The following is a 72,089-nucleotide window of genomic DNA, read 5'->3' as shown; positions in this document are numbered from 1 at the left end:
ATAGAACAATATATTGAAAATGGGATATTACTGCTTGCATCAATAGGGCGAACACACACTCGTGCAGAGCAAACACACTCGTGCAGGAAGACTTGAAATAAAGCTGAGGGTGTATCCTTGATGCTGCAAAGCTCCGTCCCTGTTTCCCCCTTTTCTCTCCCCTTTAGTCTCTCTGTGTTTATCAAAAAGAAACCACAAAACTTACGACAACTTAGCATCAGTGTTACTGCCTCTGACACACACACACACAAACACACACACGCACACAGCTTTTTTTCTCAGTCCGTCTTACTGCTGCGTCTTCATCACAGCCTGTGTTTGCCTCTCTATATATTTTATGACTAATAGAAGGAGCAGGCCTTTGTGGTGATGACAAATCCCCACACTCAGACAGTTTTACAGCCCCTAAAGAGCCCTTTGACAAACGACTGGGCTGTAAACCTAATATTCTTATTGTAATGGCGTATGTGTGCATGAGTGAATATTTAGGAGATGTTAAGTATTCCTTATCTCCGACTATTATAAAAGTACTTTAGCATCCAAAAACAAATCACAGTGCAGACACACACATACAAGCACACACACACAAAGAGTGGTTTATATACTGAGGACATGTCTGTGCTATTATCCATGTGTTATATAACACAGAATGTGAAATAAACACATTCTGTATGCATGTGCACCAGAGCCCGACCGATTTTTAAGGCCGATACCGATATGAATATTTGGTTATTTAAAAATCCGATATTCCGATATATTGGCCAAAATAAATATCCAGAAATGTGTACCAAGACAAACAGATTTCCCTAACATTAGTTATTTGTAGTTATTTATGCGTTCTAACTAAAATAATCTGATAATAATAAAAGAATTTGTTTTATTTTCACAACAGAACAGAGGAACATCCAAATATATTAAAGTTTTGATAAATAAAATGTATAAAAATACAAACTTAAGATATGACTTAAAGTCCTTAGAACAAAAACACAATAACAAACAAAAAAAATAATCAGTGTTGCCAACAGGGATGTTGTAGCGCGCCTTCTGGTGGACAAACTGTGCAACACCAACACTCATAACATGGTTTACCATCCGTTTTTATTTTTATTTTTTTTAAATATTCTTTTATCAGAATCATTTATTTGTCATTATGAATTATTCTGATGAATGAATATTTTATCGGCCATTATTAAAGCCAATAGATTGGGAAATGCTTAATATTGGCCAATAATGCACACACAAGGACTCACACATGTACACTCGTATGAATGAAAATGTTAGCTAGCTTCCTCCTGTATGAGGAAGAGAAGTCTAAATGTGGAAACTTTGTACAAATGTACAAAATATATTCATCCAATGGTAAAATCCCGGAAAAAGATACTGAGGGCTCTGATTTCATGAAATGTGTTGCAAGTGCAAATGGGGACTCGTGTTTGTCCCCAGACTAAAGCTTCAGCAAATCGATCAGTATTATGTCTTGTGCACATAGTTTTGTGTACTGAAGTGGTTTAATTTGCATTCATTTGTGGGCTAAATTTAAATACCAATATTGTCACAATATTATCACAATGTTAAATGAAGAAATAATCGGTTTTAGCTGTTAAATAATCTTAGAGCGCTGTATAAATATCCATTTCTTTGTGACAGAACAGAATATTTCAATTAAAGACCAGAGGTTTGTGCACCTTTTGTTAAGAGTCATGACACCACCTTTAGAAGATTTAATTAAAGCACTATTAATTGACTTTCTCTACAGAGGATGAGAAAGCGTGTTGCTGTAGCAAACAGTTGCCTAATTACTCATCAAGCAGACGCACAGCAACATTACCATTCATTTGGAGTCTGGTTTTAGGAACCTAATGAAGTCAAGGAAGTCCAATATTCACTAGTCCAATTTAGCTGTGTTTAGACCCCCACCAACTCCTACAGGAAATATCATTTGCAGCTGCCAAATGCTCCGCTATGTCAACCAGCTAAATGCTTACTTTGTCCGTTTGGCATTTGGTGCAGGTAGCATACAGTTGGTTTATCAGAGATTATTCTATTGCCAGTTGCGCTGGGAAATGCACATTGAGAGTGGCGAGAGTGAACCAAAACAGGAAAGTTGTGGGCTGTAAAACCCCAACAATGAGCTGAAATGGGCTAAAAAGCTATGTAGAGTCTCTGTGGGTTTGACCCTTTACGATCGCACATTTGATTCATTGTCAATAAGAAAATATGGATTGGTGCAGCTTTAGGGTACCTACAATGCCTATGTTTACAGAATGCAGTGCTTCCGTCGAATTAGAGACATCTCTCCCTGTCCTGTATGACACTACGGATATTTCATCAGCTAAAAGGAAGGAGCAGCAGTTGTGGATGACAGTGCCGGTAAGGATCACCCAGTTATTTTAACTCTTCATTGCAATTTGTAAATGCATGGTAATACAACATATGTATCCAAGCAAAACTGGCAAATCTACAGATATCTCATAAGAGGTATATATGATTTTGGAGCGTTGTGTATGTGTCCCTTCCACATAGTAAACAGCTTTGCCCAGGGAAGATTGCCCGATGAAAATGCCATAAAATGCAGTCAAAATTATGCGTGTGCACTCCATTTAATCCATCCTAATCACTGAGGAGGAGGTGGATTTGAGAAAAGCAGACAAGTGAGAACATTCTAGGCAATAATAGAGTATAAACAGGGATTGACATGAAAGAGGTTGATTCAGGAAGACATGCAGTGTCTTCCCTAACCACTGTAATCCCTGTCAATCACAGGTTGTAGAGTGGTTGTCCACCAATCGGATGGTCGGGGGTTTGATCCCTGGTCCTGCAGTCCTGTGTCAAAGTGTCCTTAGGCACTGAACCCACAATTGCTCTATTAGTGTGTGAATGTTTAACTGATGAGCAGGTGGCACTTTGCATGGCAGCCTTGGCCACCGTTTATGAATGTGTGTGAATGGTGAGTGGTTTTATATTAATGAACGTCCGTTACATTCAAGCCGTTGCCAAATGATCTGCTATGAAGCTAATTAGGAATGTCAGCTCCACAAAACTCCTTCTGTATTTTTCAGATTGCTCGCAGAACCTGGGGTGAAGATAATTACCTCTTCTGAAGATGTTCACCATGTTTTTTTTAAATTCTCTGTGTTGTCCTTGGAAAGCTCAGATGGGCCAATCTGGAATCTTGCTCCTCACGAGGTTACCTCCCCTTTTTCTGTATTGCCCGCCCAGAGAATTTGGCCCGCACATGAGAGAGACTGCATGGCTTTCAAACGAGCAAAGTGGCAGTTGGTCCAGGTCACACCCCTAGCCTCCACCTTGCCCCCCCCCCTTTCCTCTTCAAGAGCTACAGACTCAGAAATGGCACATACTAAGGAAAGCTCATTGTGGGACTGGCTCTAGTGGCTGTAATTCTGCACAAAGGCTGAATTTTGGGAAAGAAACTTATGTTATGTTATGATTTGGTATTAGGGGACCACTAAGGTCTATATAAAAGCATCCAAAGAGCACCATGCCATGGGACCTTTAAGTCTAGAAAAGTGCTATGTAAAACAGTCCATTTACTAACATACAGGAGAATGATTTGATCTGATCCCAACATACAATTAATTGAAATACATGTATAAGTGCTCTCTTGTCCATCACAGAGCATTACGTCATGTCTAACTTCACTCCGACATAAATTGCACAGTTACGTATGATACAAGTATGATTGAACCTACGTGAAAATGGTGTCCACATGACTTACCCTTCAGTAATGACAAAACATTTTTATTTGGGCTGAAATGTGAATTGGCTCAGTCACGTTAAGACTTGATAAATCATGAAAACCGCCAGTATGTCGATAAAGCCTCAGAGCCCACCCCCTCAATCCCCTACTCATGTAGAGTCACATTGCATATGTCTCAACACTTTTCCTTCCTTTTCTCGTCCACAATTCCCCAATGGCTACTCTCTGTTATTTCCCCAGAGGGCCGGTGAGCCGAGCATCGCTGTGGGAACACATTAAATTCAAGAGTTGTTGACGCACGCTTAAAGGAAAGCAATAACCTGTGTTGGGTCATTCACCCCCCCCCCCCCCTCCCCTTTTCCTTTCATTTTCTGAGGTCAGACAGAATTGCGTTTCAGTGCTAGTGTGATTATGTTCCGTTTAACATGGGAATTATGAGAATTACACGTATAGGTGTAGTGCAGCATACCTCGACAAGATTGGAAACAGCTGCACTGGGAGGGAGAAAGACACCAAGATGAGACGAGAGGGAAGGAAGGAAACACCCAACAAGATAGACATGCAGCTTTACAGTTTTAATAATATCTAGCCTTAAACTTTTTAAAGGATGTTATATATATTTCAGGATTGTAATCATTGATCCTGTGTGGGTTACATTTCCTGACTGCAGCCATGAATTCAAGACAGTGACCACCAGCTATTTCAAATAGCGAACAAAGCCCTTAAAGCTAAAAGCCCACCATTAAACATGTTCAGATTTATTCTCAGAATAATTTGCCTCAAGTCTGTTGTTGGGAACCTATATTTTATATTAACAAGATAATAACCTGCTTTTCCTGGCCACCTGCTGCCAGCACCTGCTAAACACTCCTGGCATGGCAGACATTGTATTAAGGGAAATAAGCTGGATTGTTTGTGTGTGACACGCTTAAAGGCCCACCCAGGAATTTGGCAATTTGAAGACCCAATTTGTGACTTGCCCTTTCTACCGAATCATCATTAAACATGGGAATGACCCGCTTGTTACCATATTGTGAGACCCTGCCTGGAGGAAATCACTCAGTGAAAGACTGGAAGGCCAAACAGGCATCAGTGAGGGGGGGGGGGGGGGATCCCTGGCGACATTACCCAGAAAGGCATAAGCCGTGTCCCTTCTGGGCCTCAACAGGGAGCAGCTAAATTAAATGGTGGGTGAAAATGAGTGTAACAAACCTCACTCACCTCAATCTGATTTGGACTAACTTAATTATCAGAATCAGAACAGGAGCCGCTGGCACAAGACAGTTCATTAAAGACAAGCTACTGCTTCGTTACCCCAGCAACTCCCAGGGATCGATGCGTAATGCGCTTTTTGTTTATGGAGATGGAAGGAAAAGGAAAGGGGGGAAGGGGGGACTAATTGAGCTCTTCCAATTATTATCCAATAGCCTGGTGGCCTGTTTGATGGGGAGCCGGCACAGCAGCGAGATCCTAGATACTGTAAGTATTTCTAAGTGTATTTCCGACTCAAAACTGTCACTGTTGTGATTGTATGTATATACACACTCGCAGGCAACTCCACCTCTTGTCTGTGTCAAAATAAAATCTCTTTTCTTTATCTCCTCTCCTCAATAGACAGCCAATAGTCTCTGATTGCAGGTATAATTGAATTTCACCATCTTCATACTCACACACACACACACATATGCTCACAAATAGCCTTCTCGGCTGTTAGCGTCCAAGTCAAAATAAACAGCACTAATATGGTGTCTCACACACAGTAATTACAAGCCAATCTGTTGTGCTACTCCTGTTTTCCCTTTAAATTGCTCATCCCTCTTTCTATCAATCCCTTCCTCTTTTTCCTCCTCCTCCTCCTCCTCCTCCTGCTCCGCTGCCCTCCCTCCCTCCCTGTCTGTTGCCCCTCACCATAATGCATTTGAAAGAATTAGCTGCGCTAAGGCAGGCCCTAATTGGCTGTCAATGTGTGCCCGAAAATGTGAATCCTTTCCCTCGATATAATCATGTTTACACACGAGCGCCGGGTGCCAGGCTGCTGGCCTTGTCTCTATCGAGCTTGTTTAGGGAGTAATTTACTGTAAAATTGGCTATGATAGTCAGTCACAGAGAGAAAGAGAGAAAGAGAGAGAGAGGGAGAGAGAGACAGAGAGAGAGAGAGAGAGGGAGAGAAAGAGAGAGATAGGAACTAGCTCAGCGTAAAATGGGTGCTGTTTAGACAGACTGACTTCCTCAGTGTGCAGGTTACTAGATTTTTTTCTTGCTGTTGATTTGGAGGAGGCGGGTCATCATCTAGCATCAACCCAGGTGAGCCTCATTATCGCCACATTATCTGAATCAGTTGAATAAAGTAAAACAGACTCAACGGCGTTACGACAACTAAGTAATCCCATTAAGATGGATAACAGGCCGAGCAGTTCTCGAAACAGGCGACACAATCATTTTTACTGCACATTTGTTTACACACGTTTTCTTTCTGCCGCTTCAATATATCACACTAATTGGAGGAGATAAAGCACAGTAATTTAAAAAAAATAACACATCAAGATACAACTTGAAAAAAAAGAAGAAGAAAAAAACAAGCCCATAATTCATCTGTCGCTGCACTTCCATTCGTTATAAAAGACCATGATGGCAAAACGATCAAATGGGTAACTTCAAACAGAACAGCCACACCTTATACTTCACTTCCAACAAGTGTCAAAAAGGGTATTTCACATTAAAAGCATCTTCATTTAGAAGCGTGGTGACTGGAGGGCAACTCTCCCAGGAACACATTCCTTATTTACCGGCCCTGTTAATTCCCATTCCCAGCACAGCGAGGGGGAGGGGGGGGGCACTTGAGAAGTCTGCACACTGTGAAGTAAACCTGACATTTTTCTCCTCTAATTGTGTTTTCTTCTCCCTTAGCTGGATTGCAGTGTGTGTGTGTGTGTGTGTGTGTGTGTGTGTGTGTGTGGTGTGTGTGGCGTGCGTGTGCATGTGTGCAGGCATACTTATTCATCTCTCTGTGTGTGTACAGCAACAATGTGTATGTTTTTTTTTGCCAATTAGGCACTCAATGACAGGACATGTGGTGAAGCAGCTAGCTGGGCTATTCATGGATCAGCAGTTATGGGAGGAAATTTCAAAGTACCAACTGGAAACACACACGCACACACACACACACACACACACACACACTCACACTCACACACACAGAGCCACAGAGCTCCAGTAATTTGGAATGTTCCGTGTATGAAGCTGATCTTAATGGCTCAGACAGCAGGATGCTGTCTGTCAATGCATCATGTGTTGACACAGTTGTCCTCCTTCTGTGTCAAGTTCACTTGTTCCTCGGGATTCGCACAATTCTAAAGTTTTGACAAGTGGTGTTAAACAGAGTTCTTATTAATTATCATTTTTATCTCGGTGCGTCTGCAATGTCTTTAGCTTGGTTTGGCACCTAGCTCGGTCAAAAGGGCAAAGTTCCCAAAAACTCTAAAAACATTAAAGTGATAATACATTTAATACCAAACAAGAATTTATACTGCCATGCTGAAGTATTTGTTTAATGTCTCGTTGCCCTCTATTTCAAATGCTCACTGTCAGTGTCTGGGCTGGATCCAGGCACCATGAATCATTGGCATTTTGTAACAGGGCCTATCTTCTCTCATGGCGGGACATACTGACAGGATTAGTCTGACATACTGGTCGGATGGTCATCAAACCTTTACCACACACAACATCATGTTGAAGATATTCATTCCTGCGAGTAACTTAGGGCACTTTTACACCTGCCTCTTTTAGTTAGGTTGAATCGCACTAAAAGTTTACTTTACCCCTTGGTGCGGTTCGTTTGCGCACGTGTGGATGCAGCAATCACACCCGGGTGTGCAACAAAAGCAACGCACACAACAATCAAGCTTGAACCACCCTAACTACTGGATGTGTACTCTGCAAGTCTGAGCTAATGTCTCCCGTATTCAGGTGTGCTTTGCAGTCTGCGAGGCGGCAGAGCACCAAACTGTAGCAGCTTGCAACGTTTCCCTTACAGAAATAGACTGCGGTCAAGCTCGCCGTCGCTCACATCTCTGGGCAGACGTCACTCGCTAAACAATTCCTGAAAAATTATTTAAATGAAATGAGCTGGTTTGACCATGGAGATGCAAGGAATATGCACTAGTCCACAACACAGGATCTCCCAAAAATGTCAGACACAGCACACAAACAGAATATACAAGAAATAATAATTGGATAGAATGTAAGAACAATTAATATAACACATATACAGGTCGGGGAAAGTAAAATAGAAATGTACAACTGTTATTGATAAAGCTGTAGATACACCTATTGTGCAAGGTGCAGCTGTGATGTCTGTGAGTCTTATCTACCACTCAGAGATGAGTTCTTTTAAAGTTCCTTTTTTCAACCAGACAGCAGCCAAATAAGTGTGTGTGTGTGTGTGTGTGTGTGTGTGTGTGTGTGTGTATATGTGTGTGTTGAAGTTACAATTGAACAAAAAGAAACAGAACTACATATGAAAAATGGGATATTACTGTTTGCATCAAAAGGGCAAACGCCCACTGTGTGTTTGATACTCACTTCTACAAGTCTTGTTTTAAAAGGTAAGGACAGGTTGAGCTTTGCTGATAAAAAATCTCCACACAATTATCAGTTATCATTTTGTAGTAAGAAGGCTGTCTTCCTTCTCTGTGTGTGTCTGAACACAAAGTGAGGAAAGCTCTTCTCTTCCAGAAAAGGTAAACTGATCTAAGAGCTTTGGCCGTGGGATCGGTGCATCCCTTTTAAATGTGGAAGAGAGAAAATGTTGGGCCAGGACATGAGAGAGGAGATGAGCAATTTATAAAAATCTGATGTGAGGGAAACAGAGCGGACGGATAAGGCATGACTCACATGAGAGGTATGAAACGAGAAAACGATGGAGTGGGTTGAACTGAATTACGATCACTACTCTTCACAGTTAGAATCTGTGGATTTAACAGAAGTACAATGTGTTTGGTACTCAGTATTTATTTTGAATATAGAACAATCCATCCCGTCCTGAGTGGACACTGTGTTGTAATGATCACCCTGTTAGCCCAGTGTGCACAAAGGCACCCCTTCCTCCATCAATCATCTCGGTCCTCGTCTCCTGAAGCGATGCCATATGGCGTCTCTACCTCTCTTCCCTCACTCATTTATTCCGTCCTGTGAAATTTCTCACCTTGTTGTCTTCTCTCTCCCTTTCCACTCTCTTCCTCTCATCTTGCCTCTTCGTCCCTTCTTCATCTAGTTACTCCACCTCAATCCCTTCATCTCAACTCTGTTCATGTCTCTTTCCCCTGAATTGCTGGAACACACACATGAACACACACACACTTCCCAGCCTGCCCTCCTGCCACCGATCTTTCAGGGCCAGATCAGTGCATGAGTGAGTGCATTGCCAGTGGGCACGACATCTCTCCTTCTTTCTCCTCCCTCCCTCCCTCCCTCCTATTCCCACTCCCATGTCTGCCTCTACTTCTTATTTCTCTTTCTCACCTGTCTCAGCTCTGTTCTATCTGCCTTATTGGGTCTTTGATCACTACAACAGCAGACTAAAAAAAAAGAAAACCACCAGTAATAATTATTTGTTTGTGCATTGTGTGTCTGTGCGGTATGCACTCAGGGTATAAAATGATCACCATCCACCAGTAAAATGCTAAATATGCATGTGGCGGGCGCCCGGATGGCTCAGTTGGTGGAACAGGCGCCCATGTGTGGAGGTTTGCTCCTTGGCATGGCGGGCCCGGTTTTGGCTCCGACCTGTCCGTTGTTGCGCATTGTTCCCCCCCTCTCTCTCCCGTTTCTCCCCTAGCTGTCCTATCAAAAGGCCCAAAATGCCCAGAAATTATCTTAAAAAATAAATTTAGAAAAATGCATGTGGTTGGTAGATTTGATTCACTTAGCAGGCAAAAATACCATGGTAATCTAAAGAGTGGCTGGTAAAATATGAGCATTCACTAGCTATTGGATAAAAAAGTGCACCTTAAGTCTGCATGTGCTCGGTAAAGGATATAGGTTAAAAACTTGGCATCCTAGTGCGGCTGGTGTGGCTACATGCAGAGTTAAAACAATATGAGAAGTGGAAGAAGCCACTGTATTGTGTAAATGTTTTGAAAATCAAACAACTATTGCTACTATCAAGAAACATAACTTTTTGAGAGTATTTAAGGGGAAATACAGAATATGTTGTGTCACGCAATGAAGAACGTCATCAGAGTACATGCTAATTCAAATTTCTTTTTATTATTGATCTCATTTGTCATACAGACAGTAGTCCCGCATTGCCACACCTACCGTGTCTCCACAGTTGTGGCTATACCACACATACATTCTGGTTGTATTTGTTTAAACCAACGATTGTCTTGTTATGCTCTTGTCGCAGCGACGGTGGCTCTGCAAAATATTCTTGGAAAGGAACTTGTTCTGGTGGAACATTTGCAACCAGCAAAAGAGAACGCAACTTACCCTGAGCTATTCAAATTAGCTGGATACATGGTTAAACGTCATTTGATTTTACCAGTGTATCGCTGAATTATTTCATCCATTGCAAATCCACGCCAACCGGTCCCAAAAGGTCCCAGTTAGAGAGTAAATGCGATGTTCTCTTTTGTATCTAGAAAATAACTCCACTGTTATATATTCCATATGAACGGAGACGATCCCCCTGAGGTCAGGTACGTGGATACTTCTTTAAGACACCGGCCACGCCCTATGCTATTTCCCATAAAGCTCCTGTGCTGGCGTGGAATCACTGATTAGGCTCGTTCGAGATGAACTGCGCCTCGCCTGTAAAGTGGACGAGAGCAGGCGGCAGCAGCGGGGGGCGGTGATAAAAAGCTGCGGTAAAGTCGGACAGATTCCAGCCGATTCCAGCTCCTTCAGGCTGGACAGGAAGTGATGAAAACACTGTGGTGCAATTCCGATTTAATAAAATATAATCAGACCCACATACCAGCTGGTACACAGTCTCCAGTTGTTTTGATTATGACAGAGTAGCTGTAGCTTGCTCTACATGCGACCTGTTGCTGATTTTAATGAACAACAGACTGGAGATGATCCGTGATCTGAACGGATTTATCTCTTTGACTTCTAAACTTAACTATCAGTCACACAACATGTGTTCTGGACAGAATAAGTCTTTAAATCAGACAAATAGCTATTAAAATCGCTCCGATTCAAAAACAATAAAAAGTTTATATAAAACGTCATCATGTTGTAAACCAATCAGGTGTTAAATCAGCTGAGAAGCCGGCGTTTCCCAGCATGCTCTGGGTCCGCCTGGGTCCGCCTGGCTCTTGCAGTCGGTGAAAAGCAACTGCGCCGCCTGCGTCTCAGAACTGCGGCCGCCTTGCTCTCGTGAGATTTCCGTTGCCCACGTGTGCATGACGTCAGAGCATGTCGGGATCAAGTCGGACACAAATCTAACCGGCATGCAACGGGCGCCGATCGCCGGTGATCGATTCTGCGCAGACCTGGCTCATCTCGAACGAGCCTAATGTTTGATCTCCACTTGAGGCAGTAGCATTTTTTTTGCATGGGGGTCACTTTGACTCAAGCAGAGAGGAGCTTTTTAAAACTTAAGTTGATCAAGTCAAACCTGAGGTCACTGGCTTTTTCATCAGTATCAATCACTCAATAGGGGAGGATATTTCATACTATAACATAATTGATGATTTTGCAAAAAAGGAAGGCCAGAAAGGTCAGGCTTTAGTTTGTATTTCTGTTCACATTTGTATGATGAAGGATTTGTGCTATTTAGAATATTTATTCTATATTTTATTTTCATGTTGGCACATTTATAAATATATATTATTAATTAACATAAATGAAAGAGAAAATATTTCTCAGTTGCACAAATCCTTCATTAGAACATTTGAAAAACACACTTAAGGGAATCCAGTTATTTAACAATTGCAATAACGACAGAAAACACAGTTTTTAAGGTGAACAATCTGAACTGAACTTATCCTGAAAAATGACAGTATAACTTATCAGAAGTTAAAATAAATACACTTTATAAAGTTATTCTGCCAAAAGTGGGCACTCGAAGTGGGTCTCGCCCTGGGTGTAATTGTAATGTAGAACCGCCACTGACCTGAGGAGTATGGTTACGTGCGTGCAGACAATCTAAGGGATAAAAACAGAAAGTTTGGTTTCTGTGGTTTGAATCTGCTTGCCTGTTAAGTTAGGAGCCTGTCTGTGGGCAGCCTCTGGGGATTGTTTGCCCCGTGTTGAAAACAAAGTACATGACAAAGGTTTTGACTCTCTCTGGGAGTCCGTTACAGCGGCTGCTCGTCCTCCTGTGTGTCTCCCTTTATTGGGGCATTGCTTGCGTCTTCGTGACCTGACGCGTCGTAGGGGTCTAGTCAGCGTAGGCTTTAAGTCGGCTATGAGACAAAACAGACACTTTCCTGCTTTCCTTTCTGTTATGTATTGCTTGCTGGGCTAGTCAGTTCATGCGCTCAGGGAAATACGCAGACACTTCGATACCTAACTGGCATCTCTCTGCCTTGGGGTAAAGCCCAGGTTGGTTGGATGCCAGGTCCTTTGGTCGGGCGTATTGCTGGCTTGGTTCACGCACCCAGGGAAAATATGTGTCTACATTCAAAGAAAATGACAATGTGACTGTCTCCAGGAGTCTGGTTGCCACGGCTGTTTGTCCTCCCGGCTGGCTGGTCAGATGCTGGAGTCCTTCAAATGGCTTCTCGGTTTGCACGCCCAGAACAAAATAAGTCCGATGATACCATCCTTTACATTTCCACGATATGAAAGTGAAGTGAAACAAAGTGAAGTTGAGAAAGCCGTTGCATAACTTTCATCACTGTTCAAGATAACAGGCCTGAGGTTCCACTAGTTGCGTGAGCGCAAAGCTATCCGTCACTCTGCTAACATTCAAGCTGTGAGTGACCGGTAACAACTACAACAATGTCCGTGTTGGTTGATGCCGTACACTGTTTCCTTCTTCTATTGAGAGCTTTGGGGAGAGTGACGTTGACAGAAAGGGAGAAGTGGCTGTTAGTTCTTACTACAAACATGAGCACAACTCCTCTCCCAGTTAAAACAAAGAAATGACGAGGGTGCAAAGGTGCGCTCCACACTGGTAGAATCCTGGTTCCGCAAACCTTGTGTGTCTCACCATCGGCCACTCACTAGGGAGCAGGTTGCCTGTGGGCCTCTCCCTCCGATGTATACAGCCCTCCCTTCTCTATTTCTCCCTCAGCTCAGTGAGACCTATTGTGAAAAGGGGGTGAGAAGGGACTTCGGGCTGAGCCTTTGTCCTGCCAGCGGCTACTGCTTATGAGGGCCCATGTGACCGACACTCAAGGTTGTTGTATGAGACCTGAAGGCCTCAGGCCCAAACATAAAGCTGTGTGAGGGCGCAATAAGACCCAGCACCGTAAATCTGTGCAATACGCTGCGTGATGACTTATTAACAATAATATTTTGCTGCACAACAAGCCACATAATAAGCTGCATAATGAATGATCTCCTGTGATGAGGTCTCCCACCTTTTCAAAAAAAGGTTCTATTCTGGATCTTAAGGGGCTCAAGTAATGTCACCCTCTGGGACGCAGTCTCAGGTCTGCCTTTGGCATTTCACTGGCTCCCCAGACTTCACTGCTGTATGGAGGCAGTTATTGCACTCATATCAATGGTTGGCGTTGATTAAGGGCCTCGGAGAGATGATGCGGCTTTGCCAGTTCAGGTTGACTGGTCGCTCTGCCTGCACATTACGGGATTAAGAATGTCCAGATAGTTCCCCTCACCCTCCTCTACTTGAGACCTGTGCACCGGACTATGATTGGTCTCAAAGAGGCACAGAGCCTTTTGCTGGTGGCTGACTTTGAAGCATAGCAATTAAGTGCGCTGTGACCAGTGGTTTACCACCGGCAGGTCTCCAACGATGTGCCCCAGGCAGGATGGGGTGATGTCCACAAAGGCTGCGTGGGTCAGCAGCCTTTGGTACAGCCTCTGGGTGACTCAGAATATCTCTGCCCTGGAACTAAATCTGTTCACCTAGCACTCCACCAGATCTTGCCCTCAACTGAGAGGTCATCATCTTTGTCAGGATTAACAGCACAGTGGTGGCAGTCAATGTGCAAACAGGCAACAAGGCTGTAGAATATCACCTCTTCTGCTCGCTCATAGTGATGCATATGTCAGGTTCCTAACTCAGCCGCAGACATTGTGTTGAGAGGGGGACCGCACCCTTGGGAGTGGAGGCCAAGAGGACAGACAGTGTCAACTTTTCTTCTTCCTAGGAATATCAGTCCGCTCCTGGATTGGGACGCTCTAGCATGAAAGTAAAGGAAGGTACCCTAGTGGCTCACCTGGATGAGTGTTTAACCTGTGTAAAGCTCAGTCCCTGCCGCAGTGGCCCAGAATCAATTCCTGTGGCCCTAAGCTGCCAACTATGGGTCTGCTTTTTCTCTTCTCTGAGAATCCAGGCTGACGGAGTGTGACTACATCTGGCGGCTCCTTTTTGGTTCCCCATCATGTGGTTTTAGGCTATTCCTCCCATCTTGAACAGGGCATCTTGGGGCCCCTGCCCCAGAGGGTCTTGCTGTGTGGAAACAGGTTCCGTCACCCCTTCCTGGCAAGGTGAAGGCTTGTGCCTGGCCCTTGAGTGTGGCTTTTGGCTTGCATTTGGGAGGGTGCGTGCCACATGTGTAAGTTTCTCAGAGGCTTCCTAAGGCTGGCAGACATAATTTTGGTTATCTGGGCATACCTTTGTCAGAGCCGTGGCTGTCCGACTGGGTTGTGGACGCTATTGAACAGGCGTCTACATTTTTAGGATGTGATGAGAAGAGACTTTTAGGATGAGAAGAGACTATCTCTCAGCTGTAGGCTGCTCAGAGACGTTTCCGATCAAACTATCCAGTATCCGTGATTCCACGCCAGTACAGATGCTTTATAGGAAATAGCATAGGGCGTGGCCGGGCAAGCTGGTGTGTCATAAAGAAGTATCTAAGTACCTGACCTCTGGGGGATCACCCTGTACATATGGCATATGTAACAGTGGAGAGATCTCTCTTCTCTCTTTACTCAAAGAACAAAGGTTACAACGTAACCAAGCGATATTCTTTACAAATCTTGTCAATCATTCACTGAAAGAAGCAAGCATGCCTTCCTTGTTGCACGATCCAAATTCTCTTCAAAACTTGGCATTTTCAGGGTGTAGCTTGCTAGGTGGAAGTTTGTTGTTGTTTCCCCAAGCAAATAGAATTGTGAGAACTGCAACACAGACAACGGAAAGCGAGGGACGTCATTATCCAGGAAATGTACTGTACTTCTGTTGATCCAGACTATACTGACATTAGTGTGCTTTTGCATTGACATTTTTGGATGCAAACAGTCATTGTCCATCAGTGTTCCTATATGTGTGGGGTTAGTGATTCTCTCTCTCTCTCTCTCTCCCAGAGTTAGCCGACCAGCCCTGGCGTCCGTCCAAGTAACACACCTGCTGGATGCTACAAAACACATTAGTCCAATATGAGAGCCTCTTACTGCAGCCCTCTTTTTCTCTCCTCTACACTACACTCTCCTCTCTCATTTCCTCTTTACTTCCTCTTTTTTTCTAATTTTTTTCGTCCAGTCTCAGTCTCAGGGAATTTTGTCTATTATCGCTGACTTTTCTTGTGGATGTTCTCTAAAGACTATCTCTCCATCCAGCTACATAGTCCACATGTATGTGGAATGTCTCCCCCTGACATAGAAAAGTATCTAAGACACACAGTTATATGAGCGACAGGTGTGGGTGATCGCTCTGATTTCTGATTTTTGTTTTTGTTTGTACAAAAAACGTAAAAGACAATTTGCGAGAATAATGCAGAGAAAAGAAAAGGATCCACTCATGACACGGACAGAAATGTATCCACTACCCAGGTGGAAATGTGAGGTGGCATTCCGCTCCTCTTTGGATTGCTGTCATCATCCTGAGAAAAAAAGAGAGAAAAAAGAAAAGTAGACTTTGGTAGCTCACCAAAGGCGTATTGCATGACGAGGTGCGCTGGCGCGCTAAGGTATAGCCCCGTTGTGGAATCTGACATTGTGGGTGTGAAGCAGCGGGGTGTGCTGAGTCTGCCTGCAGTGATTGAAGTGCAATATATCGGAGTATCGCATGGATGTGCCCACATCAGAGTACCTCCGTGGTTAAATCTGGTAGAACCTAATTTACACACAGTGTTACTATATGAATTGAGAAAGATAGATAGAGGAACGGCTGCGGTGATTGGCTGTGAGAGAACATTTTTCTAGATTCTAAATTTTGTATAGATTTGGGTACAAAAATGCAACACGGTTGGGGTTAAATATTTAGTATCATGGCTAACTTTAGTGTGTCATAACAAATTAAGGAACATATAGTAAAGTTCTTTGTGTATATTTGGTTATAAGTTTTGCATTATAAGTAATTTACTTAATTTGTTTATTTATGTACCGGGGGTCAATGACAGCATGCCAGTGATCCTATATTGACCCTTGAGGCTATGGGGAGGGGGGGCATGCTAGCTGTGTGTGTCTGCTTGCGCTAACCATATGCATAACTGTTTTTGAGGTGGTAGCGGATGTAGCATGGTTTGGAGCCACTGGGCACAGCATCCTGGACTTCGCGCTCTCTCTCTCTCTCTCTCTTTCTCTCTCTCTCTCTCTCTCTCTCCCCTGCCAGTAAAGGAACTATCGTCCACCCAGACTACCACGACGACATGTGTTCCTGTGGGATCCACCTGCTGCAGCAACACAGACGAGACGTTTTTCTTTGTACACTGATGGCCCTGCTCTCTGATGCGGCCATTGGCAGACACAAACCCAGGGCCGAGAGCTGTTAAACACAGGTGGGAGTCCTCACACACATGCCCACTGTCACACACGTACACATTCACCCTGCCCGCTCCCTCTGTCCAGTCTCCTCCATCTGTATATTGCTCACGTCTGCTCGGCTCTTCACACAAGGTTTCTGCCAGCTCTTCAGTTAGAGGAGCTGGCAGCTTGTTATTGATGATGCTGCCTACAGACTACAAAACCTAAAAATCCAGCACACTGTTAAGGCAGAAAGCCGGTTCAAATATATATTTCTAGACTTAGTTTGAAGAAGATGAAGAACAGCTAGAGACAGGGATCACACAGATTGTGTGTAATTGCCTAAGAGCGAGCTGTAACGTTCCAATCTCGGTTTTCAATTGTTTTCGCAGCATGGCTATCATGGTTCCAGCAAGAGGAAAGTTCAGGACGCTTTATTCTTCAATTAACAAACATCCCAAACCTGACGTGGTTACCGGTGACAGCAAATTAATTAATTAACTTAGGCCCCGCCTCAAACACACCTCCAATCACTGACCAGCCTTTAAATTCCAAGCCAACCTACTCAGTGCTGTTTGTCTCCGCATCCTCGACCCACCCTCCCTTCCCCTTTACCTCAACTTCTCACCTACTTCATCCCTTTATCCCCTCTTCCCTCCTACCATCATCCTTTCATCCATTCACTTCCCCCCCGATCTCTCCCTCGATTCATCCTTACCCACTCACCATCTCCTGCCCTCATCCCTTCACCCCTCACCCCTCCTACCCTCGTCCCTCCTTCCCTCATCCTTCATCCCCTCATCCCTCTCACCCTCATCCCTTCACCCCCTTGTCACTCCCACCCTTATCCCTTCATCCCCTCGTCCCTCCCACCCTTATCCCTTCATCCCCTCATCCCTCCTACCCTCATCCCTTCATCCCCTCATCCCTCCTACCCTCATCCCTTCATCCCCTCATCCCTCCTACCCACATACCTTCATCCCCTCATCCCTCCTACCATCATCCCTTCATCCCCTCGTCCCTCCCACTCTTATCCCTTCATCCCCTCATCCCTCCTACCATCATCCCTTCATCCCCTCATCCCTCCTACCCTCATCCCTTCATCCCCTCATCCCTCCTACCCACATCCCTTCATCCCCTCATTCCTCCTACCATCATCCCTTCATCCCCTCATCCCTCCCACCCTCATCCCTTCACCCCCTCATCCCTCCCACCCTCATCCCTTCATTCCCTCGTCCCTCCTACCCACATCCCTTCATCCCCTCATCCCTCCTACCCTTCATCCATTTCTACTCAGTCCAGTGCATTCAGCTAAGGTAAAAGCACCTTACGCCACACTGACTCTCACTCCACCCGAACGCCAGTCCATCCTCCCGTACCAGCCAACCAGACGACATCTCTTTTCAATCTCACACCGCATCCAAATCTATTCTTATGCTTGTAACATTCAATATTATCAAGACTTCATTAAATCTTTAAATTACATATTGTTATGGCGTGGTCCTTGCAAAATTGGTGTTTTTATTTGGGTTGACATTATTTGGCCAAAACTCCGCTTGTAACCAGTCATTCATTCACTGACTGCGAGCTTCAGCTCTTCTTAGTTTTAGTGCGACATTTGTGTCTGCAAATGAAAACTTAAATACTGTACTATATTCAAAATGGTGCCTTAATGCAAATGGCCTCCAGGAACCTTATGAGACATGAGTATACCATTTTTATATGTATGTTGTAAATTATAATATTTAACATTTGTACCACTTCAAAATTCACTCATGGCTTTGGTGTAGTCGGTTGAATCGTTGGTTTTAATGGAAAAAAGACTAAATAACGCCTGTGCTACCCCTGAAGTGTAATTTTGCCATAAAATTGGCTTTTCTATGAAAGAACAAATTACAGTTGAAGTGAGTAACATGTTGATGCATTAGAGAGACAGTGCGTGTCTCACAAATTTGGGCTGATTGCACCGTTCAGACACACATACTCAGACGCATGCAAGCACACACACACACACCACACACACACACACACATTCACACAAAATCTAATTTGCTGCAATAGGTTTAGTGTGGTCTTACAGTTACATCTGCCTGGATCTGATAGGTATGTGACAGATTGTGTAGGGGAGTCATTTGACACGTGGCTTGGTCAGAATCAAGTATGACAACTTTTGTCTCATTAAAAACAAACCGGGAGCCCTTAGAGTTTTTGGAAGTTGTTGATACAGCATGTGTTCCTCTCTGAACATCACTGCTCAGATGCTGTCAGTGTTCATTCCAGCCTTTACTTTGCTCTGTGTTATGTGTCTATCTCTAACTCTGTGTTCTGCTCTCTCACCTGAACTCTCCCATCGCCTCGGCTCATAACACAAAACCAACACAGCCGGGTTCCACCAGCGACACTACAGCCACACTGTACTCTGTGAAGACTCCAGCATGTCACATTTGTCCATTTTCTCTCTCTGAATTATATAGCACCTGCCAGTGTATTGAATTTGAACTCAGTGTAGTCATTTTTTCATGACTGTGATTATAAAATGTCACGAAATAGCCATAAAAATAATCCACTCGTGACGATGGCACTGAGAGAGGGTGCACTGTGTCGCAGAATTGATTTCAGAATACTAATGTTGATTTATAAAGCACTAGTTTTTGCGTTGCCAGACCTTCCTCCACAGTCTGCGGAGGAAAGTCCACACTGCATTCCGGGATGGGAGAAAAACATGCTCTGGTTTAATGGCTTTTCTTAAAACCAATCACAATTGTCAATTGTCTTCCGCTGCAAAATAGCCTCGGGAAGGAACTTGTTTTGGTGGAACTAGTTGTTGTAGTAGTGGAACAGAAAACTCAGATTGGACAGATAGTCTAGCTAGCTGTCTGGATTTACCCTGCAGAGATCTGAGGAGCAGTTAACCCTGGTCCTCAGAAATCGACTGAATTTAAAATGTCAAAACAAACAAAACAGAAGGTAACGGACATCCGGCTGATAAGAGTGAATCCCAGTAAAAACAGTAACAGAGCAATCCGGAAGTGGAACATTGCGGATATAGACTAAAAAGCACTGATGTTCCACATATCTGGAACAAACTCCCAGAAAACTGTAGGTCCCCTACAACTCAGTTCTTTTAAATCACGGCTGGAGACTTTTCTTTTCTGATGCTGCCTTTTTTTAGGTAAATGTTAATTTCTTGCACTGCTCTGTAACTTTTACTCTTGTATTTAATTTCTGTCTATCCTTTTTTAGCGGTTTGTATATATATATATATATATACTTATATAAAGATTATATTTTGGGCACTTTCTACCTTTATTTTGACACACCACATGAAAAGGGGAATAACATGCAGAAAAGGGCCGCAGGTCGGACTCAAACCCAGGCCTGCTGCATTAAGGAGTGAATCTCTATATATGGCAGCCTGCTCTACCAACTGAGCTATCTGGGCACCCTGGTGTGTATAGTTTTGACAGTTTTTAACTTCTCTTTAATGTTTTACGTAAATCACTTTGCATTGCCTTATTGCTGAAATGTGCTGTACAAATAACGCTGCCTTCCAACATGACATCATAACTTTGTGTCAAACATACACGCCGACTTTCTTAAGCCAAGTGACGTGCTATCTGTACGCATTTTGAGCTATCCGTGTGTATGTCTACGCTGTGTAAAGCGGACGTGAATATAACAACACGTGGTTGGGTTTAGGAAAAGAAGAACGGGGTTGGCTTTAGTAAGAAAACAAACCGACGGTTGAGTTTAGGAAACGTGAAATGCGGGAAAAAAAAACCCTGTCTCTTTTACCCATTCACCCTCCCGACCAAATTCCCTACGCAGATTTTCGCCCTTTCATACTACTCGCTACGGCGTAAATTCACACGCTATTGCAAGGTGATGTAAGTCAAGGGAGGCCAAACGGCGTAGAATAACACGCTAAAAAGCGAGGATGCTTCTTGATAACACGCCATCAATTGCATAAGAAGAGGCATCTCATTTACACGCCATTTCATGAGATCGGTCGGATCCTTCAGTGTTAGTTGAGTATTTGTTAGAACTGTAATGCAGTCACATTGACTCATACAACTCTTTTGTATAAGCAGAAAAAATATAGCTGCAAATGTTGTATTTTATATATACAGCAAAACAATAAATGCATTGCTCTCAATGTTTTTCTATGATCAGCTGTGGTTCTCTCGCCACACAGTTATGCGCTATGACTCCATGCATCAAGAGCAAGTAAATCGTTATTTTAGGGCATCAACAGGAATAGTTTTGAGTCAGTCTATTTTGTGTTTCGGGAATGAGTTCAAAAACTATTCTACAACTTTGAAATGGAGAAGTCAAGTTCTGAGCATTACCGTAACAACTTGTTTTGAATCTTTCTGATTTATGACTGACAGGGGAGACCGAGGTGTGTGGATATTGCACTACAATCCAACATACAGTCACTTTTTTAATCCTAAATATGTAACTATTTGTGTATTAAGACGTAAAATACTCTGAAAAATATGTGCCTGGGATGATTTTTTCAAACACAAAAGAACACCCCAGGTCATAAGGGAAAACATAACTAATAGATTTCACCATGAAACTTCCCCAGTTACCTACTGACATTAAGACATACTGTATATCTTTTGTATTACAAGTTTTATTTGAAATTGTATGTTTATATTTGCAAATTACGCATCTTGTTTTATATACGCTAATTTGAATAAATAGAAATCTGAACAAGTTCAAAGGTCTTGTTTCATTTTGGTGACATATTATAGTCAAAGGTTTTCACAGAAGGAAATATTGGAAATCTCTTTTTAGTTTGTTTCACTCCAAATATCCGAATATAGAAAAGCCACAAAAAAATCAATTTTCGCTACGTTTTTGGGTACAAAATGTAACATTATTCAGGCTATGAGTGATATCTGATCAAACCCCTTTTGGAAAAACTTTCAGAATATAGATCGGAAAGTGGAAAGTTTGGTGTGTGTAAGTGCTACTGAAGTGGAGGTTTCTGGCTCAGAGTATGAGAAAAACACATTTTTAAAAAACAGCCTTTAAAGACATGGATCATTCCATTCCATACATCACAGTTTAAAAGGACACACAAATATTTACATGGAACTTCCCCAGTGGTTTACTTACATTAAGATATATATTTTTGTATTGCAAGTTCTAAGAAATGTTATGTTTAAATATGCAAATGCAGCATTATCTAATGCTCCCTCTTGGTGAATTTAGTCGAGTCAGCTTTATTGTCAATGACTTCACATATGCTAGACATGCAGAGGAATCGTTTCTCACCATCCCACGGTGAAAAAGGAAAACGCACAACAGATTAGACAAGACTTTACTGCCACAAGAGGAAAAAAACGTGCTCAACAGATCATTTTTCCTAACACTAAAACAATAAACAGCAACAATATCACAAGACAAGATCACAAGACAAAAACACAAGAATGGCAGTTTGTATGTGCTGTGGTAGAGCAGACAGATGTGCAAAATGCAACAGCAGCAACTTCAGAGTCCAAAGTTTTTGTGCAAAAAGATGCTATACACAAAAAGAATCAGTAACTTCCATATAGAGGGTTTTTCTTGGAGGATGGCAGAGAGAGGGCGTAGACAAAGTGTAGGAAGATAAACATCTAAATGTGTCTTGTGGATGTTTTTTTTTTCTGAAAGAAGACTACGCCGCAAAACCTCAAAATTGAAAAATGATGGTTTTGCCTGTAGTTTCTCCCGTTAATTGAATAAAACATTTTTAAAATGACAGTTCATCCTCAACATGTCCACCGGAGACTTGATGTTTCCACATCACGATTGGCTCTGAAACTAATTGTGATGTAACAAACCCTGCTGGGAGCCTCCTTACATGAGTTAACTGAGATTTACAGTGAACACAGAAAACTTTCAGCAGATTCTGTTAATGTGAAAACAGCCTCCACCCAAGAAAAGTAACACTGTGGTACAGTAGCATCTGAAGCTGCTTGTGTAAATTTGGATCGGGATTGTATTATATTTGGGATATTTGACCATAAATACTGTATGAGACTAAACAAACCCAGGTTGCTGGGTTCACCTTGACTCAGGGGCCAGTGTAAAAGGTTTTTCCATAAAATGTGTGTGTGGGATCCAATGTCCGATCATTTCATGGTGTAACTGTCCGCTCCGCTGGCCGCTGGCTGTGCTACATATTTGCCATGTCTATTTGCTGACACGCGTAATCTAGATTTCTGTCCCTCCCACCCACACTTGTAATAGAAGTCAAAAATGTACCAACATTTACACACACCCACACACACACACACAATAGACATGGAGACACACAAGTAACACTGCATGATAATATATCCTTTTTTTGTTGATTTGTTACAACTAATAGCCTACTAATGTTATAATTGATACAGTTTTCAGCCAGCGTGGGATTTTTACAATTTCTAGTTCTTTAAAGAGTCACTTGTCAGAATTGTGAAATGACATTTTTAAAAGATAGAATTCTGACTATTTTTTCTACGAATTCTGACTTTATTTTCACAACTCAAATTGATTTTTCACGCTGGCCCTAATCTTCTTCCCTACTATATGTGTTTTCGCTTTTCTGATATGAAACACAACATTTATTGAAACATTTACCCTAAAGAATTTGTTTGGTGTTTTTTTCTCTTTGAGTGACAAGGGGTGAGACAAAGGGCAGGGCCTTAGGGACTCGGTGTCAGATGATGTAAAAACAGTAGAGATCCAGCTACCATGGATGTGTCTGCGTTTGAGTGAGTGTGTGTGTGTGTGTGTGTGTGTATGTGTGTGTGTGTGTGTGTGTGTGTGTCCTGAGGAATGGGTGAGTTGGGTACAGGTCAAAGGTTATCTGTCACCGGGACAAGAACAATTGCCGCTCTGTTCGGTTTTTATTTGATCTCAGTTTGACTTGCTTTCTATTGGTCTGTCTTGTTGACTGTCTATCTGCCCTCATGTCCAACTGGCTGGAGTGAGATGGCAGGGGTCGGGAAGGGGGGGGGGGGGGGAGTGTGTATGGCAGCGGGAAGTATGTGTGGGCGTGCTCTTGGCAACTGTAAAAAAATAAGTGCGAGCACATTTCCATAGAGCTGAAAATATAATGCTGCATCAGACCCAACTGTCAGCTTTCTCTTGACATTGAGAGGAGAGACAGGAGAGGGAAGAGTAACACACACACACACACACACACACACACACACACACACACACACACACTTTGTCTGCTATGCGGTGACCTACTGCAGACAATTATGTCTCCCTCGCTCTGCCACAATCAGATTACCGCTAGAGGACAAGGCCTCTGGACCTGCTGCTGTGAGGGAACTCAACACACACAAACACAAATTTGCTCACACACACACACACACACATTCCATCATACACACATACACAAACACGTCGTGCCAATGAGTTATGGTAACAGATTTCCTTTTTTCAAAGAAACAAATGAAATATTTTGAAGAAAACACAACTAATAAACAATTAAATAATGCATGAATATGAAAAGAGCAGAAATTTTAAAACACATGTATCCTCGTTCTTTATGCAGCACTTCTTTTTAGATAAGACTTTTATTTTGCACCTTAATACCACCTTATATAAAAAGGCATAACAAATCATCCTGGTGTCACAGAAATCCGTGAAATGATCAAAAACACAGCATTACGTGGAGGTGGCACGGAGTGTGTGGTCACCACGGAAAACAATGCCAATGTAAAGTCAGTGAGAAGATGACGTAGCATTAGGAGCGACTACGGTAGCGAGTAGTATGAAAAACTGAAAATCCGCATAGGGAGTTTGGCGGGGGGGTGGATGGGTCAAACACGGGACTTTCACCGGGGACACTGAAGATTGTGTCGCTTTCTTCTTTTCAGATACCCACCCGTCTCGTTCTTTCCACGTGTCACAGAACGTAAGCCCACCCACGGCCTTTTCCTTAATTTAAGGGGCCGTGTTTATGTCTTCCCTGGGCCCGTCGCAGATTTTTTGGCGATTCCGTGAAACTGCCACAGATTTTAAGTTGAGGGGCCGTGTTTATTTCACGAAATTCTGAAAGATCAGGTGGATAAAATATATGCAAGTTCGATAGTATAAAGATTACGTGGCATGTTTTAATGTTTGTATTTTTGAAATGGTCACTGTGTCAGATTAGCGATCATAGAATCACGTTTTGGCTGTGACAGTTTCACAGTCAGTTCCCAGGGACCTACTCCACCCGACAAAGAATGTTTAGGCTTGTAACCATGGTTTACCAAATGAAACTATTCAGTCCCTCCGAGATTTTGCAATGTTGCCGCGACTTTCGACAATTTGACCAATACCCAAAGATTCCCGTGACCAATCCCATCAGCTCCAAGTGCGACACTTTGCATCAGTATGTGACTCTGAGAGCCAATGACCGAGCGGGAATGAGAACGGGTTGACACCACACGTAAGTCGGCAAATTTATTTCAATCACGAGACACTTTGTTGCAGATTTGCAAAGATTTATTGTTCGAATGCATGATATGACATCTACAGTCTGGAGATTAGACTCCATCATTATGAATGGTATATATATATATATATGTATATACATATACATATATATTTAGGGGGTTAGAAAGCCAGAAGTTGATCCCCCCGGGGGAGTCTAGACACTGATGGTGAACCCAAAGACCGAACCGAGGAGCCGACGGCAGCCCAGCGGGGGGGGGGAACCGGGAGCCAAGCATGACGAAGACCGGAGGAGCAAGGGGAGGAGAAGGCATCTTAGCCTGAAATGGCAGCTGGGCAGCAGAGAGAGACAGGTTTAAACAGGGATCTCATGCTGTGATTGGCTTGTGAATTTCAAGGCCGCTTCTAAATGATTAAAATAAAAGTCAACGCCTATACCAGCTGTTTTAGAAGAGAGAGAAATGTGATTAGTTAGGAAGTCTCCTGCAAGAATTGATGCTGAGCTCCATGTCCTTGTTTCTGCCAGAGCCTCTGGTTTCTGCTATGAAGATGAAACGTGTGTGATTTGAACATCTTACGTTTACCAACACAACGTACAGCGAAAGACCGTGAAAACATTTTAGACGTCCTACCTGAGTACATTTTAACATCTATGCTGTAACGCTGAAGTTTCAATCCTACCGGCTCTCTGCGCTGCTGCTTGACTGACACACACACACACACACAAACACACATGTTGGATGCTAAAAAACCGGAGATGAGACGTACAGGATGCTACGCTCGTTATTGTCAGTGCAATGATAAGTTAAAGGTCAATAAGTACTTTATCAAACCGTATGAATGTGTCCCAGGCCAGGATAGGAAACTAACTAACAATGTAAAGATCAACAAGCCACTGACACATACAGTATGTTCAAATTTGATTAATTCAATAAATGTTAAGCCATTTTCGTATTATACCTACATTTGCAGCATCCTGAGAAGTTTTGGTAACGTTACTAGAAAAACTCAGCGTAGGTTTTACTCTCCTCAAATCAAGTTTCCTTTTCATTTTTAAAGCTCCATTGTGTTCATGTTGAATTGATTCTTAGGCAAAACCCCTTTGTTTTTTCACAAATATGTGATCATGTATGGGTAATTACTTCCACAAACTACAAGTGTTCTTGTATGCGTAGAATCTGCCATTCAGAATCATTCAGAATACATACGAGCCACTCACTCGTATGTATTCTAGCATGTGGCACCTCCATTTTTAAAATGTGTTAGCCAAAGAGGGACATACCTCCATGTTTCACACTTTTACAAAAATCCAGCTACATTGTTGCAGCTGAAGCATCACGCCTATTCTCTGGGACATGTTATGGAGTCGCCAAGGAAGTTAAACAGATAATTAAAATGACAACGCGACAGGAAAAGCAACAAGACCAAAGTTAATATTGGGGTGGCTTTTCCCAGATGGAAAGAGCAAGGATTTTAAAAGGGGCCTGCTTTCTTCTCTAAAGGTAATTCTTCCTATTTGTGTAAATGTGTCTTATAGATGCTTGGCTAACGTGGCACGGTTGTACATAACGCTAGAATGACTTCTAGGATACTTCTCCTCGCGTCAATGAGGAAAAAGGATTGTCTACCTTACCTTACCTCTACAGAAACGTAATCATGTGTCGTGAATTTCCTGGCAGACAACTCACGTCACGTGCAGATGTAACACCAGCTACAGCTAACAGCTGAGTGTAAAGGATGGAGATACTAAGAGCTAAATTTGGTTCCATTGACATTGTTCATACTGCTCAGAGAAATATTTTAAAAACACAAAAACTCTGTTGCTTCTCTCCCATGCTGTAAACATTGCCTTACACTAGTAATCTTGTACTACACAGAACAACAATAGCACTGATACTTTCTAACATTAGCTTGCATATGTTTGATAACCTGATAGCTGATGTTAGCAAGGAAATAGTACCAAAATAATGTGAAACTAATATTCCACTGGAAGGAATTCTCACAGACGCTAATTTTTGGCCACAATAGGAGTTAAAACGCACTCGGAATGGGAGGGGGTGGAAAGTAAAAGTCAGTTGGTTGTCATATACAATTTCACTGCTAGATGGGAGAAATTCTTCCACAATGCAGAAGAAGAACTATTCGAAAAAAAACATTGCAACTTTTATTTCATTTTTTTTACACGGTTTCCAAACAATATGGCAGCGACTTCCTGGAGGGACTGATTATTCATCGTTATTTGGCGGTGACAGTTGTCTTTTTCCTTCCCAGACAGTTTAGTGTGCATAGCATTGGTTTGGTACAATGCTCCTGACATGTGAGTTACAGTCATATTGTCACAGGTTTACTGAAATAAAAAATAAACACGATTTCTCTTTTGCTTTCCCATATTCCTATTTGTGCATGGTGTGATGGTGTGGGCCACCATCTCGGAACTAAAGAGTCAAAACTAGTCAGGAAGTTGCGACTCTCCCAGATGCTTGGTATGATTTTCTTCCACTGTGACTCTATAAGCAGGATAAAACAAGCAACAGTCATGCCCCAACACTCATTTTCATTCCTGTGTGGCCGTGCCATGATTGTTTCATTGTGCTGTCTGATTTGTGCCTAAGTGACGTAAACAGGCCTACAATAAAAAGGCCTTACAATCACCACATGTGAGTAGCCAAATATAAAAGGGATACTTTGCTGATTTAAATCCAGCTCAATGCCGCGGAAGGAAAACCAAATCATCTTAACACACTGCCCACACTGCCATGACACAGAGCAGGATTTAAATCAACAAAATATCTCTTTAATGACAATCAATCATCGACAAAAGTAGCTACCGAAAGTGGACAAACCACCGCTTTTCAACATCCAAAGTCCAGAGTAGGTAAATGAGGGATAATATTGTTCTGAGAATGATGTCTTTATTATATTGTGAATATTTTCACATCTTACTTTGTGAATTAAGGATTTTTTTTTACCCAACTAGAGTTGGTGATAGTTGGAACAGAGGTAAGACTACATAATATGGTCTTGGTGGGTTTGATTGTGTTAGTGTGCAGTTTGAAGGTAGTGTGTTTTATGATGTGGTAATTACCGAGGTAATCAATCTTGTCCTGGTTCTGGTTTGGTTGTATTTTTCTTGTTCATGTGTAAAAATATTACTTTCTTGACATTTGGTGAGTATATTTTGTTTAAGAGAGCTAAGCAAACTTGCCACGTGCCCGCAATGCACCTTGGTACATAGAGGCACGGCTGCCACGACTCCATGAGCATTATAGCTCGCTTACTCAGTCAATGTAGCCCGCAATAGGGTATTCATGTCTTCAGTGGACTACATATACCATCAGTACTGATTGGACATGTACAAGTAAATCTTTTATGTCTTCAAGAGAGAATATATCCTCACCAGAAAAATGACATCATTGTTGTTTTGGTAACATCTATGAGAATAGTTTGACATTTTATGAAAGACACTTTTTCTCTTCCTTGATTGCAGTTACATCACTCCCATGTGTGTCCAGCATGTATAAGTCTAGCCTGCAGCCTGTTAGCTTAGCATAATGACTAAAAACAAGGGGGGAAAAGATAGCATACTAGGATTAAAAAACAATATACAATGAGCAAATAAGTAAATTTTAGAGGCCCTATTTTAACAATCTAAGCGCACGGCGTGAAGTGCATGGTGTAGGTGCATTTAGGGCGTGTCCAAATCCACTTTGGCTAGTTTGACGGCGGAAAAAAGGGCCTGTTCATCCGGCACATGGTTCAAAAGGGTTGTACTTATTATATTCATTAATTCATGTGTGTGTTCTGGGCGTAACATGCAATAAACCAATCCGTGTCATCTCCCATTCCCTTTAAAAGCCAGGCAAGTTTTTACCTTTGTGGATTGCTATTATGATGGCGATTTGCACCGTAATACTTTTATTTGTAATCTTTTGCATGTGTGTGTGCTGCTTCGCTGCCCTGTGTGTGTGTGTGTGTGTGCAGCGCGCTGAGCATGAACCTAGGCGCATTTTACTAATTTGCTGTTTAAAATAACAATGTAATGCCGCATTATTGAATTTAGACCACATTTTCGTTGTCCAATGGCACGATCACTTCCCACTGTATAAAAATAGCAATACGCCAAGAATGCACCTGAACACACCTCCCTGTAAGACCAGCACACCCATGGGCGCAAAGATGGGCGCAGGTGCATTTGCTATTTAAACGTCATGGGCACAGGACGGTCTTAAAATAGCACAGCTAAAAGTAAGTCAGGAAAGTAAGACGGCTTACAGTTTTTCCAACGTTATTAGGAGTAAAAATGTTGTCTTATATTTATGCCAAGTGTCTGGCAGTTGAAAGAAAAAAGAAAGAGAGAAGAAATCTACAAGGTGCCATTGAGACTGGTCTGAGCACAGGACAGCAAGTCAGAGAGATGTTGGAGAGACGATGTGTAAAGGAAGGAGGGAGGACAAGTACACGAAGGAGAAGCCAGCGGAGAAAAGCAAAACATTAAGAGAAGAAATGAAGTCAGATGAAGGGGGAAAAGGGGAAGGAGGGAGTGATCTGGAGGATGAGGGGAGATGATGTTGATGTTTGCTTGTTATTCCAAGTCTAATTTTCCCCCCGGAGCTCATTAGAGTCTGGAGAGAAACGAACCAAAAAACCTTCAAAAACCAACAGAGTGGAGAAAGAGAGAGGGATGAGCATCCAAAGAAAATAAAACCGAAACAAATGGAAAAGGGGGAATGAAAGAATACGTTTAAAAGGACCGGGAGAAGAGACAGAGGGACAAAACTCAGAACCCTAAACAATTGGATTTAGAAAGAGACTGATAAAGAGATGCAGTGTGGAAGTGATAGAGCACAGTTCCACGGAGACGTGTAGAAACGGATGAATGAAAAGGAGACTGTAACAAGGAATACACATCAACACACATTGGGCTGTGTGTGTGTGTGTGTGTGTGTGTGTGTGTGTGGTGTGTGTGTGTGTGTGTGTGTGTGTGTGTGTGCTTGCTTTCAGAAGTCATGCCAGCTTCAACCAAATAAACTGCCAGGCCAGGCTTAAAGTAGGTTTAAGAAAAATAAAAGTACCATTTAAATTTTATTGATTTCATCAGAGCAAATAAATAAGAAAACAGTAGATAAATTGATTTGATCGATTGATTGATATTATTAATAATAATAATAATAATAATAAATAAATAAAAGTCCTTTTTAACTGTAGCTTTTTTTATATAACTAGACTCAGCTTTTTAGCCAGAACTTGATTTGAACCAAAACAAAAACAAGAAGCATGTTTTTAATCAGAAGAGCAGAACGGCAGCCTCAGATTTCCACACACAATCACTAGTAAGTTTCTCTTAGAATATTTTTTCTTTTATATAACACTGAAGTACGGAAATACAGATATTATAATCATCAACCAGATTCAGTTTTCAGTATTAGTATTATCATTATTATCATCATAATACCAGTAGAATAGAAATGGAGGCTTAGATTTCGACATATTTATATATCCATTTATATATACTGTGTAAATTTATATATATATATATATATATATATATATAATATATATATATGTATATATACATAAGCAATAAAGTTCGTGGTTGTAAGTTGGTTTCAGTGTCCAAAGTCCAACATTGAAGAAAAGCAAGGAAGGATCCGTGCCGGGAGGCAAACGAGTACAGCAGCAGATAAAGTACAGACATGAGGAATGAGAGGGAGATGGACTGTTGAGTAAAAGGAAGAGAAGAGAGAGAGAGAGAGAGAGAGAGAGAGAGAGAGATGAGTGAGGGGATAACAGACATAACAGTACGCAGAAAAAGGAAGAGATCAAATTAGTGGGTAAACAGCATGGTCGAAAAGAGAAGAGGATCTTGGAACGTGAGGGGTACAAAATGTGAAAAATCAGCAGCAGTGATGGAGGGAGAGATCCAGATGGGGGGGGGGTGAACAAAGGATGGTTGGACATGATGGAGGTTGATAAAAACACAGAAGGACCTCTGTGTGACTTGTATCAATACCCATCTTAGGTCCATTTTAGTCACTGGAGAGTCACGGTTAAGCCTATTTCTCCATGCGTTGGTGTCTAACTGACTAAAGTTCTAATGTCAACAAAACATCTTTTACAGTCCAGTATAGAGCGAGGACGCTCTAACCGGGGCAGTGGCCAACCAGACTGCTGTAGGGAAAATGTGCATTGTCAATTTGGTCCGCTAAAAGTGCTGACAGACTCAGATTGTTCTTTAATGAGTCTCAGTGACAACATTAAGGAAAGGATCCCTACACACATATACCTTTGTGTTAAGCTATAGTGTGTCGTTTCTGCCTTCTATTCTAAGTAATGACAACAACACTGTCGGCGCGTCCACATGATACAAGCCTTCCGTGATCGCGCAGTTGTGTGGCGCTGATAGTCTTAATTAGCTTTGTTGCAACTCATTTGGCAATGGTTTGAATGTAAATGAAGTTCATTAATATCAAAAAGGTACTCACTAAAGCTTTAAAGAGTAAATCCCTGTTTGTAACGGCCCTGAAAGCGCTATCGCTAAACTCACCAAACTCCATTTAAGTAATCAATAATTTTAGCGTTTATAGAGCCAGCATATTTTCAATTGGAAATGGGTGAATTAAGGGTTTATTTCAACCAAACCAGAGTGGGGATTGTTGGATCAGTGGAAAGACGAACCAAGACGGCTTTTGATAGTTTTAGTTTGTTTCTGTCCACTTTGAATGAAGTGTATTTTACAATGATAAAATTACTTTTTACTTTTTATAAAGAGTCTGGTGGCTTTGGCGGTATCAATTTCGGGGATGTTTTTATGTTAAGAAGACGATCTTACTCTTTAACAAAAAGGCCAGCCTCTGTAGGGATCCTTTCAATACTTTTGTCAGACAGTTGGAATAATAGTTTGAGCATTTTAGTGTCAAAAAAGGCACTTTTAGTGGACATAAATTGAAGGTGCGCAACTGCCTAATAATTTAAATCGGACCTTGTTTCATCCACTGAAAGCGGTGTTGCTTAATAATAGACCGATTTCAGAGATTGTTGCTACCCTCAGTCACGTACACATAAAAACCTCCAAAAATAGAGTACAGGTTGAAAAAAAAAAAAAATTACCCTTTAATACATTTCCATTACAGTGGAAACGTAAAAAAAAGATTTCTATGGAAAGACTTTTGGAAAGATTGTGCTAGCTTGTAGGGTATTCTTTTAAAATCTTCTAATTTGCTGAAGTCAGATAGAAACCCCGTCTCCTCCTGGCCCTTACATGTCTCCACTACTCTTTTGTTTTCCTCATTACATTTCCTACAGAAACTCAGTTGCTGCCTGGATTATGTGTAGGAAATTCTACAGTTATGTAACGCACATGGGTTCTGAGGTGAAGGATTATTTTTTTTTTTAATCCAATAATTCTTATAATAACTATAAAACACAGCTTTACGGGGAATGTAAATGTAGCAACTGATTTTGGGACCAAAGAGTTTTGTGTTTCCCCTATAAAAATTCTAGTTTGGCTTTGGACTGATCCAAAATCAGTGCAATGTATGTTGAGCATAAAAAAAGACTAGGAATATGTCCAGAAGAAACATTCTTTAAAGCTTGTGTTGATAGAGATTGATGCATGAATGAAGGAATGAATGAATGAATGTGGAGGAAGGGTGGTGGTGGTGGTGGTGGTGGTGGTGGTGGTGGTGGGGGACGGGGGGGACACTCGGGCATTAGAACACTCTGGGACATATAGATGATCAATTGCGTCTTTCAGCAGAGAATAAAAAAGGTTTTGGCTGTCCAAAGCTGCAGTCAAGCCACTGAATAAAACGGAGGGAGGAAGGAATGGTTGAAGGGATAGATGAAAGGAGGAAGGGAAGTGAAGAAGCTGGCCATACACTTTCATGTACTGGCTTCATTATTTCTTCTCTCATTTTTACCATTGTATAATCACTATGTGCCATGCCCTTGTATCTCTTTAACATCTCCCTCCTCCCTCTGCAGCGTCCCAAACAGAGTCTGTTGTCACAATCCCTTCTTCTTCTTCTTTACCACCATCTTATTCACGTCCCTTTTCTTTTACCCACGCCCCTCCTCCGTCTGCCTTTTCCCTCTCGTCATCATCTCACGTCCCATCTTCCACCAGCTCCTCCTCCTTTCGTTTCCACCCCCTGCTCCTCTTCTTCCTCTCCCTCTTCCTCTACATCGGGAACACCAGGAAGCCGGAGAAGGTGGAGTACTTCCATCCTCCCATGAGGTTTCCTCTCTCCAGTTTGAGGTAGGCCCGGTCACCCTTCTCCATCTCGATCAGAACGCCATTACTGGCCGCCTCACGCGTCACGTCCTGGTCACCGGCAAACGCTGAAATCACCGGCCAGCCGTTGTGCATCAGGCTCACCTGGATAAGGCGGAAGAGAAGCGACAGTTTACAGAGGGATCCCTATCATGGAAGTAGTGCACTATAAAGGGTGTTTGAATTCTCCGCAGTATATTTCATTTGTTATATAGTCCACTATAAAATACCCACAATGTACTGCTAATTTAAGTGTACATTCAATGTACCCCACAATTTAACGTGGCCGTGTTTTCCCAGAGGAGAAGAAGTAACAGAAACACCCGCAAAAGACTGAAAAGGAAAAATGAAGCGGACTTTGGTTTCTAATCAGTGAAATATAACATGCAACATCAATACAACCTGTTACTATTCTCTGGAGCACCCCATTTGTTTCAGGGACATCGGTAGAGCTATCTCCACCCCCCCTCCCCTTTCATATATTCAGCCGTGCTGTCAAAAATAAAGGCCAAAAATATCTTAATAAAATAAAATAGTTTTTTGTGGGAGCCTAGACAGCTCGGTTGGTAGAGCGGGCGCCCACATATAGAGGTTCACTCCTCGATGCAGCGGGTCCTGGTTCGACTCTGACCTGCGGCCCTTTGCTGTATGACATTCCCCCTTTCACTTCTTCATCTGTCCTGTCAATGTAGACCTACAAAAAATTATATTTTTGTTGCGATTTTTTTACACAATGCTGGACACAAACAACGGGCGCATCTGCTGACACAACGATATTTTCAATGGGTGTCCGAAATCTTGTTTGGTCGTTCCCTATATTATTCATTTATTTATTATTATTATACTATTTAATAAACACTATAAAGGGAACAGTGAGTGAGTGAATGGTTTCGAACACAGTCAGACACTCTCCCACACGTGTAGGGATATTTTTAGCTGGAAGAATTTAGAAATATGTGCAGCAACGCATGTGGTTATGATAATGCAACAGAGTGTGTTATTTGTGTGGAGCAGCTTTGTGCTGAAATACCTGAACCACGCCCTAAAAGTTTAATTCAAACACTGTGCAGTCAGCACGTTATTGATACATATATTGTGTGCACTTTTCCAAAAACCACTTGGAGAAGATTTACCAAGGAATTTGAAAGACACACACACACACACACGCACATAGACACGCAGGCACGCACGTGGACACACACACACACAATGTCTGACTCAACAATTGTTTCAATGGGGAAAACATCTTCTTCTTACAAAGAGACCAAGCTGTCAGTGACGCGTCCCTTCCCAGGCCAGCCAACATTCACACCAGACAATGTGTCTTTCATCACATTTTTTTGAGCAACAGCAGAAAAACAAGCGCCCCCTGTATTTGGTTCCTTCTGTATGCTTCACTACAAAATGGTTTTATGCTACTCCTGGCACCGATGCAGTACAAAAACAAACTGAAAAGAATTTTGGAGAAATGTCACTTCATGCCGGATCACACTTTGTAAAACCTGTAAGATTACTCGCCTTCTAGTGAGCAAACCCGCTGAACCATGATAAGAAAAAACAAGAAAAAACAACACAGCTCTGTGTGTTCCGCATTTCTAGAGATTGTTATACACTGACAGATTTAGCATAAGGAAGAGGAAAATAAGCACACCATTTGTGGGTCAGTTATGTCATCTTGCTTTGTAAACTGAGGCTCCTTTTCCCTTTTAAATGTGATAAATGGTATAAGAAAGGTAAAGAGTGCCAAAAAAGCACAAGCTATGTGTGATGAATCACTGATCTGACAAATATGTCTGAAAGAGAATACACTAAAGCAGCTAAGCATCTTCACAAGTGTCCCAAATCCTGTCAGACTGTACACATTATACAGACAATGACAATTGTAAAGACTATTTATAAAGGGTTGTTTGCGCGTGCTCTCTAGAACGACACATAGGCACACAGTGTTTTCTGATCTGACGTGCCTTTCAGCGGGAGGCTCAGTGGCTCAGGAGCAGACGTGTCAGACGTATTCAGATTCATTACTCAAGTAGAAGAAGATACTAGGGTTTAATACAACTTCTGTAGAAGTTGAAGTATCAACCCAAGCTTTTTACTCAAGTAAAAGTGTAAAAGTAATGGTTTCAAAACTACTTAAAGTATAAACGTAAAACTAATGTAAGGGGACATGCTTTTTTTTTTCAAATTAGACGGCATTTTTTGTAAACAATTAGCTCGTGGTACTTGGGTGTGCAGAGCTTGCAGTGCATTCAAAAGAAGTTGTTTTTGCATCCAACCATTTTGAAAAATTCTTCCAGGTATGGCCAGGGATGTAGAAGGGTTGGCTGGTCGTCCGTGGTTACCGACCTCCTCGCTGGTGCTTGGTTGGGACACTTTGCTCGAGTACTCTTGAGTCTCTGCCATGGACATCTTCGTACTAGGCTGCATACGTCCTTGCTTCCTTGCTGGAGTGTGACGTGATTTGTGTCAAGTGCAGGCAGGATGGATCGCACACAAACCGATAAGGTGTCAGAATGGTTTATGTTTATACTTCTCATCCAACCACATTCCAATTCGCTCTATCCGGATGGCGCGATTTATCACGATAGGTTTCTGTTATTTTTTGTGTTTTATTTAAATGATGACAAGCCAGAATGAAATAGGAGTAACGAGGCTATTTTTTAATGTTTGGAGTAGAAAGTACAGATAAGGAGTAGAAGTAAAAAGTCTGGTGTAAAATAATGACTCCAGTAAAGTACAGATACCCAAAATGTCTACTTAACAAAGTATTTGTACTTCGTTACTTGATGTGCTCAGGAGGTAGAGTGGCACGTCGCATGGGTGGCGGTTCCAAAACTCTGTCCACATGTGGGCAAGACACTGGGCCAGCAGTTTGCATGGTAGACTGCCGCTGTGGGCGTATTAGTGTGCATGGGTGATTGAGAGGCATATTTGTGAAGTGCTGTACAAATGCAGTCCATCCAAAGTCCAAATTCCTTCAGGTAAACTTCTATCACCACCATCTCTCCCCATCTCTTTTCAGGCAAACTTGCAACCCTCCTCCTCTCCTTCCAGCTCCGGGCATTGTCCAACCACGGCAACCTGAGTTCCTTTCTGGCAGTCAGGTCCTACGTTTGGTCTCCGGGTTCCCTCTCCACCATCACCAGTGTCTAGGCTCCATGGGGCGAATATGTCTGGCTTCTCTACCCCTTTCAAATATTTTTAACGATGGAGTCTAATCCCCAAAGACTGTACATTTCTTACTATGCACATCTACAATAAATCTTTGCATATCTACAAAGAAGTCTCTACTGATGATGTAGAGGAAGATATGATGATTTAATAACTGGAGTTGTAACTAGGGGTGATCCGAGTATCCGGCTGAAACGAGTATCCGGTACGGATAAAGCACTTTTGCCGAGTACAAGTATTATCCGAGTAATATGAGTCAATATCCGTGCTCGGATTGAATACAACTCCTCAACTGGCCGCGCTGCGTTCTGTGATAGTCACAGCGCCCCCCCCCCCCCCCCCCGCCTACAAACCCGCTCGGATCAATCACACACACACACAGAACATGGAGAAATGCGCTCCCTCTCTCTCTCTCTCTCTCTCTCTCTCTCTTTCTCTCTCTCTCGCGTGCGCGCTCCCGCTCCGTCAGGCAGGCAGTCATTTCGGTCTGCGGGTCTGTTCCGTTAACGTTTAGGGTTTCTTCAGCTTCAGGTTTGTTTTTAACTTTGGTTTATAGTACTTACATACTTAGTAACCAGTAGATTTCTGGGCTCGTGGGGTTTCAGACGTGCTGCTCGGTTTAAATGCAACTCCCGATGTGTCTCTGCCATCGGAGATTTTTTTTTTTTTACTGTCAGCTGCCCCCCGCCCCCTCTATCTCTGTGTCTCTCTCTTATTCATACACACACACACATATACCTGGTGTGGAAATAAAAAAAATAAAGAAGAACCAAAAAAAAAAAATCACACTGATAATAAAAAAGTTAAAAAGTTAAAAAAAGAAAGTTATATTGAGTATGAAAACTCTTGTTCATTACATTTTACTTCATAATTGCAACCGCATGTGTTGTATTCATTGTTGCAAAACGTTCTGTAGTTTGTTTGTTACCATGACAACACCATTGATTTGAAGCTTGATGCTGTCATGTAAATAGTTTTCAAATCAGCAATAAATATAACAATTTTTGATCAACTCATCAATTGCATGCTTAAATAACATACCGGTTAAAGCCCCGCACATTTCAAGAGAACCCGACCCACTTCCGGGTTAAATCTGACCACTTCCGGTTTAGGCCCCGCCCAGTCCGAGTACGGATCCGGATCCGGATAATTCATGTGGTAAACAGATACAGATACCGATACAGATACAGATAATGCTGTACTCGCTCATCCCTAGTTGTAACTAACGATTATTGTCAGAGTCAATTAATTTGTCCGTTATTTTCTTGATTAATCATTTAGTTGTTTGGTCTATTAAATGTTGATCCGTGTTTCCCAAAGCCCGAGACGACGCCCTCAAATGTCTTTGTTTTGTCCGCAACAGTAAGAAATTCCGTTTACTGTCACAAAGGAGTGAATAAACTAGAAAATGATCACGTCACATCAGAAATTTCTATGACTCAAACCAATTAATCAACTCAAAAGTGGTAGAAGCCTTCTATGTTTGTTTGTTTTAGTTATTATTATTATTATTTGTTGTCTCAAAATCCCGTGACCTGGAATGAGCTAGAAACATGAAACTTGGGGGAATAACTGAAAATGGTGTGCATGTGCTTCTATAGAAATATGAACCCAATCAGCCACATGGTGGCGCTGTAATTAGGGCTTCAAAATGCAAACTTTGAAAGGCCAACTCCCTCACACTGTGAGTCCGCCTGACTCGAAATTTCTCACACAGGTGCTTAATGTGCTCCACAAGAACACCATGTCCATATCTCAATTACTTCTCAAGTTATTGACCACTGGAGTTTGAAAGGGGCGTGGCTCTGGACATAAATGAACACAAATCAGCAACCGTAAGGCCAATCATCACAAAACTCACACGGTATGTTCAGATAGGTGCCCCAGATATACCCAGACAGTTTTATATACTTAAGCCACTAGGGGGCGCTACAAGCGCAAGATAGGTGAGTGGCATTACACACATTTTACTGTAAATCACATATTCATTGTCCAATCATCACAAATCACTCAGGATATGTCCTCATAAATACCTGAACCACACCCTAAAAGTTTAATTCAAACACACTGCAGGTGACATAGCACAAATCAGGCTATAAATGAGTGAATAAGTGTTTGTCCAATCAACACAAAACGTCCAGGAAATGTCCATGTAATGACCTCACACATACACTGCAAGTCTCATTCAAATTGACCACTAGGGTGAGATTTAAATTGCACAATAACTGGATGTTGAATGACACAAATCAAGATTGGAGCTTAGAATCGGATGCTTGCACCTTTCTTAGCAATTGTTTTTGTGTTGGTCATCTGCTTTTCTCAAATTGCCGTGAGCTGGACTGAGCTACATATCACACTGACTTAAAATTAAATGTTTCTGACAAATCAGTTGTAGGCATTTTAAATAAAGTGCAGTTTGTCCAATTGTTACAAAGCTTGCAGGATATGTTTTATAACAACGTTGGACTACATGTGTGAAATTACTTTGAAGTCACTATTGAGAAAATTCAATTCAATTCAATTCAATTCAATTTTATTTATAGTATCAATTCATAACAAGAGTTATCTCTAGACACTTTACAGATAGAGGAGGTCTAGACCACACTCCAGAATTTAGGACCCAACAGTTCTAGTAGTTTCCTCCAGAGCAAGCAACAGTGCGACAGGGGCGAGGAAAAACTTCCTTTTAGGCAGAAACCTGGGACAGACCCAGGCTCTTGGTAGGCGGTGTCTGACGGGCCGGTTGGGATTAGAATGAAGAGTGCCAATAACAAAAAAAAAGGTTTTAACCTGTGAATTGACGCTTGCAAGATGTATTTGAATATTAAAATAGTTGGCAATTAAGTTAACAACTGACAACCTATCGATTAATCAATTAATCTTTGCAACTCTAGTGACAACCCTCAACCCTGTCCCTTAAAAAATGACGTTCCCATACTGTTCAATTGCACTGAATTTTAAATTAATGTACGTTTTGAGGGAAACTTGCTATCCCAGATTATCCCAGTTTGTTTCAACACGTCCTCGTACCAGCAGCATCAAACAAAACGTGTGGTTATCGTTTTGAATTGAAACACAACTACTTGGTTAGATTTAGGACAATGTCATGGCTAGGGTTCAAATAAGTAAGTTTGGTACGTCATTTAAAATTAGTCAATGTTGACTTTTGGTTTTACACGGGAAATAAACAGCGGCCTTATGGGTTAGACTGTAGTCCTGTGTTTGTTTGATTCCCTCGTCAACCTTAACCCTTCCTACGCAGACTCTGATTACAGATGTATTAATGATATGTCAAAAGCAAACGTATTACGGGATAAAATGGGTTTTCCTCAAAACGTAATTGAAAGGTAACACCAGAAAATCAGAACCCATTACACCGGTCCTTAAATCTCCACAATCTGTGGGTCATAGGATAGCTTTTCAAATGTTGTTGTTGATCTATAAGGCAATTGACCAAATCAAATGCTAGTATTCTTTATGTTTACAATGTGTTTCTATGTCTCTGTAATTGCCTTGTGTATGAATTGTGCAATACAAATAACCTGCCTCGCCTTTAACCTGTTTAAATCCTCCTCTTTTTGCTTGATTTTCACCTATTTCCCTTTCCCGAAGGGAACAGCCCATAACAGAAGAACTGCAAGGCCAAGCTACATGATTGATGCTTCATTTGAAACCTAAATTCTTCTAGTTTCTGAAAATGTGTATGATTAGCACGTGATTAAAACACAACATACACTACAGCAGTTCAAATGGTTCAAAATACTGTAGGTAATTTGGTCCAGTCTAAAAACAACAAAAATGCCACACTGTGCAGAACAACAACACATACCTTCTACAGCTTGTCAACAATACCTCTATAAAGTTCCAGAACTCTAGTCCTAACCTAAAGGGTGCTAGGGTGATTGCAGTATTTGGTATTACTGGTGTCCCAAAACCTCTCCAAAACATCTCCTAGCGACCAAATTTTGCTAAATGCTTTTACTCACTTCTATGCTATTAGAAAGACATACTAAAGACTTAAAATAACTTACAAAACCTTTTTACTCAAACACTGTTGAACATATTTTGCCTGCTGGCTCTGGGAGGCGGGACTTAAGGCTGTTGCAAATTGATTTGGACTGGCTCCCATTGGATGTTTCTATCGTGCTATATACAGTTGAAAAGGGAATGTGATTGGCTACAATTGCCATGATTGACATGTTGATAGCCACAGCATATTGACGCTCCACAGTGGGAGCGCTTGCTGAACGTCGGGGGCTGTCCCGGGGTGAAAACTAAACAGAAAAAGGTGGGGATAGTTTCATTTTGTAGGCAGCAACCAGACGTAATTTGAACATACGCAACACGGTGCAGGGCATGGAGAAATATATGTGGCTTGTTCGAGATGAGCCAGATCTGCACTGAATCAATCACCGGCGATCGCTGCCCAATGCATGCTGGTTAGATCTGTGTCTGACTTGACCCCGACTTGTTCTGACGTCATGCACACAGTAATCTCACGAGATCAAGGCAGCCGCTGGTTTGTTTCAGACCGGCTGCAAGACTCAGGCAGACTCAGGGTATGCTGGGAAACGTCTGTCTCTCGGCTCTAACAGCTGATTCAGAATCAATTCAACATGATGACGTGTTATATAAACTTTTTATTGTTTTTTGAATCGGAGGGATTTGAATTGCTATCTCAATTAAAATGCTTATTCTGTGCAAACCACATGAAATCAGAGAGACTAAATCTGTTCAGATTACAGATTATCTACAGCCTGTTGTTTATTTCCATCAGCAACAGATTGCATGTAGAGCATTTTGAGAGCTACTCTGTCATAATTAAAACAACTGGAGACTTGTACAAGCTGATACATGTGTCTGATAACATTTTATTAAATCGGAATCAGCCCTAACAGGATGTGAGTGTTGCTGTGACTTCCTGTTCTGCCTGGAGGCTGCTGGAAACAGCTGGACACTGTCCGACTTGACAGGGGATCTTTGTCACCGCCTCCGGCTGCTGCAGCCTGCTCTTGTCCACTTTAAAGGCGCAGTTTATCTCGAACGTACCTAACATTTCAGATGGAACGTAATCGGCAAAATAAGTTAGCAGACAGTTAGCAGACAATTAGCATGGACTCTATAGGACAATAATCATAACCTGGATTAATAATTTTGAAAAACCCTCTTGATTTGTGAAGATGTACGGAATAGGGAAATATAAACAAGCCAGGAGTGGACGGCCTAGCCTACAGGTAGGCAAGCATCATAATTTTGTCCTTTTTTTCCCTTCTTTTTTTCAATAGCAGGAGCACTAAGATTATAAATACTGCTTTGGTGCTAATGATTTCAGTAAAATACACTAAATGATTGAATTCCAGAGCATTTCACCAATCACACGATTTACAGTATGTCCATTGACAAAGGTTTTCAACTTTTGCGTCTAAATGCTTGTTATGTAACATGTCAGAACTCAAGGAAGTTACGTAACATCGACCAGGGTGGATGTTAACGTGCAATGTAAACAATGCAATGTAGTTGTATGGGGACATTATTTTTAGGAGACAGGGCTGTAACACTACGGTTTGGTTAGGTGTTGTCAAGGAAACAACGGGGGTTGGGTAAAAATGACTACTGTACTTCGTTGAAGTCGTCATGGTTACAATAATTTACTCATGGTTACATTTAGGAAAGGAGACCCCAGACTTGCTAAACTGTATCAGATTGCATGAATGGATGGATGGATTGCATTAGATAGAATAGATGTTTATAATGTTGTGTCCACTACCTGGAATCTTTCTACTGTTTCTGCTGTAAACATTGGCTTGTGGGACATCCACTACAAAGATGCATCCATTGGAGCTAGATAACAAAAGGGAGAGGGGGGGGGGGAGACATGCAGGAAATCGTCATAGATCTGACTGGTACCCCGGACCTCTGTGTCGAGGCATAAACGTCTATGTATATGTGGGCCTTCTCTACAAACTGAGCCAACCCGGCCACACCGACATCCATCTTAAAGATGTTACTCAGAGATCTCCCTCACAACAAAGCTTTTAAAATATGCCTGTGCAGTAGTTATTATTGCCATTTTATAAAAGACAACAAAAAGCTAACTGTGATTTAAAGCAGTTTAGAGCAGCAATGCTTTCAGACTTCACCCAGTGTATGTGAGCAATGCATTTGTTTCCTTCCATTATTTATACAGCGTGCAGGGTTTTCAAGTTCCATCATCCCACAGTGCCGCTGAGTTCAGGCACAACTCTTAATACATCAAAATATTTCCGTTCTCCCTTGAAGTAAGTAATAGTAAAACTGTTGCTAAGTGATGGAACACAGTCATAAACATCCCATAATTATACACTTATCCACCTCATTCTACCTGATGTTCAGGAGAGGGAGAGTATGTGTGTGTGTGTGTGTGTGTGTGTGTGTGTGTGTGTGTTGTGTGCGTGTGTGTGTGTGTGTCTGTGCAAGAGATGGAGAACCTGTCAGAGTCAAGAGCTCTCTTGGTCAGCACTCCTCTTAATAGCAAACTGAACATAGCAACTTAGACTGAATGTGTGTGTGTGTGTGTGTGTGTGTGGTGTGTGTGTGTGTGTGTGTGTGTGTGTGTGTGTGTGGTGTGTGTGTGTTGCTCTGAACAGCCAGCCTTTGAATTTGATGAAAACACTCAGACTGTACTTAAACAATTTTTTTTATTTATCAGGGTGGACAGCACAGGTCATGGCAAAAATAAATGTAGTTACTTAAAGGGACAGTTCAAAACCCAAAAACAAAAATACATTTTGTTCCTTTTCCCCATAGTGGTATTTATCAATCTAACTGGCTTTGGTGTGAGTTAAACAAAACCATCTAGATTGATACGTAGCCCTACAGGAGGGACCGTATTTATTTTAGATTTTGGGGTCAACTGTTCCTTTACGTAAGAGACAAATTCTATAAAGGCTGTTTTGCTGTATTTTATATATTATTATTTACCTATTCTCGCATTGCCAGACCTGCCTTCCAAAGGGCTGCGGAGGAGGGTCTGGCTAGTCCACACAGCATGGATGGAACAAAAACATGCTCTGGTTTATTTCTTAAGCGTTAAGCGCTACGGTGCCGCTGCTAAGTAGCCTTGGGAAGGAACGTGTGTACATTCAAAAGTTGTTTTACTCACACAACAGAAACTCAGACTGGACAGATAGTCTAGCTAGATGTCTGGATTTACACTGCAGAGATCTGAGGACCAGTTAACCCTAGTCCTCATCAACCCGAGTTTAGAACAACACAAAGAAAGCGGAAGATACAGGACATCCGACCGAATGAGGGACATCCGGTGAAATTTCCGGCGGCAACCGACCAACCCAGGAAGTGAAGCGTGGTTGATATAGACTATTATATACCCTACCTACTATTTATTTACAGGATGCTTATGTACAGTAGCCGAGCCATTAGAGAGCTTTGTTTTGGCTGCCTGACTTGAACTTAGCTCCCGCTGAACTCATCTTATACTGTGGGGAAAATAACTCTCATATTTCCACATTTTCAGTTTGACTGTTTCTTACTCCCTCTTCTGCTCCATATCCGTCTTTTCTCTGCAGTGTGGAGCAGATTAGTCAAAGCCTTTAAGACAATGACAAAAACACTACTCATGGACGAGAAGAGGTCACCGAAGTCAGCCACTTTCAGACTGTATTTGTAGCTTTAAATACAGTCGGGCTAGGGCTGCTTTATTATGGAAAAATCAATACTGAAATTGTGATTATTTAACACAATTACTCATTGACTAATGGAAAGATGTTGTATTTTTTAACAAGTTAAAAAAAATCAACAGTGAAAACACCTTGAACTGGGAAATTTCTCCCCTTCTTGCTAACCGAACGAGAAAGATCGCATCACTCCGCCATCTTCATTCACTTTGATTTTCTAATGCAACCAGATACTACAAACAGGACCTCAATGACTATTGGCTGAGAGAGTTTAGCCTTCGGGAAGGGTGAAATTGTGCGTGTCATTCTGAACACTAAACAAAAAAAGAGTTTGGTTGAAAACGTAATGCGCAAAAAAAACGTTTTTCCCGATTACATTGTTTTTATGATCGTTAAGAGCCAAATCGAGATTAAATATTTGATTAATTGCACAGCACTAACAGAAGTAATATCTTCGACTGAACATGCTAATGTGTGGAGAATCGATTTGACAAAGTAGTTGCAGTGTAAATTAGTGGTTTAAATAAATTGGTTCATCACCAGCTCCTATATATTGCAGGGCAGCACAATATTGAAATCTTTGAGGATAACCAATAATAAAAGTGCACCAACTTTAATATAATTGCAATAATCTGTGAAGGTGTATTACAGTAAAAAAAACTGCTTTATTAGGATCTATCTTGATTTATTAGAAATATTGGGCTGTTTACGAGAATCATCAATCAGTGAAGGAAACAAGAGCAAATCACTTCAACACATTCAAAACACCAGATGTGGATCTTGCAGTGCAGCCATCATCAATAACTGACCTCGCTGCGGATAACACTCGGGAGGTGAGTGAAGGAAACAAGTGCACAATTAAAACCAATGGCACCTCTTTTGTGGAGGCTTTTCAGGGGCAATGTAGCAAGTAGGGATGATGGATGGATGATGATAGCCACCATTGTGATGCCACGCCCCCCCCCCGACCCTGTCAGGCCAGGGCCGACCACATTGACTGCTGGCGCGCCCAATCAGAAATTCAAAGTGAAGTCTCTTGGTATGCAAAGCATCGCAACAACTGGAAACTTTATACATTGCCTGTCTGGTATTTCATCACTAAATTCACTTCTGAGACTTTTTTATGCGAGAAATCAACTACGTACAACTCAAATATGGGTTGTTTTACTAAAATTGATGACTAATTGCTAATCTGGTCCAACTATGTCGGATTTCAGAGGCTCCACAGTCTGATGTGACAGCCGGCCGGTGCGTGCCGGGGTCGCTGGCTTGCCCGTCGGCGGGCGTAACATAACAAGCTCGCTGACCCGGCTGTCACTCACACACACACCGGCCACGGCAGGCAAAGGGAAGGGAGAGCAGCTTCTGGCAGAAAAATACCCGTCTCCCTTTGACAGTCTTGTAAATAAATTATAACATGTATATAAGATCTGTCAGTCTTCCTCTATCATAGGCGCCGATTTATGTTTTCCTCCGTGGGTGCTCACGGGCGCACGGCCCAAAACAAAAGTAGGCAAAAAATGTTTGTATATCTGAACCTTAAGAAATGGACAGCGGCCGACACGAACACACACACCAGTTAACTAGATAATAAAGCAAAGGCTATCTTTCACCATTTTTCACAAATACAGATAGGATTGGAAATGAGAAGTTTATCTGACTCGTAACCGCGATAAGCGCTCAAGCACTCCACTTAGCAACAACTGCGGTGTTTAATTTTAAATGAATGTAGGCTACTGGCACACGTGGATGCTTAGTATTTTCTGTGGGTGCTACAGCTCCAAAACACACAGCTATTAACGCCTATAACAGTCTACCATTCCAATTTCATTTGTTATTATTTTTAATTAGTTTTTAAGTAGAAAAAAATATATGTAAAGAAATATAGTAACAATATCATCGTCCATTACAACTGTATTACTGTAAACATTATCAATTTCGGGGACATCGCCCAACCCTAGTAGCAAGTGTGAATGAGATGGAGGGTGGGTTTGTGATGTGTTTTACCTTATTTCTAGTTTGTCTAATTTCTTTACAACCTTTAGCGGTTATTATACAGTTAAAAAACAGATTCATATATACAAAGAGATACAGTAATGCAGGCCAGTCTAAAAAATACTACTACTTCCTCCCCCAACCCAAAATGTCAAGCTGAGCAAAATAATCCTACAATACAGATGACGGACACTAAAAAGAACAATGTATGTAAAGAGAGGTGCAACCACAGCCTTCAAGTTAGCCTCATTAACCTCCAGATCATCAGATCACATATGACAAAAAAGGAAGGGAGGAGAGAGGGGAAACAGAAAGCACTGGCAGATAGATAGATAGATAGATAGATAGATAGATAGATAGGAGGAGGGATTAAACAAGTGAGAGTAAGGCAGACAGAAGGAGGAGACAGGGAAAGGGTGGGGGAGACATGGTTCCTGTCCAGTGTGCATGTAATGCTACCAAACTGAGACAGGGATGGCTGAAAAAAAAAAGAAATCAGAATCCCTCACTCTGTTACGCTCGGATACACACACAAGCAAACACACACACAAAAACCATGTAGACAAAATCAACCATGTCACCTGCCCAACCATTCAGCCAAGTCATTCATGTGGAACTCACACTTACAAACCTTCCCCCCTTCCCCAGACACACATATCGTCCCTCCGTCTACACATAACACACACTGCTCACACACACAATCCCTCTTTCTAACCATTTAAACAGCTCCCTTGTTGTCTTGCTTACATAAGTGCCAGTCAGAACAGGATTATACAACATTGCTGGGCCCGTCAATCAGTTCAAATAATGGCCTTTTGGCACGTTGACTCTGTTAAGACATAACGGGACTGTTATTAGACAGAGCCACGGTGCTTGTGTGAATTTAGGCTTTTGGCATGTAAGAAGCATGTCTGGACTGTATGTATCATATAAAAGACAAAAGATTGTTTACTGCACTGCGGCCCTGTTAAATATGGCGCAGAGAGCATGTAGACTAGTTCCTTAGTTTAGGCATTGTCCCAAAGTCCAGTCATTTATTTCTGCCCACAAAAGTAGAGTAGCTCACAAGGCTTTTAAAGTTAAAGCTGCTACTTCAAAATGACTGCTGTGATAAAAAAAAAAAATGTTTTATAACTTTGCATCTGACTCTATAATCTTGACAGCTTTCATTCATATCTAAGCAATATAGAAAATTGCTAGAATGACATTATATATAGGATTAACATGTAAAATTGGCAGAGCATTAACAGAAAACAGTCTAAAAGGGACACAAACTTCTCTTTTTATCATGTATTACTATATTTTTCTCTCACACACACACACACACACACACACTGGGTCAGTATATGATGTGTACCAGTGATGTATAGCTCTAATAAAGCTGTGACAGTGGCTTTGGAAGGATGAAACAGTGGTCACACACACACACACACACACACACACACACACACACAAACACACACACAGGCCCACAGTCAACTACACCCTTACAATTACCACCCATAAATATAACAGCATGATAATAGGGTTGTGCATCGTGTCAGTCCTGGATCGATCTGCATTCATTAATGCACGAGCACCAATTAACTGGCTGAGTAACGGAGAGAGAGAGAGACAGAGAAAGAGGTGGCAGAGAGAAGATACATGAAAAGAGGAAAAAAGAGATAGAAAAAGGGATGAGAAGGCAGGAGAAGGTTGAAAGGGAGAGAGAAAAAAATTGAAAGAAAAAAGGAGTTGTCTGTCGTGTCATGTCAGTGCAGCACTTAATGCCAACGAACATGATGACATCCTGCTATTGCATCATCAATTCCTGTCCAGTCGACTGTCTGGACATGACAATGATACTTTTTTTGTCCTAATATTTTTGTCTCTCTCTCTTTCTCCACTTCTTGTTTTATTTTTGATTCATCTCCCTTTTCTAACATGGTTAGATGGTTTCCTTTGCATTCCCTACATCTCTTACATGCCACCTCTCTTTCCTTCTCTTATTCCATCTCACTTTTTTTCCTCGACCCTCTCTCTCTCTTCACAGACGTGGACGTGGTGATGAATGCGTACATAATGGTGCGTCTGTCCAGGTTTCCTAATAGTGGGAATTGGATGGTTGGTGGCAACAATACTCCAACAAAGACTTATCAATGGATGTAAGATACATGGATCATGTAGTATTATACATATATAATATAGTATAAATAGTCTACTATACTCTTACACCAAATGGCAACACCAAACTCAAAGGTACACAGAGGCCTTATTTAACAAAATAGTACAAAATTACTGTTTGTACGGATTGTAAACTTCTAAAAACTAACCTGACTAGTCACCACCTTCTATTGTTATTTCACAATAAAGCTTTAATATTAATGTCAATAATTTATTGTATTGTTGAACGATGCAATGTTTGAGCTAGTATCAGCAGGATCTTTACTCATCATCAGTAGTTCCAATTAACAGAATAATAAGTATACTAGAGGACAGAACTGTTTTTACTGTTAAAAAAAACAAAACGTTGGTTGGGAGTCACTGAACTATAGGTATCCTGCTGAAACAGTTCCCTTTCATTGACAGGATTGCTGGCAAATAGTGATCAATAAAGCACTATTGTGCATTATTTCTAGCAATAGGCTTTGCATTTTTGGAAAAAAGCTTTTCCTGCTTTAAGGCTCTCTCATTATTAGAATCTGACACATCTGTGCTGGCCAGGAGATTTTATTTAGGTCAACTTGGTGTGTCTATTTAGTCATTTCTAAAGGCTTTTTGACTTTCAGATTTCTGCTCTGTGCTGAAAATTCACCTTTTGGAAACCCACAGTAGGTACTTCCTAGAAATACAATCCAGAAACGCAATTTCCACCCTAAAACTCTCAGCGGTCCATGGTTTTGCAACAATTTTTAACAAGCAGTTGTTCTCGTTTGAGATGGAATTAGTCCATAAATGGAAGACATGTCATAATGCCTGAATATCCCGAATATATTAATAGGATGTTTGTGTGCATGATTTGTTGAAAGACGCTCTACAGCAGTGAGATGCTTTGTAATTACTGAGATTTTACATTACCACTGCGGTGAGAATAAATACAATCTAAGGGGGCTGAGAATAACTATTACATAACAGGATTAAGTACATAATGTAAGTAATACAAAAAAAATCCAACGCAGCTATACCATGTATTTACATTCTATACAGTGAAAGTTATTGTTATCATTCCATAAGTGGTGTGTATGTCCTTATATTGCAAATAGTTACCAACCCTGCCTTTAACTTAAAGGAAAGAATAATTTACATTCACCTAGTGTCATTTTCCCATCTGTTACTAGAGATAGGGGAAAAAAATCAATACAGCATAGTATCAACAATATTTTCCATGACAGTACTGTATCGATACACAGGCGCCAAGTATTGATTTTTTTATATGCTGTATGTGAAAAACAGCAACAATTGAAAACAAACACTGATGTTGACAAAGTTTCCTTTTGGGGACATAATCTGAAGTTGGAAAAAAGGTCATAAATTGCAATATATCGCAGAATATTGCAATATCTTTGAAAACGCAATATTACCATACCGTGACACAAGTATTGTGATGATATCGTATTGTGAGGCCTCTTGGTATTCAAGCCCCTATGTGTTACTATAAACACGCTAAGAGTATCCATAATGTGTTGGAATTGTATTTTATTTTGAGCTTTTTGCAGAAATTGAGTATACTGTGAATTTACTGTTTTCTCAGCCTTTTTCCTAACTTATTGTTTAAGAGAAGTCACAACCTGCCAGTGTGTAAACAAAGTGTTCACTCAAATTGGTACTTGGATAGATTTTTTTAAATTTAATTTAAAGGGGCTGTACTCAACACTTAGAACATTAACATAGCAGCAAACAAATATTTGCTATCTAAGGCTAAAGTGTTTTCATGTCCTGGCAGAGAATAGAAGAAGTCCCACTCCCGCCGCGTGTGTTGTAATCCAAGCTTCTCCGTTTGTTGTTTTGATCGCACGGAGAGATGTTTTCCATTGCTGATTCCGTTATCTTGACCCAGTGACTTACTTTAACACTGGCAGTTGGACTGTCTGCACATCAGGCTTGAGCACTGGAGAACCGTCATGGCCCTCCATAGAAATTCAATACAATAATATTTCATCAATTGTAATTTTTCTGTGTCTCTGTACTGTACTTGTACTGCCATCTAAGCTTAGTCCAACTCCTTTATCAGAACCAACCATTCTGACCATACTGTATGACATGATAAATGGACTGCAGTTACAGTATATCACTACCATTCTGTATGAAAAATAAAACCTGACAATGAATAATGAACAATGAACAGCTGGGAAGGTATGGCAATTCTGGGCCAACTGGATGAGGTCAAACTGTCTTTATGATCATCTGCCACTGTTGAAATGTCCGGTACGTTGATATCACTTGGCCAGGCTGACCAACTAAAGCCCATGTTCCCTAATCCATGAAAGCCACGCAATATTTTCTTAGGTGCAATTCTACCAAACAGGATGTAGTGAACTTAACAGCCTGTCCAATACTGGTGCAAATACTTTTACCAGCAGCTATTCACAAAGTTTTATCATATTTCACCAGCTTTGCAATTACAGAAAATCTGAAAAAAAACTGTTCCTTTCTTCCAGTATTTCCCCTTATGTCTGACAAACATGACACCTCATGAGACTTTGCTCCAAGTATCACCAGGGACTCCACACATGAACTCCAGCATTGAGAACATTGTTTGTGCACACAGAGTTTACTAAAAAGAAAGGTTTTGAACAACTCACTTTAGCATCTGTTGTTTACACTATCCGCCATCTTGTCAGTCAAAAAGAATCGATTTCTGAATGCGAATGAACAGACTCCATATCTCATATGAGGCTCCTTTTTTCTACTACAAGGACAATATTGTTTTTTACTAACAACAAAATAACAAATTGTTTGGGCATTTATATGGAACTAAGCTTTAGGAGCTTTTCATCATTACTCTTCTCCCTCAACTATTTTTTACTGGCTAGATGGATGGCCACCGGAAAAACAGCTAAGTGAGTTGTTCAGAACCTTCTTTTTAGTAAACCATGTGTACACAAACAATGTTGTTAATGCTGGAGTTAATGTGTGGCGTCCCTGGTGATACTTAGAGCAAGTATCATGTGGTGTTGAGCCTTCTTTGTGTTTAAAAAAATTGTGATTTTGATGCTATCATAGAAGTACCCCTTCAAAAGGCCATTTGACCGAAAACGAAAATACGGTAAATCTTAAAGGTCCCATGGCATGAAAATTTCCCATTATGAGTTTTTTTAACATTAACATGCATTCCCCTTGCCTGGGGGGAACCTAGAAATGGCGATAGGTTCAACCCAATTCCTGAGTATCCTGCTTTGCCTTTTAAAAAAATGAAATTTCAGATGGGCATTTCAAATCATGGCTTTCAAACGAGCCGCTCCAACATCACAGAGTAAGGTCTAGACCTGCTCTTTTATAAAAAGCGCAAAGAGATAACTGTTGTTGTGATTTAGCGCTATATAAATAAAATTGAATTGAGTTGAATTGAATGTGGCAGTTGGTTAAGTTGGCTCTAGTGGCTGTAATTCTGCACCAAAGCTGAATTTCGGGAAAGAGACTTCAGATACAGTATTGAGGGACCACTAAGGTCTATACAAAATCATCCAAAAAGCACCATGTCATGGGACCTTGAAACGTGGCGCTTCCGTCCTGATTATGCTTTTAAAAGTAAGTTTGACTTGGGCCATGTCACAAAAAGACCCTAGGTTGCATTTTGGCAAGAGTTATGCTTTAAGAATCAAGGGGTCTGTCCTAACTAACGTAACAGTTTGGAGCCGCAAAGCTAAAAACAGAAGTCTGCATCTGATATAACGCAATTTACACTGATTTAAGGTTCTTGGATATACAGAGTGTGTTGCTAGTGCATGACATTCAGGCTCTGCCTGCACAGGCAACCACCAATCGCAATCAATGTTGATCAATGTATAAAACAAACAAAGCAGGCCCCACTAGTTGACCACAACCTGAAATTTAGAGGAAACAACAAGCATGCATTATTAATATCATTGACTTCAGCCTGGATTAATAGTATTATATGAAAACAATGGTGTCATGTGAGACAACCAGTGTAGTTAACTACCTAATTTCCCTCAGCAAAATCCCTTCAGAAGAGTAGTCACATTGCTCTCTTGCTTTTGTGTTTGTGAAGCATAAAATTTCAAGATTGGATGGTTCACATAAAATAAGTTACTTTTTAATTAAAAAGGGGCGGCTGTGGCTCAGTGGTAGAGCGGTCGCCTGCCAATCGGAAGGCTGGGGGTTTGATCCCTGGCCCTGCCGTCCAATGTCGAAGTGTCCTTGGGCAAGACACTGAACCCTGAGTTGCTCCTAATGCTGTGCATTGGAGCCTAAATGTGTGTGAGTGTGTATCTGATGTGCAGGTGGCACCTTGTACGGCAGCCTGGGCCACAGTGTGTGAATGGCAAATAGTTCTTGTACTATGTAAAAGCGGTTTGAGTAATTGTTAGAAAAGTGCTACACAAGAACAGTTCAGTAGTCAAGAACTATTTCCAAACTTGAGCTTTTCTGTCATTTTGTAAAAAATTACAGTATTTTTTCATATTGCAATACATTAGCAATATATATATCAATGTTGTTTTTTTCCAATATGCAGCCCTAACCAGAAATCCCCTACATACCGTACTACTGTCAGGCAACACAAAATGTAGCTCATTGAACTAAGCATAACAGTCGTCCAAGCAAGAGGTTGAGGTACCACAAAGACTGAGTGATAAACACTGTCTTGTTGAACACAGATTAGATTAGCGTTGGAATTGCTTAATAAATGAGGGCCAATCAGAACTGAAGGGACAATCTGATGAAAGACTACTAAGACAGGATTTTCAATATTCAGTCCAGCTCTGTCTTACTAGCACAGCTAGTGATGTAGCACACAGATAGGGACAGGGGTGACTTGTGTGCCAGACCAACTGAAAGACTTCTCTATTCTTTTTAGACTAAATGCACAACCTTCAATGTCTGTTTATACATTGTTAGGCTTTCTTAAAAACCTGATGTCAACCTGTTTACTCCTACTCATATTGAAAGCTGTCTCAAATCAGGTTTCCACTAACTTTCACAAGCAATACTATATTCACTTAAGACACTTCAGGAAGACGTATTGCATTGTCTTCCTGAAGTGTCTAGGGTGTAACTTCTACCAAGTATTTTATGTTGAATTATTGATCGAAGCCGAGTGATTAAGTGAAACGGTACTTTAGGCAGATCATTTTTTAATAAAGGAAGAAGTTCCACTCTCTTAATACTTGCATTACCACTAGAGGGCGCTCACAGGCATGTGCAGAATGAAAGGTCTATGTAGCTATACCCCTCAAAATCTACTTTTCTCAGGATATCATTTTTGTCTAGTAATTTGAATGTTGCATTTGAAAAGGGGGGCTAAGACAATGCACTGTTTTTTTGTCCTAAAAAGCCTTATTAAATGTCAATGATGTAAGACACATCGTACAGCCAGAGATATTGCTTAACGGCAAGCTCTGAGTCACTTCCTTTTTTCTCTCGAGGCATCATAGCTGACAGGTCAGTCTCTCCCTGTAAGTACAGAAAGAAAGACCTCTAGAAAGAGGTTTACTAATGTTTTAAAGACCACGCCGAAATATTCACTCTGACATTCTGGCTCCGCTTTGGATGCCATCAAGCGGGAACTCCGTTCGTAATCAGTCCTTCACTGACCAATCAGCATTCATTAGCAGAATGCTAGCATGTTATGGGCAACAACGACTCAACCTGTAAGAAATGAAAAGGACAAAAGTATTTGCTCATTCTGATGTTTTCGACCTACAATCCATGTTGAACTTGCAAAAACTAAAATCAAATCTGAGAGTTCTCAACAAAATCTCAGATTAGGCTTTTTGTCCTAATGACTCACTTTTGTTGCGTCTTTGTAATAATCTTGTTCAATTAAAAGACAATACATTTTCAAAGAATACCTTCTCCTCTCTTTGAGGCTTTCTATAATGTTCTGCCAAACTGAATGAGACTGAGCACAGGTTGGATAAATATGAAAAGCAAGCATCTGCAGATTCTCACAGTGCGTGTGTGTGTGTGTGTGTGTGTGTGTGTGTGTGTGTGTGTGTGTGTGTATGCGTGCACAGCCAATGACATACAATGTAAAAACAGAAGAAGAGAGGCTTCATCTCTGTAAGAAGTAAACCACACAATATGGTGTACAGACACAAAACTGCTTTCCCACTAGATCAATAATGCATGAATGTATATATAAAGGGCATTCAATTTACATACACCATTGGGAAAAACGTGTTTTGTCAAATATATTCAGTATATTTCTTTCTGAATCTTTACATCCATCTCTGCTTAACACCCTGACTTGTTATACTTCAGTAAGGATCCTTTAACGTCTGACAATAGATGATTTGAATGGACCAGTCACACCACCGTATCTACTCCCTAAAAAATCCATTATAATATCATGGTAGACAAAGGAATCAATAAGAACTGACAGGTGAGTTTTTATATTTTACCTTTTGGAATACTTTTTAAAAAGCAACCCAAATTAATCATTCATTCCTGGATTCCAATTAAATTCAATTCAGTTCAATTTTATTCATACTATCAATTCATAACAAGTGTTATCTCGAGACGCTTTACAGATACAGTAGGTTTAGATCACACTCCATAACTTACAAGGACCCAACAGTTCTTGTAGTTTCCTCCATTCCTAATGCTGTTGGTTGAAAATGACTCATACCTTCGCACAGAAGAATTATCTATACTGCATTCATCCTTAAAACAAGCTCACACACAAGCAGCTAAAATACAAATTTACAATTAATTCAGCTAAAATACAGTGTCTGTGTGTGAGGCCTGACAACTCCCAGACTATACTGTCGCTATAAGTTACTAACCAACATCATTATCCAGTCTTTTCCCTTCTGCCTTTTTCTTTCCTATTTTCAAAGGCAAGAGAACACAGGAACAGATGAGGTGTGTATTTATGTGGTTTTGACTTGGCTCTCATTTCCCCGCATCTCCATTGTATAAGAAGAACACTGTCTGAGCCAGTAGCGGAGGACTGGTGTATTTCTGTTTTTTTCTCTCAAAGCACAATTAATGCTGCTCATTCGATTCACACGTTTTCATGTGCAACACATCATGATAAATTGTCCCCTCACTTCCCTCAAAACACTCATGCTAGTACATAGCTGTGCAGATTTCTTTAAGACTGCAAGGGAGGCTTGGCTTCCCCTAAATTATCAAAAATAATGGTCAAATATGTACAATGGTGTTAACATTTTATTGACTAAAAAGAACACGTTCATCTTGAAGACGAGTTTGTTCAGAATCAGCTACAAATGGCAGGACGACTGACTCCATTTCCTCCTCATACAGTACATTCCCGTAGGGTCACAGTGCATTTCCCTGTTGAAGAGCCTGGCGTCCATGGACTTCAATCGAGCTGCTTTGAACAGTTTTTTAAAGTGCTTTGAAACTAGACGGTCATTGGATAAATGCTGGGTTAATGGCCCACGGACGCTCAGCGTCTCGGTGGGTGAATGGAGGAGTGGGCTGGCCTGGACGCCGGGCTTCTGCGTGATGATTGGAGGGTCTGTCGAAAGGCTGCATCTCTTTTTGATTGACAGCGATTTTGTAGTATAAAAAGTTGACGAAGCTACAGGCGACAAACTATTGCAACCTATTTCTTTGTATTTACTTGGGCAAAATTGCTTGCTAATTTTCATCATACATTTCATACAATTAAACACCACATTCCTTGTTTCAGTTAAGCCCATTCTTATGTTGGCAATCACTTTGATTTAGGGAGACTGAGGTCTGAATATCAAGTCTTGGATTCAGATCAGGACTTGCAGGGTGACAGGGGAAAGCTGTGTGATTACTTAGAGTTTCTTAAAGACACGGAGTTGGACAGTGCAATGCCTCCGCTTTACACACTGTTCTCATTAGTGGCAACATTTGGAGCAACATCTATGGTAAAAAAAGGAGCTTCTCCTGTTTAGTGGCTCAAGTCCTACACCAGTAACACAATGCTTTGCTAGCCATTGAGAGGACACTGGTCAAGTCACTGGTAAAGACTGCTAGTTGGTAAGACAGGAATCACAGAGCATTTTATTGAAAATGGGCAGAATTTACGTGTAAATAAATGGATAATTTTTATGACGTCTTTTCTACATGCATGATTGGGGATGTTGTGTTTTTGTCACTGAATCCACTTTTTAGAATCAATCAATTATGTGTCACTTTATTACACTGATCCTAGTTCCAGTTTTTAGCTGTAATTGAAACATACGTTGTTTGACTTTTTTAGCAGTAAAAACAGGAATTCCGTCCTCTAGATCAGTGATTACCAATCAGGATTATTTGTACACCAGCGGGTACGTGGAATGATTTCTATGTAGCTCAACTGAATTGAAAAAATTTCCGGGATTGTTCAGGTGCCACCAGATATTTCCTCAGATATCCGTTTCCTTTTTGCTATTTTTGTGTTGACATTTTAAACTCCGGTGGATTTCTGAGGACTATGGTTAACTGCTCCTCAGATCTCTGCAGGGTAAATCCAGACAGCTAGCTAGACTATCTGTCCAATCTGAGTTTTCTGTTGCACAACTAAAACCTTTGAACGTACACATGTTCCACCAAAACAAGTTCCTTCCTGTGGCTATTTTAAAGCTCCGTTTGGGGCTTAGCCCCGCCCAAGACGATTGTTAGTGGTCCAAAGACATGCCAATAAACATGACCAAGTTTCTCTCCCATCCTGGAATGTTGTGTGGACTAGCCAGACCTTCCTCCACAACAAGTCAACTAGAGCATGTGAAAATGAGTTAGCAAGCGAGCCCAGACGTTTAGCTAAAAGTAATGGCAAAACGGTTAAAATAGCTACAAGCCAAAAGCAATATACACATTCAGCTTCACTCCAAGTAGCAGTAGCCTACTAAGCTGGTAGTAGTGGGATTGCTGACCAAACCAACCTTATTACTGATAGTTTAATTTTATGAATTATTAATAATTAAAAATATCCACTTTTATAAATTGAATACTATTATAAGGAAAATACATTGGGAATTGATGAAGACAGGACTATGCTCTGGACCAAAAACTCTGATTGGTCTGTTTGGCACACCATATGTTACTTTTAACACAGTACTAACAATTTAACAAATCTTACTGATTCAGTTCTATGGTCTATATTTGACCATTTCATTATTGTAATTATGTGTGTTTCCTGCTACATCAAGGTTTGACATGTTTGTGTTCAGCCAGAAATCAAAATCCGAAATACTTTATTGATCCCCAAAAGTAAATTCTGTATATTCTAAATGTAATTCTGACTATAATAAATAAACTGTTTGATGATATTTAAGGATGTCTAGAGGGGATGTGGCTTCTGCTGAGCTTCATCACACATATCAATCTTTAAAAAGTGTATGTGTGTTCAAAACAGAATTCACCAACACTTTAATGAAGTGGTGCTTATACGGCGTAAGCACTTTGTGACCGCACAGCAACCATTTTACAGAGGGTGGCTTCATATAACACATGACATAACAGTCATTATAGCTAATTAAAAAAAAGTTAATAATTATGTAGCTAGTCACTAGTATTTCTGATCTTTCAGTTCTTGTATGTTATAAAAAAGTAACAAAAACAAATTAAATGTGCCATCAGAATGATTACTATAACTCTCTAGGCAGCTGTTAACGGTCTAGGATAGATATCTACCATTGTTAAACACCATATATTGCTTATAAAATGAACTGCATTATAACACTGCTGAGCATACATTTATACACGCCATCACATTTGTAGTAGTTTGACATTTTATTAGACCATTATACTATTACTAGCAATCTTCTGGCCTTAGTATTCCCAAAACTTTACAGAAGCAGTATTTTCTGGTCTGAATGAACGGCACAGCATTTGAAAACAGAGCATGTTTGATATTTCTCAAGAGTGTAATATCTCATTGCAACAATGGTGACCGGTGACCGAAGTTAGAGGATACAAATGTGTGTATTGGAAACCAAAGCAAAAACTAGTACTAAAAGAGCTGAAAAGATTCCACTTTGTTGCAGACAGGTGCAGCTGCTCTAGGTCAAAATGGGAAATAAGTTCTCATAACCCGATGAGGTTATGAGATAAAAGGTAAAATCTCCTATCAGCAGTGTGCTATCAACAGCTTGCCTCTAGGTTTTCTTCTCTCAATGGTAAAATGATAGTCACAGAAAGATCTAACACACATGCATGAGGCATTTTAGATGTGCTTCTTGTGTAGCTTTCACCCCTACAGAGCTGCTGTGAGCCAAGGCTTTATTTTGCTGCTGTAAAACAATCACTTACACACTGTAAATTGCAATGAATGTTTTTTTCTCCATTCCCTTTACATCTCCTGGCCTAATATATTTTTTATGTAAACGATCTTTTCTGAGGTTTAGATCCAGTGCTCTGTAGAAGGCCATGTTTTAAAAAAAAATATATATATATATATATACAATAATAACAAGCAAAAAGACAATACTAATATCAACATAACAGCAATGGCAATTACAGGATTTTTTAAGTGGGTTGGCTCATAGGGACAATAATCAGTAAGGGGGTATTCATTTTATCAGAACAGCAAGAAATCTGTTAAGAAATATAGGGTGTTTGATTGGTATATAGGTTATTGGATTGATATTGGAAATATTGGACTTGATAGAACAACACAATGTAATACTGCTAAATAAAATATTATGTAAAATATCACATGAAAAAAAAAAAAAAAAAGTATATCCAATTACAATACACATTTTCTGTAGGCTCAGTCTAGTGCTAGTTCCATGGTATCAGAAATGTGGATGGTCATCATAGAAACATGAATTGGTCATGTGACAAGGGCTGGCCAAACAGCCAAGTGACAGTACTTTGATCCACTGGAAATCGTCAGATTGGCAGCACTATAGCCCGATGGACTGGGGGGGGGAGGGGGCACCAGGAGGGGCCAATCACATTTCCAGTGCCACGCTGTGCCCCCCTTATAGCCCTGCTCCTGCATAACAATGATTAGTAATAATAACTGCTGTCTTGTGTTTTGATTCTGTTTAAGTTGCCATGCATTTCTTTAACAGGACCCTGTCTAATACCATAATAGACAGTATAATGGTTTTCCAAAAAACAGTGAAAAACACACGTGTGATTTAAAAGCCCGCCCATCTATTTAGAGAGCCCCTCACATTGAATGTTGCTATCCTTCCAGCGTCTCATGTGTTTGTCTTTCTGATCTGGGAGCTCTCTATTCCAGGCTCCAGGTACAACATGTTCACCGAGGGATATAGAATTAATCTGTTTCCATTTTATTGAAAATAGACAGTGGTGTCACATATAGGAAATGTAAACACCTGCACCCAAATTGAAACCCTGTGACAAAAGGAAGTGTTTGGATGTGTATTGTAAGTGATTTAAGAAGAAAAAACAGAATGAAAGTACGCTATCCATTAGTGGAAGTAGTAGGCATAGGTGAGAATGAGTTGGATGGAGTTCTCTTTAGATCAGAGAATATGCTGTATTTCATTTGCAATATTTAATTTCAATGTAATAGGCAAAGAGAGTGATGTAGTTTTGAAGCTGCTTTTTGACATCACTTTTCCCACCCCTCACAGATAGATAGACAGCTCTACGTACAGGAAAGGACTGATGAGAGATGGAACTAACTGTTTTTCCTTGCCTTTGTACATCTACCCAGCATCCACTGATCAATAGTTACTTATGATGTCTGGCTTTCTTGCTATCTCTCTCTCTTCGCCCTGCCTGAACCGTCTCTCTCTTTCCTTCCCATCCATCCTTTGTTCTTCTCTGACGTGACCCTCTTTTCTCTCCTTTTCCCTTATTCCTCCTGTCTCTCCCTTCAATAATCCCACCTTTCCAGCTCTCCATGGAAACTCTTTATTTCCGTTCCCCGTTTTCTATGCACTTTTATTTTTGTTCTCCTCCATCTCACTTCCCTCCCCTCTGTCCCTCGTTCCATCTTTTCTTCTCCCATGTCACCGTTTTACATTCACTCTCATCCTGTTCTTCTCTATCCCATCCCCTACCTCCTTTCCCTGCTGTCTCTCATCTCCTGCATGCACCACAGTAGCTGCCTCTAAGGCAATCAAACAGTGGGAGTTTTCAACACAGCAGATGCGCTGGATGGATGGGAGGATGAGTGGAAGAGGTTGAGGGTGAGCAGCACACAGGCTGGATGTTTGGAGGAGAGAGGACAACCTACACCTGTTTCATGCCAGAAACGTGACAGAACACAGAACAAACCTATAGTTTCTAAATCCCTTTTGAAATATTATGTAAAAGCGTTTAGGGCTTTGGAGAATTTAAACTAAAGTGCTGTTCTCTAGTTTAAATAGTCTCGTTGTAAAAGTCAGTTTCTCTGTTTTCCTTTTTAGTCCATCACAATATATCATAGCTTTGCTGTAGTTTCATATTGAGAACACAGCAAATTGGTACTAATGGTAATGTGACAGGCATTATCACAATTTGTGTTCTGCATGGTATGACAGACTTACTGTAATTACCTCAGTGCCATGTTAGCCAGCCACGGTCTGTTTCTGTTCAGTCACACAAAGATGACTGTGAGTATGCGCCGTGCTTGACATAGCTTTTCCCCCTCACACAATGCCCGCCCGCCCTCCTTGTTGTTGTTGTTGTGGTTACTGCAGCTGCCATGCTAATTAATTTGAGACTCCAATAATGAAGCATAAGTAGGAAAAACATAATGCCAAAGCCCCGGGGAGCCAAAAGCATAATTACACAACAGTTTAATTTGTAAGAGATACATTGTAATTAACGCTGTGTGGCTTGTAAAGCATCATCACGTGCATGTTAAATGCTGGAAATGGGCTCAAGACTGTTCAAGTACTTTATCACTTGACACATCAAAAGAATATGGAGACTGCATCTAAGGCATCGTGAACACGGGCTGTTAAGGGGATGAAAGGAGAGTTGTGATGGGGCATACTGCAGGCAGTGTGTGAAAACTGTTTCATTACTTCTACATAAAACCCATGCGAGTGTGTTGTGTGTGAGAGAGAAAATTAAAATGTCTGTCTGTTTGCTCTGTTCAAATTGTACTCAATGTTTTTAATCTTTTGAATAATCAAAAATCTCAGTCAGCCTGATGCCTCTTTTCATGAGAAGAGACTGAGAAGGAAACGGCGCTGTCCATGGTGCTGAAGGTGCAGCAGCTGCGGCTCACCACAGCACTCCGTCCTCCTGCTGGCTACACGCGCTTGATTCGACTCTGTCCTCTCTGCATGTATTGATTATTTATGATTTGGCCGATGGGTGGTGGGCAACTAGCTTTCATCTATTAACGCCCGCCTCCATCGTTGCCTCCCGGGAAAGAAATCTCAAACATGTACAAAATGACTTCCAGTGCGGCTGATATTCAAGTTTTGTGAGGGGAAAACGGCATATTAGTGGGGTGCGTGGTGTGGTCCATGCACACACACACACATACACACACACATAGACAAACATTACAAACACAATAAGGCGTTACCTGTATAGTTTGGCGGTTGTAGACTTTCACTACGTGGAAGTTAAAACTGTAAATCCCTTTGCGCGGTGCGATGAAATTACTTCTCTCCTCATCAAAGTTTTTCCCAATATTAACTATAACCTAAAAGAAAGAAAGAAAGAAAGAAAGAAATTTCATTGATAAAATTCCATGTCTTTCATAGTATTTGCACATACTGCAGGATCACAGAGGTGCATAAGTAATTTATTACAAGGACATCCTGACAAACAGCTTTCCCAACCAAAGGCAGAGCCCGCATCTTAAAAAGCAGAAAATCTCAAATGTTTTCATGTAACAAACACAAATTTATAATTTACTTTCTATTTACCTGTCTTAATTTACTTGGAGAGAATTAAACCTATTTAGCCCACATTTTACATTTTCTTTTAGGAATCATTTCTAGGATAGCCGATTAAAATTAAGATCTCACTTATTCTTTGATAGGGGACTCTAAAGGGTCCCTCTGGCCCCGGACCACATATTCAGATTCACTGAAGTAGTGGAAGAACTCTCTGCTTTTATCTAGGCTTCCCCCCCTGTTGGAACTTCCAAACTTTATGGGAAATGAAAGGGAACTCAATCAATCTTTTAAATGTGATTTTTAATTATGCATTTCCGCGGCCATATGTCTGGTTTTATGGGTGGAGGGGGACTACGGCGTGTAATTGAACGGCAGTTTGAGAGAGAATTAACCTTTAACGGCAGGCGGGTAGGACCTCGCCCTCGCGACCTGCCGTTACTAAATTATTTGCCGAGATGTTAGTTGCCATATCCCGTATTGTCAGCTCAGAAAGTTGAAATATTCAAAAGGCTTGTCTACCAGGCTATACATTCCCAACCACTTTGGACATGTATTGCCTGTGAAAAAAGGAGAAGAAGAAAAAAAAGGCTCAACACCGCTCCACTTTTAGTTATCTGGAATGGAGCTGCCCGCAGCAGTCCACCACAGTCCATTACCAGAGGTGCACGAGATGCGCGATTAGGCTATAACCAGCCACTGCAGCCTGTAGCCTATCCATCGATTCCTGGTTTTAAGAAGCGCTTAACATTTTTAACACACTATGCTCCGGGACAAATTTTAGCTATTTGTTTTGTTTGCTTCTGGTGTCTCTTTAAAAAGAAATCTGTGACATTTGACTCGTCCATCTACTGGTAGCTCAAGTTGTCTTCTCTGGGTAATTTGACAACTGGCACACCAGGAAATAAGCTACGCACTACCACACACTTACTACTACATACTTCATATGTTTCCCTGATGTAACATCATTCCTTCAGCAGGTAGGCTAGTCATTATTTGTCGCAGAAAAAAAACACGTTGACACTGCCAAGACTGACTGAAAACACTCTTAAACTTACTTTGCTTCTTTTATTTTTGTCGTTGTCGCTATCTAATAGAATGGAACAGACTATTTAATTTCTCCTACCTGGTCGAAGTAGATGACCATGGTCCGGTTGCTCATCTCGGACGGTTCATGGTTGGTGTTGCGGACTGCGGAGAACGCCACTTTGGCGCTGCCCGAGCGCACCGAGATGCCGAGCGCCGTGCCTGTGGGGTCCGCGGCCGGGTTGGAGTCGCACACCACTAGGCACTTCCCCTCCAGGACGATTGGTTCCGTCTCGTTCTGAGCGCGGGCCGGGCTCGCCGCGAGCCACACGGCACTCAGCAGGCAAAACGCCAACATACCGGACCAGAACGGTAAACTTCTTCGGTGGTATTCACACCTTGTAAAGCCGCGGGTCTATTCCCCTTTTAAAAAAGTAAGGTATAGGAAGAAGTTCCCGTGTTCCCCACTCCGTTTTCTTGGATTTAATTAGCCCTCCGCAAACAGTTTATCCTTCGCAGTCGGTTTAAGCGGAAACCAGACGGTTTATTTTTAAGCTTCTCTCCTTGTTTTTTGAAAATCAGTTTGTTACCCCCGTTTTCTCCGGTCGAGTCGCCAGTGTTCACCTCTTTTTCTTACTTCTCGGCAGGTTTTCTGTCACTTGGAAACACAAGAAGCGGGAGTCGCGCGCGGTGCGGAGGGGCCCTGGACGAGTGACGAGGCAGTAGAACTCATAGCGCGCACGAGAGGGGGGGGGGAGGCTCCGTCTGCTCTCTCTCGCGCGCGCTTGAATTATTGATATGTGAGATATGAGAGTTTCAAACACAAAAGGCTCGAGAGGAAGGGACGCGGCGCGCGAGCGCAAGATGCTCCCGCCCTGGTCCTACTCCTTCTTTTTTTTGTTCATTACAGACCCCTCCCCCTGGTAACTGAGACCCATCTTCGGATTAGCGCGTGCGCGTCTTCAATATTTTCCAATCACTGCGTGCCGACCGCCCCCCTCCCCGCCCCACCACTTTACCAAGCACCTCTCTCTCTCTCTCTCTCTCTCTCTCTCACTCCCTCTTTCTCTGTTCTCTCTCTCTCACAATCTCTCTCTCTCTCTCTCTCTCTCTCTCTCCCTCTCTCTCAATATCTCTCTCCTTTCATTGTTTTCCCTCTCCTTGTCTACACATATTTTATCTATCTATCTACCTATCTATCTATCTCTATTATAGGCATGTCTATGTTATTTATGACAAAATCATCTTTCTACACCTTCACATGATATCTTTCCTCCCTCTCTCTCTCTCTCTCTCTCTCTCTCTCTCTCTCTCTTCAATATCTCTCTCTCTCTGCTTTCCTTGTTTTCCATTCCCTTGTCTACACATACTCAATCTATCTATCTATCTATCTATCTATCTATCTATCTATCTATCTATCTATCTATCTATCTATCTATCTCTATCTATAGGCATAGTCTATATTATTTATGACAAAAGTCAATCTTTCTACACCTTCACACGTTCTCTTCACATGTTTTCTACACCTTCACATGTTCTCTTCACATGTTTCCCCCCCCCCCCCCCCCCCCCCCCCCCCCCCCCCCCCCGTATCTTACAGGTGAACCCATCATAAGCACAGTGCACAATAAAGACGTGTTACGCTCGTCAACATCAGCATCCCCACTCTCACCATTATCGGCATCATTTAAGCAAAATACTCCCTGAAAACTGACTTGTTACTGTAAACTACTTTGGAACCAGCAAGGGGAGATGAAACGTCTCCAGGGCGAGCGACGAAGCAATGCCGATTTTAAATGTTTGCAGAGGGAGCTGACACAATTAAGACTGATTTAAGAAATGCCCCATTATCATAAAAAAAAAACATTTACTCAGTAAATGGTGGCAGCCATAGAAGATACCACGGGAGGTGCAGCAATGCAGAAAGTGTGTCAAATGAGCCCCACTGGGAGCCAAACCATCAGAGACACACACACACACACATGCCAGGTATGTTTAAAGGAGTATTCCAATGAATCTGTATTTTAGTGTGATGATGGTCAAATTTGATGCAAATTTGAGTGTTTTCCCCCTTGGGTCGAGCTGCAAAAACACTGTATCTCTCGCTTCCCATAATGCAACTCATCTGCTTCTTTATTAGCTTTAACACCCATGTCTTCCAAACCTCCACACAGACTTTCAGTTGCAAATTTGTAGTATCAAAGTCCAAAACGAGTTTAATTAAGTGATGTAACTTCAGTTATTTTCTCAGCCCTAAAAAAGTTCCCTGTGGAGCCACAATAAATGTTATGTAACTGTTTTTGTTAGACTCTGTTGTACTCTCCATTAATTAATGTTATTGACCAAATCTAACCATCAGCAATTATACTGCCATGCACACTGGTTTTAGATGAAGGGACATTTTCAGTTTTACAGTTACCCTTGTTAGGGTTAGGGTTAGGATTAGGTTAAGGTTAGGGTTAGGTTTGGGTTAGCGTTAGGTTTGGGTTAGGGTTAGGGTTAGGTTTGGGTTAAGGTTAGGTTTGGGTTAGCGTTAGGTTTGGGTTAGGGTTAGGTTTGGGTTAAGGTTAGGGTTAGGTTTGGGTTAGGGTTAGGTTTGGGTTAGCGTTAGGTTTGGGTTAGGGTTAGGTTTGGGTTAAGGTTAGGGTTAGGTTTGGGTTAGCATTAGGTTTGGGTTAGGGTTAGGGTTAGGTTTGGGTTAAGGTTAGGGTTAGGGTAAAAATACACCGCCCTGGATGGGCGTTGCAAGGGACACGGGCACAGGGGACCACTGGTGTGAATAAAACACTTAAAAAACCTGAATCGGTTATATGAAAGCTGTTTAAAAGAAGGCCAAATATTAACAGCAGGTTAAAAGAACCACTGGATAGGTTGGACAGTGGGAGAATAAAACTTTAAATATAAGGTCACCTCCACTCATGGTCCGGTCCCTCTCCATTAAATTAATTAATGCATATATAAATATATATATATATATATATATAGAGAGAGAGAGAGAGAGAGAGAGAGAGAGTTATACAATTAAAATGCCCGGTGTCACAACACAAAGGAAATTCTGTTGAAATATATTAAAATCATTATTTGACATAAAATGAATTTACATTTAATAGTTGTAAAATAAAGTCTGAATTACTTACCCTCAAGGTTAAAAAGTACACATACCCTTAAAAATTAGTGTGAGTGCTTTGTTAAAAAGTGCTTGAAAAGGAAAAAGTGCCACACAATAATAAATAAAAAATAAATCATTTAAAATACATCATAGAAGAAAAGCACACTGTTAGTAACAGGGTCAGGGTCAGGGTTAGGCAGTGGTGTATTCTACGTGATCCGCAGGTACACGCAGTATACCCACTAAGATATCTCCGGGATTTCCATAAACCCACTTAAATGATACGCAACAACACAGTTTTGTGACAGAACTTTCACGTCAGATATTTGTATTCACAATTACGGGGTTGAGTAATGTAACAGCACACTAAACGAACACTGCAGAACATGCAGACACTTTGGCTCCGCCCACACTGACGCCAGTATTGTCCCTTCACAGCACATTTAACACACATATACGTAGCCTATTTCGTTTTGTCCTTCCTTTGGGGTCAACTTTTGTGATCCAGGCTTGTGTCCCTGATGTGAAAACCCCCTTCCTGCTTTATATTCCATTTTATTTTTGATATATTTTGAATGTCACCTGTGTTTTCCCTCTCATAGGATAAATAAAGGTATATGCATTGGTGCATAAAAGTGTATCATAATGCAGGCAATGAAGTCTTTTAGGCTCCTAATAATCCTGGGGGAGGACACCCAGACCCTACACTTTGATATGCCACCACATACTTCTACTCCCTTTTTATAGTTTTCTGTCCTTTTTGCTCTTTCCTTTTGTCTCTAACTCCTCCCTCCATTTCTTCTCCTTGTTTCTGTCCCCGCCCTCTCTCTTTTACAGGAGCTTTCTCTCGGGGTTACTTTCTCCTTACCTTCTACTGTCTCTTCTCTCCTTGTCTTTGTCTTCTTGCTTCCCTCCCTCCCATCTGTCATTCCTGCAGTTTTCCTCTCTGTCTCTCTGTTGCTGTGTCTCTCTCCCAGGGGTTTCCTTCAGCCTCTAATACAAGCTGACGGTGAATGACAGGCCAAAAGGACTTCTCTCAGATGCACAGGATGAGCAATATCTACTCTCACTCTCTCTCTCTCTCTCTCTCTCTCTGTCATACATTTAAATACATATGTCACCACACATTCAATGTGTGTGTGTGTGTGTGAGAGATTGTCACGGGGACACAGGGGGAGCAGAGCTCATTGTTTTAGCCTGACTGCAGTTTAACTGGACTGACAGACAAGAGCAAGCTGCCACTACACACCTACTTTGTCCCATGGGTCATGGTGTGTGTATGTGAGTGTGTTTGTGTGTGTGTGTTTTGGTTTGTGCGCAGCAGAGATTAAACATCAAGCACGTATCCATTACCTCTGGACCATGAGGCCTATCTTCTTTCCTGACTGCCGTCTGTCTGTCCGCCTGTCTGTCTGCCTGTCTGTCCCCCTGTCTGTCTGTCTGTCTATCTGTCTGTCTGTCTGCCTGTCTGTCTGCCCGCCTATCTGTCCGCCTGTCTGCCTGTCTGCCTGTCTATCTGTCTGCCTGTCCGCCTGTCCGCCTGTCCGTCCGCCTGCCTGCTGGACAGTGATGCTCTCTAGCTTCAGATTCTGAGGCTGTGCAGTGCTGCTGTGACATTTAGGATTGAGATCACCAAAGTTAATCTTTAGAGGGGTAAAGAAGGACAGAAAGAAAATAATCAAATAAAAGCTAATGCGACAAACAGACACATTTCACTAACCATAATTATGAAGATAGCATTAGGGAATTACAGAATAATCTACAGCCAGTGTAATGTGGAGAAGAATATGGCTTTAGTTAGTTGGTATATTGTCAGGAAAGAGTCCTATTGTTATAAATGCACTAAAGTGTGCTGTTTGGAAGCTAAGTACGTGTGAATGCTGAAAGTATCAATTTTTCTACTTCCAGGCCGATTCATAATACTGACTGTACATAAAGGGGATACAAATACATGATATGGCATTATATAAGCTTAAATAGACTGTGTAGGTGACATGTAGGTGGAATCACTGCCTCAGTGTAATTGTCAAATTACGTTTGTATACTATAGCATAACGCCTGAGAACATCAGCAAGAAAATTCAGTTTGTTGCATTCAGTTTTTATTCTACACTTGGGTTTCATTTCCCATTAGCGGTGCAGACTCTGACTTAAAGCACAAAGGAGGTCCCCCAACTAAGTCACAGAGAGAGCTGCAACTTAAAATGAACTGCTTCTCAAAATTGCAGATGTGGAACTGTTAAAGAAACATAGCTCCCAACAGCTGTGTGCTCTTCATTACAACAAAAGAAAAATGTTGTGACAGAGCAAAGCCTTTGGGAAGACCAGGATGCAACCCCTGCTGTTTACAGAAAGCAAGCTGAAGGGACTCTACACCAAAGCTAGAAATACCCAAATGTCTGTCCACTTTTCTCCACTAAGCCGTCTTTCTTTGTCTTTTTTTTCTTTTACCAAGGCTGACAATTCAAAAAACAATATTTGAACAAATATGCAGTTTTTATCATACATTCAGATACAATTAGATCACACCTCCCACTGCAATTTTCCAATTAAAGAATACTAAATTCTGCCTGCAGCACTTCCCATCGTCTGCCAACAGTACAGTAGTCGCCTCGTCCCCACCTACTTGCCGACTAGAAAGAGCTTAGCAAGTGGAGCCATCTGTTCCCCATACAGCTGCTGGGAGCACCCAACCGCAGTGGTCAGGACATAACGCTTGTTTGGGGGACAGTCATAACAGGCCTGCTGTCTTCCTGCCTGATGGCTGTAGTATATGGGGAAAGAAGTTAATGTTTCTCTGTGAAGACGGGAAAAAACACACTTTTTTCATTATCTATTAGTATATATATTGAATGTTAAAGACAGACACACACACACACACACACACACTGACGTAGCCTACTTTATTTAGCTTGCAAAAAAACACTAGTTGTTGCTGGCTTCAAATACAAGGGTTATGGATTTAACAAAGCAAACCACTATAGTATTAAAAATGAGCAAGATAAATAGAGGTGCTATTTGCTCATTTCTAAAACGCAATTGTGCATTAAAGGAGAACAACAACAAAAATTCTCAGATGCTTGCCAGGCACCGGAACGTACCAAAGCACTTTTATTAACGGACCTATAGGTTGATTGTGCAAGCAGCTTGTAATAAACTATATAACATTTGTTGTTAGGCGGCGAACTCCAGTGGCCATAGTACTTATGGGTGGTGGGTTCGGTGTCTACCGTTTAAAACCAAAAGTCAAGGGTTAACTGACTTAGTTAGGTTTGTGACTCAAAGTTACGTCCGTGACTCATTTTAAGCCAATTCCTGATCTTTTCCTAACCCTACCCACTCATTTTTGTTGACTATCTAGTTCTGTTTCACAACGTAAACTATGTGTTTAAAACTGCGACTGTTCACATGATAAAACCTGCCGTTGTGGACATGTGCCACGCTCACGTGTTTAAAACAGCAAACCCTGCAATCATAATATATGTTGTTTTGGGAGTCATTGGCAATCAACCCATTGTGTGGTTTAGGTACACGGATGTGTTGTTATTGCTGTTATTGCACATAATAAGTCCTGTATCACTTTAATTTCAGAAGTGCTTTATACATTTTCCCAGAAAGTGTAACCCAAAATATTCAATGTGTTAAGACTGAAAAGGGACTGAAATCTGCTACTTAAACTAATAATTAAACTATTAGCAAGTTTTCGGAGAGAATGTGTGAATAAAACTGTAACACACACACAGCCTAGTACATGCATACACATACTTCATTTTGCAGTTGCACTCATGTACAAAGACACACTTGGGTTTGTCATCTGCTAAAAAGAACATCTCAGATTAGAACTCTCAACAACAAAACAACGCACACACACACACACACACACACCCACACACCCCACCACCCACACACACGCACAGAGACACACACACACACACACACCCCACCACCCACACACACACGCACACAGACACACAGACACACACTTTTAGCTCCCAACGAGACAGACGCCCTCTTCCAGAACAAAACAGGCACCAACAAACAAACACACACACACACACACACACACACACTTCCATACACACACACACACACACACACACACACACACACACACACACACACACATGCCAGGTAAGCACATAGGTATAGGGTTAACCAGGCATCAGTGGGATGCGCTGTCTGGTGATCATTGGCTCCTGAGACCCTCTAAGGTGGGTTCATGTGAGCATGCATTCTCATTGTGTCATACCGTTGCCTAAGGTACAGCACATTTTCCCCACTGTCTCAAAGAAATGTAAGCAGGAAGAAAAAATCTACTGCCCCCCTGCTTCATGTCTGCCCTCTTTTTTATTTACTGGGGTGCATGATCGCTGCTTTCCGCTTGCTTGTACATGCCATACATCTCTGAGAAGTGGGGGGGGGGGGGGGGGTGACTGAACACAAAGAGAAAAGCAAAGAGGCCGAGGATGGAGTGCACCACTGGGACATTACACAGCAAGCTTTTTAGGAGTCATTGACATAGCAGGCATGGACGCAGTCTGGAAAATGGTTTCTGGTCCCAATTATTGCACAAAGCGACGCCCACTTTCTTGTTTGCACGCAACGAAGTGGCTCTCAATCTCAACATGCTCTGCCTAATCAAAGGGGAGGCTGAGAAAGTTGTGCGAGGCAAAAAGGGCAAAGTCACAAATGTTGCTTTCTGAAATCTTTAAATCTTTAATGGAGCCAGCAGGAGCTAGATTATTCATGCCTTGAACTCAGGTAAGCTTAACTTCTATTTGGATTCTATCTGGCTGGGAACAAGTTGTAAACCACTGAATAAAGCTACAGTGTATACGCTACTGCCCCCGACCCTCTAATACGACCTACAGGAGCGTGTATTATAAACGCATCCCAAGAGGTGTCGGCAATACCACCTCACATCTAAACCAGAGAATCGGTCACGGTTTTGAAACACATCTTTAACATTGTGAAATGGTCGCAGTTTGGTTATGTTTAGGCACCAAAATTACTTAGTGAAGTTTAGAGAAAGATCAAATTAAACGTTACTTTACTTCCTGTTACGCTTGCAAAACTTGTGGATTCATTGTTTTTAAATTAGCATTTTAAAGTGTTAAATCCCTAATTGTCGAATATTGCATCTTTTTGCCAATAGTTCTAATTTTTGCACAGGTATATTTACGGATACCTTGGCTCTACCTTGTGAACACAGTGTATGCTGAGTTGTGATGTATGTATTACATTTTGCTGGAAATACAAGAAAACTCCAGAGCATCTTATGTTACAGATACCGTCGGTTCGCTTACGGCCAATGTTAAGCCCATGACAAAGAACATTGGGGTAACTTTTTAACGCCACTTATCCTTTGAGAACCATACCAGAAATATCACAAAAGCTCAGTCTCATAATAGCAATTAATCCAGAATTCAACAGCCACATTATTGACTGAATCTAGTAGGTTCAAATTCAGCAGCATCGCACTGGTTGCCTATTAAGTTTAGAATACGTTTAAAAATGGTATCACTTACATAAAAGGCCATCCATGGTCTGGATGGAGCATTTGAATGTGCCATCCAGTAGTGATGTGTTCCTGAATCTGGGGATCAGAGCTTATGAGGGGGGGGTTGTATTTGTTTGGCAGTTGTGTTCAAATATGAACAATCTTTGCACAGAATCACATACTGCAACCTTAAGTAAAAAAGTATTATTGGCAAAATGTTCTTAAATTATCAAAAAATAATAGTACTTTTACGAGAGAAAGAATGACCTGTCAGTGTTGTACTATTACTGTGTATATTACAGTATATTATTGGATTACTAGATGTGTGTAGTTGTGTATTTTACTGCTGTAGCTGGTTGAATTAACTCTTATTCTTATGCTGTTTTGTAGTTTATTCCTTACAAATGTGCCATATTTAAAAAAACTGATAATTGATGTGAATAAACTTCAGAGCATGTACATACATGAATAC

The 72,089-nt window shown here is 41.3% G+C and overlaps 1 protein-coding gene and 1 long non-coding RNA gene across 2 annotated transcripts; both read right to left on the bottom strand.

Annotated features, from left to right (window-relative positions):
* Positions 1–309: 309 nt before the first annotated feature.
* LOC116694447 (uncharacterized) lies at positions 310–20,510 on the bottom strand. The gene is made up of 3 exons (XR_004333154.1): positions 20,336–20,510; positions 17,173–17,179; positions 310–322 (listed from the first exon to the last, which is right to left on the bottom strand). It is a non-coding gene; the product is annotated as an uncharacterized LOC116694447 (long non-coding RNA).
* An 11,583-nt stretch (positions 20,511–32,093) lies between these two features.
* cbln1 (cerebellin 1 precursor) lies at positions 32,094–63,889 on the bottom strand. The gene is made up of 3 exons (XM_032524171.1): positions 63,110–63,889; positions 61,668–61,787; positions 32,094–33,347 (listed from the first exon to the last, which is right to left on the bottom strand). The coding sequence occupies exons 1-3, from the start codon at positions 63,365–63,367 to the stop codon at positions 33,150–33,152; spliced, it is 576 nt and encodes a 191-aa protein (XP_032380062.1). The 5' UTR covers positions 63,368–63,889; the 3' UTR covers positions 32,094–33,149.
* Between the last annotated feature and the right edge of the window lie 8,200 nt (positions 63,890–72,089).

This window comes from Etheostoma spectabile, chromosome 8, assembly GCF_008692095.1.
Source record: "Etheostoma spectabile isolate EspeVRDwgs_2016 chromosome 8, UIUC_Espe_1.0, whole genome shotgun sequence".
In the NCBI taxonomy this organism is placed as follows: Eukaryota; Metazoa; Chordata; class Actinopteri; order Perciformes; family Percidae; genus Etheostoma; species Etheostoma spectabile.
The sequence above is the reverse complement of the archived record's forward strand: the minus strand, read 5'-3'. Positions and strand labels throughout refer to the sequence as shown.

Excerpts from the sequence above, each read along its gene's own strand:
- cbln1 (XM_032524171.1), bottom strand. The coding sequence starts at position 63,367 with ATGTTGGCGTTTTGCCTGCTGAGTGCCGTGTGGCTCGCGGCGAGCCCG. Across the intron at positions 61,788-63,109 it reads TGGTCATCTACTTCGACCAG|GTTATAGTTAATATTGGGAA; the intron begins GTAGGAGAAATT and ends TCTTTCTTTTAG. Across the intron at positions 33,348-61,667 it reads ACAACCGCCAAACTATACAG|GTGAGCCTGATGCACAACGG; the intron begins GTAACGCCTTAT and ends CGCCTTATCCAG.